At 35.3% G+C, this 70,624-nt stretch overlaps 6 protein-coding genes, 1 long non-coding RNA gene and 1 pseudogene across 8 annotated transcripts; 3 read left to right on the top strand and 5 right to left on the bottom strand.

Moving 5' to 3' along the window:
• Window positions 1–4,315: 4,315 nt before the first annotated feature.
• LOC142622211 (uncharacterized) lies at window positions 4,316–10,570 on the top strand. Of its 2 annotated transcripts, XM_075795654.1 has the most exons (5): window positions 4,316–4,698; window positions 4,909–5,049; window positions 8,346–8,465; window positions 9,848–9,943; window positions 10,055–10,570. In XM_075795654.1, exons 1-5 carry the CDS (start codon window positions 4,480–4,482, stop codon window positions 10,157–10,159), a joined length of 681 nt encoding a protein of 226 aa, XP_075651769.1. In that variant the 5' UTR covers window positions 4,316–4,479; the 3' UTR covers window positions 10,160–10,570. The 2 variants fall into 2 exon arrangements, with proteins under 2 accessions (XP_075651769.1, XP_075651770.1); XM_075795655.1 differs by lacking the exon at window positions 9,848–9,943 and having other exon boundaries at window positions 4,363–4,698; window positions 10,055–10,289.
• Window positions 10,571–14,479: 3,909 nt separating this feature from the next.
• Window positions 14,480–21,708, bottom strand: LOC142606746 (uncharacterized). The gene is made up of 3 exons (XM_075778115.1): window positions 21,300–21,708; window positions 19,601–19,776; window positions 14,480–14,635 (listed from the first exon to the last, which is right to left on the bottom strand). The coding sequence occupies exons 1-3, from the start codon at window positions 21,706–21,708 to the stop codon at window positions 14,480–14,482; spliced, it is 741 nt and encodes a 246-aa protein (XP_075634230.1).
• Window positions 21,709–27,769: 6,061 nt separating this feature from the next.
• On the top strand, window positions 27,770–30,521 carry LOC142621885 (uncharacterized). The gene is made up of 5 exons (XM_075795258.1): window positions 27,770–28,171; window positions 28,384–28,524; window positions 29,404–29,523; window positions 29,919–30,014; window positions 30,128–30,521. The coding sequence occupies exons 1-5, from the start codon at window positions 27,953–27,955 to the stop codon at window positions 30,278–30,280; spliced, it is 729 nt and encodes a 242-aa protein (XP_075651373.1). The 5' UTR covers window positions 27,770–27,952; the 3' UTR covers window positions 30,281–30,521.
• An 844-nt stretch (window positions 30,522–31,365) lies between these two features.
• Window positions 31,366–35,579, bottom strand: LOC142605894 (26S proteasome regulatory subunit S10B homolog B). The gene is made up of 10 exons (XM_075777321.1): window positions 35,359–35,579; window positions 34,730–34,849; window positions 33,974–34,110; window positions 33,646–33,807; window positions 33,401–33,487; window positions 33,211–33,297; window positions 32,977–33,114; window positions 32,210–32,401; window positions 32,028–32,126; window positions 31,366–31,797 (listed from the first exon to the last, which is right to left on the bottom strand). Exons 1-10 carry the CDS (start codon window positions 35,456–35,458, stop codon window positions 31,723–31,725), a joined length of 1,197 nt encoding a protein of 398 aa, XP_075633436.1. The 5' UTR covers window positions 35,459–35,579; the 3' UTR covers window positions 31,366–31,722.
• A 2,375-nt stretch (window positions 35,580–37,954) lies between these two features.
• LOC142622381 (uncharacterized) lies at window positions 37,955–45,394 on the bottom strand. The gene is made up of 7 exons (XM_075795833.1): window positions 44,816–45,394; window positions 44,583–44,725; window positions 43,161–43,432; window positions 42,134–42,288; window positions 40,736–40,998; window positions 39,629–39,691; window positions 37,955–38,607 (listed from the first exon to the last, which is right to left on the bottom strand). Exons 1-7 carry the CDS (start codon window positions 45,114–45,116, stop codon window positions 38,353–38,355), a joined length of 1,452 nt encoding a protein of 483 aa, XP_075651948.1. The 5' UTR covers window positions 45,117–45,394; the 3' UTR covers window positions 37,955–38,352.
• A 2,695-nt stretch (window positions 45,395–48,089) lies between these two features.
• LOC142606535 (peroxidase 9-like) lies at window positions 48,090–50,287 on the bottom strand. The gene is made up of 4 exons (XM_075777866.1): window positions 49,990–50,287; window positions 49,450–49,641; window positions 48,864–49,029; window positions 48,090–48,759 (listed from the first exon to the last, which is right to left on the bottom strand). Exons 1-4 carry the CDS (start codon window positions 50,254–50,256, stop codon window positions 48,347–48,349), a joined length of 1,038 nt encoding a protein of 345 aa, XP_075633981.1. The 5' UTR covers window positions 50,257–50,287; the 3' UTR covers window positions 48,090–48,346.
• A 10,954-nt stretch (window positions 50,288–61,241) lies between these two features.
• Window positions 61,242–61,802, bottom strand: LOC142610459 (pyridoxal 5'-phosphate synthase-like subunit PDX1.2; annotated as a pseudogene).
• A 1,967-nt stretch (window positions 61,803–63,769) lies between these two features.
• LOC142631026 (uncharacterized) lies at window positions 63,770–67,640 on the top strand. The gene is made up of 3 exons (XR_012843491.1): window positions 63,770–63,901; window positions 64,565–64,794; window positions 67,307–67,640. It is a non-coding gene; the product is annotated as an uncharacterized LOC142631026 (long non-coding RNA).
• The last annotated feature ends 2,984 nt before the right edge of the window (window positions 67,641–70,624 follow it).

Here is a 70,624-nt window from a genome sequence, read left to right on the forward strand (position 1 = left end):
TGCCGGTACTGACTGTCAGATCCTTTACCTCCCTAGGCACGAATAGGATCGATGATATCAATGTTCAATGTTCAATGTTCAACTAACCCTCTTTATTTATTTAAGTTATTGTACTGACCACAATAGCTCCCCGGTGTCCTCAGGTGCCCGCACTGAAAGGACCACTTACGACTACAAACAAAGAATTAAAGAACGATAGGAAAAAATATATATATATATTTTTCACTTTTTGAAATTTTCTAAAATGGATACCCATTATAAAATAGTTATTTATTTATTTATTTTATTTTAAATAAACAAACACAAGAGAGAGAAAGAGATTTTAATACAAATTTACAAAAGTCATATTATAAAATACATTAAAAAATCACGATAACTTCTAAGGGAAGGTAGAGTAAGTTATATTTATACTATACACAATACATTTTTTTTTACACTCTTTTAAACAATGTGGGACAACAGTTCAGCATAAATGTCATTAATCAGTTAAATTATTAACAAACACTAATCGGTTAGAGTATTAACAAAAACAATCAGGAGAATATAATTAAATATAAATGGCCAAAATAAGACTTTTGATATATAAATTCTATATGAAAACATCTAAACTTTTAGGCCAATATATTTTTTTTAATAATTCAATATTACAATAGAGAGGAATAATTTGAATCCTAAATATCTTTAAAAACTAAGAAATACTGACCAATTAAAACTTAAACTACAAGATTCTTAATAAAAATAAGGAAAAGTTAACTGATGATTTAAGAACACTTGTTTAAAAAATTTTATTAGAAACTTCTTTTGAGAAAAGAAAAAAGTAATTATTTTTTTTACGGCTTTTTATATTTTTTATAAAAGTGGTGTTAAGACTTTCTTAAAATAGTTGAAAAATGTTAGCGGACACTATAATGTGCTCGTTAAGAATGAGTTATTGAGGAGCCTGGTTAATTAAAAATTAATATTAATTGATGTGGGAACTTGAAATATTACTAAAGTGATAAGTAGAACTCAAAAAGTTAGTTCCTCAAGCTCCACGCACATCTATAAAGCTATTCAATAATTTTTTTTTTTTTTGATAGGAAGCTAGTAAAAAATTTGACACAAAACAATTTCTTAACGCGACTATAAATACAATCTAAAATAGTTTATTAACAATTACTTAAGCCCTCGTTTAGGAGGAGGGATTAGAATAGAAATGAATGAAAAGAATAATTTTAGGATATTCTTTCATTCTCTTATTTGAGAGTTTTAATGGAGAGAATGGAACAAGAAGGAATGAACACTCATTCCTCTCTATTCCCTTAAAATTTCAAATTTTCGTTCGCCTAAAATTGGGAGGAACGGGAGGGAAGGAAATTAGATTTAATGAATTTTTTACTAAAACTCCCAAAATACTCCTATATATTCAACCATTTATTTTAAAATAGAGGTTTAATAGTAATATTGTCATAAAATGATTTCATTCTATTCCCTTTAGCTCTATGGTACTTCCAAACAAGATTACCTACATTTCATTAATTTTCATTCATTTATTTTAAAACATATAATTAAGATTACTTAATTTCATTCTATTTTTTTTTCATTAAATTCCTCTTGCTTAAGGGTGTGTTTGTTTGAAGATGAAATAAGATGGATGGAAAACTTTGAAGAGGAATGAGAAGGAAAACTTTTTTAGAGTGTGTTGGTTGGATGGGGAGGAAGGAAAATAAATGGTGGGATCGGGTGTTTTCCCCCGGGCCCACCAAAAAAATTTCTCCCCATAATGTGGCGAAAACTAAAGAGAAAAAACGAGGTTGCTTAAAGAACAAAAATGTCCATGTGCACTTGCACATGAGCTACGTCCACATCAGTAGCCTTTAATTATTTTTTCTTCTTCTTCGTTTCATCTAGTTGCTCTGTTTACTTTTTTTTTTCTCCTTCTTTTTGTCTGGTTGCTCTATTTACTTTTTTCCCCCCTCATCCATTTGCACATACACAATTTGTTTGCTAAATAAATATGTTACTTTTTTTGTTTTTTAATGAGGACATAATTGAGTGATTGCTTCTTCTTTTTTTTGGGGTTGTTTGTCATTTTTTTGTTTTGTTTTAATTGAGCATCATTTTTTAGCAATGGTATATGAATAAATTTATGCAACTTACTTTTTCCATTCATTCACCTTTTCACTCCCAATCAAACAAAAAGGAGGGAAATTAAAATCTTTTATTTCCTTTCACTTTTCTATCACTCTACAATTTTCTATTCTCTTACTTTTCCACCCCTCCAATCAAACAAGCCCTAAATACATTTCATTCCATTTTCTTATAATTATTTTATTTTATTTCATTCCTTTATAAACTCTCAATCGAAGTCTAAGAGTATTTGCTAATAAGACTAATTAAAATATACATTTAGTTTATTTTCAAAAAATATATATTTTTACTAGTGTTTGTTGGGCAAAGATAATTTTTACCAACTTATTTTACTATTCAGCTTATTTTTAGTACTTTTTAACTTATTTTTTATACTATTTATAAATCTTACTACACTTTTTGATAACTATTTTAACTAAGTTTTACTTTTATTTATAGTATTTTTAGTTAAAAGTTTAGTTTTAGCAAAATAAATGAATTCCAAACGGATCCTTAATCAAACAAACAAATAATAAATAAACAAATAAACAAATAAATATAGAGCAAACTACCGTACTTTAATGGTCCATTTGGATTGAAGGGGAGGGAGAGAGTAGAGTAAAGTAGAGTAGATTTAGCACAAAATTAACTTATTTTTAGTCAATACTACTCTACTCTCCTCTACTTTCCATTCTTCCTCCCTACATCCAAACAAGCCATAAGAAATTGGTACGAACTAAATTACTTTACCCTGATCCCCCAAAAAGAAAATGCACGGCGTTATCATAAGTTTATTCTGCCAGAATATTTAGTTTATTACGTAAAAGTATAATTGTATTTTGAAAAATATCATACGAAAATAAATTCACCAAACAGATCTTGGAAACGTCGGGACTTTGAAAGGTCATTGTTTTTTTCTTTTTTTTGATGGGATTGAAAGGTCATTGTTGAGAGCTCAGATACTCTCCCACCTTGCTATATGGAAATAACGAAGACAAATGAAATGGAAAACTTTAATATTGTCTTCCCAATTGTCTTCTAAAAAAAAAACCTACTATGAGGTGCGGCTTCGTGGTAGAAGTCTTTAAGTTACTTCACTTGATGAGCTTGGTGCAAGTGACGGAACCACCCTTGGACTAGTGGGGACAATGGCCCTCATTTAAAAAAAAAAATATTATTATATATATGTGTATTAATTTTAGTCATTTTGTTCTATAAAATTACATTTTATTTCTCTTTAACAATATTATTGATTCTTTTAAGAGTAATGCTATACTCACAAACTTTTAGTAATATTTTTACAAACTGTTTTGGTAGCAAATTCTTATTGATTCGCATATGAGCACATCACTCACATTATTTTTTTACTTACTAATAACCACTTGTTACATCAGTAATTTAAAAAAAAAAAAAACTTGTTGCTTTAACAGTTTCATCATTTTAGTGACCATAAAAAATTTAATAGATCTAAAATTTAAAACAAAATATACAAGTCCCAAAAAAAATCTTAATAACAAAAATTATTTGTAAAACTAAAAACAAAATTGAGCTCAATGAACTAATTTTATCCAAAATAAATAACCCTGCCATTTAAAAAATTCAAACAAAAAAAATTTTGTTCTTACCCACAAAAAAAAAAAAAAAACTCAGCAGCTAAGTAGTAGAATCAGAAGTTGAAACTGCTGTACACAATGAATAGTAAAATCGCTCTCCTAACTCAAAGTTCAAGCTCCGTCTCTGCCTCAATGGTACATATGATATTACCCATTGCAGTCATGTGACGTTCAGTTCATACTATAAACCTAAACCCCCTTTTTTTTTTTCATTAGGGAAAAAAGGGAAAAAAAAAAAAAAGTCTTTCCAATAGCTTTAGGTTTTAAATTAGAAGTACATTTTTTGTCCAGAAGACCACTACTACATCATAAATTATACAACCAACCTAGTACAGCGTAAATCAAATTGCGAGGAATCATTAATGTTCAACGAGAAGTATTGTTATTTATTTTAAATTGAGAAATGTTAATCAATGCCCCATGAGTATTGGTTTATGAACTGTTTTTAGAAATATTTTATAAGAGAATGATAAAACAATAAATATTGTTGACAGTTTTTCATATTTTTCATGAAAGTGGTATTAAAACTTTCTTATTATGGTTTATTAACTATTGCTCTAAAGATATCCGTTACTATGAACGTTTTAAATTTTGTCCTTCACAATTTACAAACCCATTTATGTACTGGGCAAAAAAACCATACCCATTATATTTTATGCACTCACATTCGATTGAAACCAATTGACTTCTTTGTTTTTTCTGACATATTTTGAGGAAATCCTCATTTGAAGCCAAATTCTGTTAAGAGGAGTACAAAATGGAAGACAATATTATGAATTTAGTTGTGGTTGGAGTCATTTCATGGTCAACAATTTTTCTGTTGACAAGGAGGGTCTTCCCCAAGCTTTCATTTGATTTCTCCAACCGAGTTGTTTCAGCGATTCATGCAACTTTAGCTGTGATATTGGCCTCTCTCACTGTTCAAGATTGGAGGTGCCCAGTTTGTCCCTTGGCTTCAAAATCTTCCCCAAAGCAGGTACTTAATCTAACGTGTTTGTTATTCCATTGTTTATGGGGTTGTTTTCTTTGAAATCTTTTGGAACTTTTCACACTTTAGTGACTCTCTGTTTGAGGTCTTGAACAAATTCTAAAAAAGGGAATTCTGTTGGAGATCCTAGTTTAAATTTAGTGATTGTTGTGTTTTAGTAACTCTCATATTGATGGTGGGAACTTGATCTATGAGCAGATGCAAACTCTAGCAATGAGCCTTTCTTATATGATCTATGATATGGTATGTTGCCTCTTTGACAAGCAAGTCAAATTGGACAATTCGATCCATCATCTAGTTAGCATTGTTGGATTTGGAGCAGGCCTAGCCTATAAGAAGGTATTAATCTTTACATATACATATATATATATATATATATATATATATATATTTTTTTTTTTAATCTTGGGCCAACAATTGTCTTCCTATGGAGTCGACACTATATTAGCATATGTTTGAAACAAAGGAGATTAAAAAAAAAAAAAAAAAGTAAAGAAGGTGGTTTGGAATCAATATACTAGTAGAATTTTGTATATTCTAATATCTTTCACTTTTTCTTCTTCTTTCTTCTTTTCTCATCTTTCTTCATCCAAATATAGGGTTAAGGTTCACTCGGAAATTCTTTGTAGAGTTAGGAATCTAACTTGGTATAAAAGTTTTGATTCTCAAGATTATCAGCTAATTAAGCCAGATCTAAAGGCTCAATTCCTAATTTGATTTTTTTTTTTTAAGTTACTATTACAGCCTTCAATTATTGGATAAAGTTTAACATAGTTGATCACCTAATAAACTAAATTAATTGTGTTAATTTAAACCCTTAACTTTTAAAATCATGTCTGAGTCTCATTTCCATTTAAATTTCACACATAATCAATAGTTGAAATTAGTTTATTTTAAAATTTTACACTTTATATATATATAATTGAAACCTCTGAAACTTTCATAATTTTCCATGTCAGCACAATATAATTAAGACGAAAATACAGTTTTGGTTCCTACATTTTGGGTCAATTCCCATTTTGGTCCCAAAATTGATTTCGTTACTAATGTCATCCCTAAAAAAAGAAAATTGTTTCTAAAATGATCCTTACCGTCAGTCAACCAATGGAAAAATCCTACGTATCTAACGAAATGCATTGTTTGCTGACATGGCGCTGACGTGGCCATTAAAATATTATTAAAAAAAATTATTTGGCATTTTTTAAATGCCACGTCAGCATTTTAAGTTTTTTTAAAAGCCATGTCAGAAAATTTAAACAAAAATAAATTAAATTTAAAAAAAAGCCTTAAATCTAATTTAATTTAAGCCTTTAATTTTTTTTGGTAAGAACATAACAATTTGTTCTTCATGTTCTTTCCAAATTCCAGAAACAAACCCAGCAACTAAATCCAATCTCCAGCAACCAAATCCAATCTCCATCAATGCCAAAAAAACAAGAAATAAATCCAACAAACCAATCAATCTCCAACAAACCCATAAACTCATAAATTTCACATTCAAACACACAAGAACAACACAAGAACACCATCTGCTCCAAGATCCAAGATCCACATCATCGTCCAAGATCAACACAAGAGCACCGACTGTATCATCGTCCAAGATCCACAACCCAAATCACCCAAACAACCGCTATCAAAAGCTCCGCATCACTCGAAACCCACCATCTCCCTAGTCAACCCAATAATATGGGTTTGAGAGCCACTGCCTGGGGTTTTGGTCATGGCTAGGATCAGGCCTGAGAGAGGAAAAGAGAGGGTGAGGTAGAGAGAGGTTTCGCCGCCGGCCTCCTTCAATCGGGCCTGATCTGCTCCAGACCACCGCCGGCCTCCTTCGATCGAGCTTGATCTGCTTCAAACCACCGCATCTCATTATCTCCTCATCCCCCTCTCTCTCTCTCTCTAAACCCAAATCACGGGTTCTCTCTCTCTCTAAACCCAGATCACAGGTTCAAAATGGGCTAATGAAAAAAATGGTCTAATGAAAAGAAATCATTGAAATTAAAGAAATTAAAAAGAAATTGTGAGAGGCCGAGCTTCGGGTATTTTCAACTTAAATTAAAATTAAGAAATTAAAGGTTTATTTTTTAATTAGATTTAAGGATTTTTTTTTTAATTTAGTTTAAATTCTCTGATTTGGCTTTTTTTATTAATTAAATTGCTGACGTGGCATTTAAAAAATGCCAAATAGTCTTTTTTAATAATGTTTTAATGGCCACGTTAGCGCCATGTCAGCAAACAGTGCATTCCGTTAGACACGAAGGATTTTTCCGTTGGTTGACTGACGGCAAGGACCATTTTAGAAATGATTTCTTTTTTTAGGGATGACATTAGTAACGAAATCAATTTTGGGACCAAAATGGGAATTGACCCAAAATGTAGGGACCAAAAGTGTATTTTCACCTATAATTAAATAAAATTATCATTTTATATAAATAAAATTATTTTTGCTTAGTCCAAACTTAACAAGGAGTGAAACTCTATCTCTCTAACAAGTTCAACTTAAACTCAAACTCTTTTTATAATTTTTCTTTTCCTATAATTTCTAAGTTGATAAAAATCTTTTGGATAAATATCAAATTTTTGGATTAAAAAAAAAAAGCTAATAACAACATGATTTTTACGGTATAACAGGAAAAAAAATTGTAATTAACGTTAACAACTTGATTTCTATGGTATTTGATTTTAAATAAATTCCTTCTTTTTATGCTTATATCAACTTCATCACAACTTTCATTGGGAGGATATACGAGTTATTGATAATAAATTTATTATCTACTTTTTTTCAAATATTTTTTTAATTTAATTTTTTTAGATAAATATCAAATTTTTGGATAACAAAAAAAAGGGCTAACAACATTGATTAACAACATGAGAGAAGTCAATGGAGGGGAGGAGACTAGAGAGTTTTTGGACCTTTTTTTTTTGTGAGTATTTCATAATGTATTATTTTGGGTATTGGGTATTTTGTTATCCAAGTAGGAAATAGAAAGCCTAGGTATAAATAGTTGATTTGTTATTTGTTGTTTCATACTTCTAAAAGGAATTAGGGTTATTTGGAGTGTGGTTTTTGGTGGATAAGGCTAGAAAAATATATAAAGGTAAGGTTTAGAATATATTAGCAATTCTACAAGGAAATATATGAACTTAACTGAAATTTTACGTGATTAATAATGTTATTTTTTTATTTTTTATTTATGGATTGTGGCAACATGGTTGAGACTTCTATGCAAAATACAAATGGAGTAAATACAAAAAATACCTAGAGGTAATAGATGCTTGAAATTATTTAACATTTGTTAATTATCTTGTGCGTTGCACAAGTTAGCAACTAGTAACCTTTAAACTTGTGTTCCATTTGACATATTAACTAGTTTTGTTAAAATTTAAATGGAGAGGAGATTTAAAGATGAAATTGACCAACATTGGAAAAAGTTTCTTAGGGCACGTTTGGTATGTATGTTCAAACAATAGTTTTAAGTTTTTTTTTGGAAATACATGTGGATGAAAAAGTGTGTGAAAATACGTGTAATATTGTTTAAAAATTGAAAACATGTGTTTAAACACATGTACCAAACATGTGTTTGCAGACTTAACCAAATTTACCAAGTAATATCACACATTTCTTTTTTATGTAGTGTGGATCAGAGATGGTCGCTGCATTATGGATAACCGAAATTTCCAGCCCTTTCCTCCACCTAAGGGAGCTTCTCAAAGAGCTTGGTTACAAAGACACCGACCTTAGTTTGGTTGCTGATGTGAGTTTAAATTCTTGGGGATCTTACCAACTTTTTTATAGTTTGTGCTAAGGGTAGAACTTGGTTTTGCAATATTAGCATACATCTAGATTGTAGTTTGTGTTTACACATGAAAATATTCAATAGTAGTGAGTGATGATGATGTGGTTTTACCTTGGTAAGTGAGGTGGTTATCTTGGCATTTGCGTCAAGTACTATAAATAGGTTATTAAACACCAGAATTAAGAAAATTTAATTGGACATATGACGCATAATTAGATAGTAATGAAAAAATAATTTGGATTTAATTTGGATTCTTATTGTATTTCAACTTTAATATAATATGATATGATGTTCTTAAAGTTTCCTTTGAATATTACATACGACTTCCTAATTATGAGCAAAGTAAAATTTAACAATAGATAATTAGATACTATTGTTCAATATAAGTTGTAATGTATATTTTTCTCAAAACGAAAAATACAGTTAACTATTATATATTGATGTGCACTAACAAATTCATTACGGCTGCTTGTGTTTTTCTTTAATATATATGCCCTATTTGACTTTTTTTTTTTGTTGTTGAAAAATGTACAAATATTTCATTTAATAAAGTATTAAATAGACCTTAACTTGTGCCCGTAAGGCATTAATAACATTTGTTAATAAAAGTTTTAATGGAAACATAGGAAAATTCTTAGGTACTCTTAGAATACGGAGAAATTGTGTTCCCTCTCACATTTGTGGTAAACTCTACCATGAGTTTAATAAGTGGACTCCACTATGAATGCGAGAAGATGAAACATCATTCTTTGTGTTCCGAAAGTATCTAAGAATTACTCATTCACAAGGGTCTATCATTGACATTATTTTCATTACGTACCAATCACAACAAATCTGTTGATAATTGTGAAAAAATTATTAAAAAATTTTGTCACTAAATTTATTGAAGCTCCATCCACAAATACAACCAATACGATTTCACCAACATCCAAGTCCATGTAATATACAGTGGATTTTTATTGATAGACTTCAACAACCTAATAAAAAAACGTTCAAATTACTTTTTTTCTTTTATTATATATAATTGGTGCAATACATTAGGTTTTCCTATACATTCAAACACATTGTTACATTAAATTTAGTAATCCTTAGAAAAGTAACTTAGTTTGTGTTTTAATAGATTAATAGAACCGTGTTTGAATTTAATTAAAAAAGCTTAATATATGGCACCTAAATAACTTCATCTAAATTTTACCTTTTAAAATTTAAAATATCCCTATCATTCATGAATGCACCCCATCTAAATACACGAATCAAATGCTGTAATGCTGTCAAACATTCACTTTTTGAATGGACAATATAATAAATCAGGGTCATTACTAACTTTGGAATTTGCACAGATTTTGTTTGCAGTAATATTTACATTCGCTAGGATGGGGGGTGGGCCTTATCTCACTTATGTGACTTTGGTTGCTAACAATCCATTTCTCATAAAGGTAGGCTACTATGCTCTATATAGCAATGAATTTAAATTTAACTTGTCTGAGAACTTGTCTTGTTTGGTTGTATCTTCCTCTAATAATTCATGTGTTCATCGCATTATTTAGGCAATGGCTTTGGGTTTGCAACTGGTTAGTGCCTTCTGGTTTTACAAAATCGTCTTGATGGTGAGATACAAATTGACAAAGAGGACTAGTACGAAAGTTGCGTAAAACCTATTTGAACCCAGAAATTGAAATGGGCTATAACCTGATATTGTGATCATCAAGAATTCAAAGTCCTGCCTGTGGTCGAACTCGCCGGCAACCTTATTGCTCAAATCATTTATGTAGATCATTATTGTGATGTTCTAATTTGATTGTTTGTGTGTCTTGTGTAGCTATGTGATGAGTTTAATGTCAGGTGTTTAGTAGATAGATTTGGACTTTATTAATAATTACAAGGAGCCTCAATTGTGACTAGTCATTTTGAGGTACAACGCAGATATGACTAGGTTAGCGCTTTTCCTTGGATTGTGTATTTTATTGTATTCCTAGACTTTTTAAACTAGTGCTATTTTTCTTTAGACAAAAAATAATCTTATTGGCATTAATTTTTTTTTATGAGAAATGATATGTTCACAATATTTTCACAACATTTTTACAACAAATCCTAAGTAGTAGGTTGTTACTGGTTGTTATTGTTGGGGCGAAAAAGTAATCTTAGTATTAGGTTTAAATTTGAACTTATAACAACTAACCACCTATGATTTGTTGTAAAAATGTTATGGACGCAGTACCCCTCTTTTTTTATTATCTACTATTAACAATTTGTCACATAGATTTTATTGTGAAATTTTTATGAAAATGTTGTGCCCATAACTTGCATTAAGGGAAAAAATAATTTGAAAAGAGTCGTTAGACTTGTTACTATTAATAATTAATGAGTATAATAATTACAAAAAGAAAAAGATAAGTCTTAATAAAAATTTATTGCAAATATTTATAGTTGGAACTGCCGAGGGCTTGAGAATCAACGTGCAGTCGATGTCCTCTCTCACTTGGTGAGGGAAAAAGCTCCCAAAATTTTGTTTCTTATGGAAACAAAACATTCAGTTGATGAGATGCGTAGGATTCAAGTAGATCTACCATATCGGTGCATGTTAGTGGTGCCGAGTATCCGTAGAAGTGGCAGGCTAGCACTTTTGTGGATGGAGGAGGTGGACTTTCATGTCCAAACTTACACACGTAACCATATTGATCCTCTTATTTTTAATGGCTCTAACCCTACATGGAGTTTGACAGGTTTTTAAAGATGGCCGGAAGAACAAAGGAAGCACGAGTCATGGCAGCTACTCAAGCATCTTCACACTAGGATCTCAGCCCCTTGGATCTGTGTTGGAGATTATAATGAGATCTTGTCATCCAAAGAGAAGCAAGGTGGCGTACCAAAGCCATTGAACCACATGGAAGCTTTTCGGGCTACCCTTCTGCATTGTGGACTTGAGGACCTTGGTATTCAAGGAAACATTTTCACTTGGAACAATGGTAGACATGGGAATCCATTTGTACAGGAATGACTTGATAGAGCATGTGCAACGATGGAATGGAAGGAAATCTATCCGGAAACTCGGGTCTTTCATCTCCAAACCTCATACTTGGACCATATTCCGATAGTCATTGCCACACAAAACCCAATTCAGAGGACTAGAAGACGAAAAGTGCTACGAAGGTTTGAAGAAAAATGGGCTACCGACCCTCAATGTGAGGCCGTGATACAAGATGCATGGAGGGTAGATGTGAGACATGGCAGCCCTATGTCAAAGATATTTGAAAAAAATCAAAAGATGCAAATTTGCCTTGGTGGATTGGAGTCGTGCATCAGTTGCTAGTTCAAAAACAATACTCCAGGAGAAACAAACACAATTGGAAGACCTATGCTCTCTAAATAGTGTTGAACATCTAAATGCTATTAAAGGACTAAAGGTAGAGATCAACAATCTGTTACACTAGGAGGAATTGTTTTGGCGACAACGGTCTCGTTCCATTTGGCTACCGGCCGGTGACAAAAATACAAAGTTTTTTCATCAAAGGGCTAGCCAACGCTGACAGAAAAATCAAATCTTGGGCGTCTTTGATAGTGAAGGAAGGTGGGGCACATCAGAGGAAAGCATTGCCCACATTGCAGAACACTACTTTCAGCAACTATTCACCTCTTCCCACCTGACCACTATTGATGGAGTGCTCAACTCAGTGGACAGATTGGTCACTCTAGGTATGAATGCCACTCTCCTTCAACAATACACTTTGGAAGAAGTCAAGACAACCCCCTATTTCAAATGCACCCTTCCAAATCACCAGGTTCTGATGGTATGACTCCATTCTTTTTTCAGAAATTTTGGCAAATTGTCGGGCATGATGTTATAGTAGCAGTGTTATCTGTTTTAAACTCAGGGCATATGTTGAGAAAAATAGACCATACACATATTGTTTTAATCCCCAAGAAAAATGACCCAAAACACATGTTTGATTTTAGACCGATTAGTTTAGTCAATGTAGTTTCTCGTATTATATCAAAGGTTATTGCTAATCGCCTAAAGATCATCTTGCCTAATGTGACTTCTGATGCTTAGAGTGCCTTTGTCCCAAATCGATTAATCACTGACAATACTACTGTAGCATATGAGCTGCTCCACAGATTGTGAAACAGAAGGAAAGGAAGAAAGGGACATGCTGTAAAACTTGACATCAGCAAAGCCTATGACCGGGTTAAGTGGACATTCTTGCAAAGAATCATGGTGAAATTGGGATTTGATCCTAATTGGGTCCACTTGGCAATGGAGACAGTAACCACGGCATCTTACTCAGTTTTAATCAATGGTGAACCAAAGGGTTTTATCACTCCTACACGGGGAATAAGGCAAGGAGACCCCCTCTCTCCATACCTATTCATACTATGTGCGGAAGGGCTATCAGCGCTACTAAGGAAAGTAGGAGAGACAGGGGTGCTAAAAGGGATCAAATCAAGCCAACATGGAGTTTGGGTTTCTCACCTCCTTTTCGCCGACGACAGTCTCTTATTTTGTCAAGCAACTATGGAGGAAGGGCAAAGACTTCTACAATTGCTAGAGCAATACGAAGCTGCATCCGGCCAAGCCATTAACCGACAAAAGACCACCTTATTCTTTAGTAAGAACACAAAATAGGAGGTCAAGGAGTCGCTTAAACAACTTTTTGGAGCACGGGTAATGACAAAATGTGAAAGGTATCTTGGACTGCCAATGGTCACAAGAAAATCCAAGGTCAATACCTTCAAAGACCTTCAGGAAAAAATTACAAATAGGGTATTGGGGTGGAAGGAAAAATTTATTTCGAAGGCGGGGAGAGAGATATTGATTAAGACGGTGGCACAAGCGATACCGACATACTCTATGAGTATATTCAAGCTGCCAAACTCCATATGTGACAACATAAATTCTTTGCTTGCCAAATACTGGTGGGGATAAACGCAGGCAGAGAGGAAACTACCTGGGGTAAATTGGAGGAAATTGTGTATGGCAAAGAAGGAAGGAGGGATGGGGTTTCGTGACCTCCATGCTTTCAACCTAGCGATGTTGGCCAAGCAAGCCTGGAGGTTAATACATGAAAACTACTCTCTATTCTACCGAGTTTACAAAGCTCGTTATTTCCCAAATTGCTCCTTCATGTTTGCTAAGTTGGGGAATAATCCTTCATTTGTTTGGCGTAGTCTTCTAGCAGCAAGGGATCTCATCAGAGAGGGCTCACGATGGCAGGTGGGGGATGGCCACAATATTGGAGTGTTCACGCATCCTTGGTTGTCTCACACCCCTGTACCACTAAACGATGTACCATCAGATATGAACATGTGTAAGCTAATCAACCAAGACTCAAGACAATGAGACCAGGGAAAAATAGATGCCATTTTCAGCCCTCAAATGCGGAATGAGATCCTGTCACTGCCGTTAAAAAACCTTAACTCCCATGACTCTGTTTGCTGGATTGAAAACAGAGCACAAAAATTCTTTGTACGGTCAACTTATAAGGTAGCAGTTCGCTTGAAAAACCAGCCTAAGGCAGAACATTCAGCAGCTCGGCTTCATGCGTGGACATGGAAAGTGATTTGGTCCCTCAATGTGCCACCGAAGATACGAATGTTTATATGGCGAGCGTGCTCCAATTGCTTGCCTACCCGAGACAACCTACACCGTAGGCGGGTGCAAGTGGAACCGACTTGTAAGCTGTGCAAACAAGAACGCGAGACTACCACTCACATATTATGGACTTGCCCCTTTGCAAGAAATGTCTGGGCATTGATCCGGGGAAAAATCCAAAAATGCAGTAATGGAGACGGTGACTTTTTCCTTCTTTTCAAGCAAATGCAAACTAAACTGAGCAAACAAGAACTGGAGATATGGGCGGTCATAGCTTGGGCGATATGGAATGTAAGAAATAAAGTATACTTTGAACAGTTCCAACCTCAATCACAGATAATTTGGGAAGGAGCAAGGGGCATACTGGAGGAATACCAAAGTTTTATGGAAGCACAAAGAGTAGCGTAAATGCCCTGCTTTCTTTTCTTTTCTTTTTTTTTTCTTTTTTTTTTCTTCTTTCACATGGCTGTGTTAGTCTATTATTTTTAATGCTTCTTCTTTTGTTCTTGGGCCCAACGTTAATGTGTTGTTGGTGCCCCTCTTACCCGTGGTGTTATACATGGGGTTGTATACTCTTTATGAAATAATACAATTTCTATCGTCTTTACCTCAAAAAAAGAAACTATTAGGTTTTACTCATCAAAAAAAAAAAAAACTATTAGGTTTTAAGATAATGAGCGTGTATTCCATTCTAAGAAAAATTAAAAGAGTCTATAGAGAAGTCGATAATAATAATGATAATAATATATCTTGTTCTTTATGGTTATTTATACCTCAAACCACCAGTTTTATAAGTATTAGCCAAATACTCTTTTTAAATTTATATAATTTTTACTAAATAATCTTATTTTTTTTTAAAACCCCAATTTCATACTTCACTTTATAAAAAAAGCAAAGGTTAAAAAAGCTAACCAAACTAAACCATAGACGTAGTTCATTCAGTTTTAAGTCAAACGTAAACGCTTTTAACTACCCCTAACACTGTGTTTGGTACCTTTGAGAAGCATGGGCTAAGGTCACCTTGAATCTAGGTTGGCCCAATATCGGCCCATGGGTTGTATTAGTATTAGCCCAGCGTAATGGATTCCATTGTTCATTGTTCATACATTCGTTCAGCTCAGTCATCTGTTTGATTTTTCTTGGTTGGATGCTTTGGTTGAATAATATGATATATTGAAAATCCTAAGATCAGCAATAGAGGGCTGTAGATCACGTTGTCAACTAATCCCCTCCTCTATTTTTGAGGAGTATTCAATTATTCATTCAAAAAAAAAAATGTTAACAGAAATGGTCCACAAGATATCTTATCCCAAAACTATAATCTAAACTGTTTTTTTTTTAAAACATTTCAGTTTTATATATATATATATATAAACTGAGTATGTTCGAAAGGGTATTCTTTTGATTCATAGGGTTCTTCTCCTTTTATTTTCAATGCAAATTGTTGTTTTCATTCTTTGTTTAGTGATGAATAAGAAGGAATTGTTAGCATCATAATTAAATGACAAGTGACACCAAGGAGAATCAAGACGCCCTGTAAATATTAGACGATTACAACAGTAATAGTATAACATGCTCAACATGTGATGATGAGATGACAATTTCTCATTAAACCATAAGAGAAGTAAAGTGCACTAGTTATCAGGTTATCATACTTTAAAAAAAAGAAAAGAAAAAAGAAATCAACATGTGATAATTGAAGAGCATAAGGTAGCAGAGGATGAAGCTATTTTCGGTGATGAAAATGGAGAACCTTCAGAATCTTCAGATGCTCTCAGACTTGCAAAAGGCAAGATGACAATGGTGTCGTCATAAGAAGAAGTCATACGCACCGTATCACTAAAACTCAAAACACTGTCCTTTGGCTTTAGGTTGTTTATAACTCAATGTAAAACACAGCGTTTTATTAACTCATTTATTAAGGCCTAAGTGTAGTTGTGTTCACACGTGTTAATGGTGGTTAATCTGTTATAACTGCCTCCGTGATTTAAGCTCTCTCTCTCTCTCTTTGATTATATATAAAGGCTTAGCACAACTCAGTAATGTAGTGAGTTAGTTTTCATTTATAGAAATAATATAAAAGCTTCTTTCCCCTCAATCATTTTTCTCTATGTTTTCTTGTTTCTTTGTTTCTTTGTTCATGGTATTAGAGCTTTGCTTCCATGGCATCTGTAAACACAAATTCATCTTCAACCTCATCTTCTACTTCAACCACAGTACCTACAATGGTTAATCCCATCACTCACATCAATCCCTCACTATTACTACTGTCAAATATGTCATCCATGGTGACTGTTAAACTGGATTTCTCAAATTACATCGTTTGGAAGCATTAGATAAAGGTAGTTTTGGAGACTTACTCTATGATTGATGCTATTGATGAAACTACTGTAGCACCATATCAGTTATTGAAGGATTCCTCACGTAATTTTACTACAAATATCAATCCTGCCTTTCTCACTTGGAAGAATCGTGAACAAGCTTTGTTCACATTTCTTAACTCCACACTTTCTCCTTCTGTTCTTGCTATTACAGTAGGACAAAAATCTGGTAGAGGTGTTTGGAAAGTTCTAGAAAAACGATTTGCTTCAATTTCTAGGTCTAGTGTGATGAGCCTTAGAAACGAATTGAATGTAGTTAAGAAAGGATCGGACTCCATTGATGTGTATTTCCAAAAAATCAAGCAGCTTCGTGATAGACTTGCTGTTGTGTCAGTTGTTCTTGATGATGAAGAGTTGCTTCGTATTGCTCTTGATGGTCTGCCATCAGAGTATGATTCATTTAGTTCTGCTATAAGAACTCATAGTGATGTTATTTCCACTAAAGAACTGAATACTCTTCTTAATGCTGAGGAGAGGGTTATTAAGAAGAGGTCTAGTCTGATTGATACTGCATCCATGACAATGGCTGCAAATTATCAATCTCAAGGGTTTCATAGAGGTAGAGGTAGGCACGATAATCAAAGAGGCCGTGGAGGTGGAGGTAGAGGAAATTTCAGTGGTGGTTCCTCAAATGGTTCTTTCAATCCCACTCTTCCTCAGTTCAATCAATCTCAATCTAGTCAGGCTAGATCTCCAGTATTTCAGCAAGGTTTTCAGGGGTGGAATTAGAGACCACAGTGTCAAATCTATGTAAAGAATGGACATGGAGCTCTTGATTGTTATCACATGATGGATTTCTCTTTTCAAGGCAAGCATGCTCCCTTAAAGCTTGCTGCAATGGTGGCTAATTCTGCTTAGTTTCATGGAGCTAATGATTAGCTTACAGACACTGGTTGTTCTGATCATGTGAAACCTGATCTTGCTCATCTTTCCTTGCAACAACACCCTACTTTAGGTATTGAAACTGTGATTGTTTGAAATGACCAAGAGTTTCCTGTTACTCATATTGGCAATGGTGAGTTGTGTACTTCTTCTCATTCTTTTAAGCTTGATGGTATACTTAGGGTTCCTGACCTTTCTTCCGATCTTTTGTCTGTTCATAAGTTTTGTTTACAAAATAATGCTTTCTGTTATTTTGATGCTTATAGATTCTCTATTCAGGATTTAATTTCGGGGAAGATCCTTTATGAAGGATTGAGTAAAGATGGTGTTTACCCTATTCCTGCATCATCATCCCTGTCCTCAAATTCATCCACTTCCACTGCTTACACTACCTCTCAAGTTCATCCTACTTCATCTACTTTATCTTCAGCTACTTTTGCTCAAATTTCCATTTGGCACAAAAGGCTTGGACATCCTAGTGCAAAACTCCTCCATTCTGCTATCCAATCTGTAAATCTTGCTTTTACTTTCAATAAGGTTGATGAGTGTTGCTCTTCTTGTACTTCTTGTATTAGTGCTAAGATACACAGATTTCCTTTGAATAAACATGATATTCAATCCAATTCTATGTTTCAAATTGTGCACTCTGATGTATAGGGTCCTGCTCCCATTTGTTCTTTATTTTTTTTACTCATAATATGTGGTATTCATTGATGATTACACTAGATATACTTGGTTCTTCTTACTCAAACAAAAATCTGAGTTGTTTGCTGTGTTTAAGCATTTTAAAAATCTGGTTGAGACTCAATATTCTACTAAAATCAAAGTTCTTAGGTCTGATAATGGCAAGGAATATCTTAGTTCTCAATTTCAACAGTTTTGTTTTGATAATGGCATTGTTCACCAAACTTCTTGTCCTTATGTTCCTCAACAAAAAGGTGTCTCAGAAAGGAAACGCAGGCACATTGTGGAGACTAGTTTAGTTTTGTTATATCACCCCATGTCAATAATCACCCCATGGTCATAAAGTCAAAACTAGGTATCCACAAGCTTAAGGTTCTTAAGGTAAGTGCTGATTACATAACTCAAGAACCTCCATCCTTTGTTGTTACTGTCAAGCATCCTCAATGGAGGGCTGCTATGGATTCTGAGTTTAATTCTTTACTAAAGCAGCAGACTTGGTCTCTTGTTCCACCTCCTAAAAACAAGAATGTTGTCACTTTTTAGTGGGTTTATAAGGTTAAAAGACACAGTGATGATTCTATTGCCAAGTAAAAGGCTAGGCTTGTGGCTAGAGGGTACCTTCAGCAGTATGAGTTGGATTATGAGAAAATTTTTAGCCCTGTGGTTAAGTCTACCACTGTCAGATTGCTGCTTGCTCTTGCTATGAACTATGATTGGTCTCTAAGGCAATTGGATGTAAGCAATGCCTTCCTTCATGGCATTCTCAAGGAGGAAGTTTATATGGCTCAACCACAAGGCTATGAGGATAAGTTTTATCCTAATCATGTTTGCCTTCTACATAAAGCTTTGTATGGACTGAAACAGGCTCTAAGGGCCTAGTTTGAGAGATTTAGCTCTCAGTTGCTTCATCTTGGTTTTGTTGCTTCTGGTGCTAATGGAAATTTGTTCATATATAATCATGATTCTCATATAGTCTTTCTCTTGCTTTATGTCGATGATATCATAGTTACTGGTAATCATGCTGCCTTTATTACATCTCTTCTTGCTATTTTGGGTACTGATTTTGAACTTAAGGAATCAGGCAGATTGCATTATTTCTTGGGGCTTCAAATTGACTATACTCCTAGTGGTCTCTTTGTTCATCAGACTAACTATACCTTGGATTTGCTTCATAAGTTTTCCATGTCTGGCTGCAAACCTTGCAAGACTCCCTGCTCTCCTAATGCTCATCTTCTTGCCCATGATAGTTCTTTGCTGCAAGATCCTACACTTTATAGAAGCAGGGTCGGTGCTTTACAGTATCTGACTTTCACCAGGCCTAACATTGCTTTTGCAGTGCAAAAGGCTTGTCAATTCATGGGTAGTCCTGCTTCTAATCATCTTCAGGCAGCTAAGAGGATTTTAAGGTATTTACAAGGTTCTATTCATCAAGGTTTGGCCTTTACACCTGGTCCATTGACCCTTTCTGCCTATAGTGATGCAAACTGGGCAGGTAATCTTATGGATAGAAAGTCCATATCTGGTATTTTGGTGTTTCTTGGTTATTTTCCAATTACCTGGTCTGCCAAGAAGCAATCTACAGTCTCTCGTTCTTCCACTGAGGCAAAATATAGAGCTCTAGCTTCTTGTGCTGCTAAGCTTTGTTGGATTAGAATGCTTTTCAAGGATTTTGGTGTTTTTCTGTCTGATCCTCCTGTCTTGTGGTGTGATAATGTCTCAGCCCTTGCAATTGCTTCCAAACCAGTCTTTCATGCTTGTACCAAGCATATAGAAGTGGACTTCCATTTTGTTCGTGAGAGGGTTTTGAGGCATGATCTTTAGGTTCAGTTTGTTGCCTCTCAAGACCCATTGGCTGATATTCTGACTAAGGGATTGGCTTCTCCTTGTTTCCAATGGCTAGCTTCCAAACTCATGTGGCAATTCCCCATGATCTTGAGGGGGGATGAAGAGCATAAGGTAGCAGAGGATGAAGCTATTTCTGGTGATGAAGATGGAGAACCTTCAGAATCTTTAGATGCTCTCAGACTTGCAAAAGGCAAGATGAAAATGGTGTTGTCATAAGAAGAAGTCATACGCATCATATCACTAAAACTCAAAACACTGTCGTTTGGCTTTAGGTTGTTTATAACTCAATGTAAAAAGCAACGTTTTATTAACTCGGTTATTTAGGCCTAAGTGTAGTTGTGTTCACACGTGTTAATGGTGGTTAATCTGTTATAACTGCCTCCGTGATTTAAGCTCTCTCTCTCTCTCTGATTATGTATAAAGGCTTAGCACAGCTCAGTATTGTAGTGAGTTGGTTTTCATTTACAAAAATAATATAGAAGCTTCTTTTCCCTCAATCAATTTTCTCTCTATTTTCTTGTTTCTTTGTTCAATAATAACTCAACGTATAAGTGTCATAAAAGATTAAGGATAGAGTTTCATGTATTATAAATAATCATAAAAAATGTTCAAAATCTCAAAGTGTAAATAGAGGCTCATATCCCAAGCAAAGACATATCCCAAAATGTGTTTTGTTGTTGTTGTTGTTGTTGTTTCACTTGTATTTTGTTAGTTTAGCAATATGTGTAGTCTTGTTAAGGTGTCGATGCAAGTAATTAACTTTGTATCTTGTAGGTTATTCTTAATTAGATCTATTACTCCATGTTGTTGTAATTTCTACGTCCTATTTGGAAGTTAGTTTCGATAGATTAATTTCATTGTCTTGTAACGTATGTAGTTGTGTTTTACTTAACGTCATTGAGTAGTTATTTTCATTGATCTAATTATAGTCCTTTGCATTAAGGTAGAGTGGACCCGTAACCTATTTAGAATGAAGTCAAATTACAAAATTGTAGGTTTTTTATTTGAGAAAACATTGGGTCCGAAACTAGTGTAAAACCAGTGTTTTACGCAAGCCAATAGACTCCTGCCACGTGGACAGAATTGGAAATCCTCACTTAAACCCCTCTCCAAACATCAAGCCCATCCTCTTCCTCATCCTCATCATTATCATCATCCTCATCTCCCTATCCTCATCATCCCTATCCTCATCAAGCCCATCAAAACTAGACACTGCCGCAAACACATTCCCACCGCCACTTTTCGATGATGACTTCGGCTTCTTCTTCTTCTTCCCCATAAACACAATTACCTGCTCCTCCTCATCATCATCCTCCTCAACATAACCATCAACCACCTCACTTTCATTATCATCATCAATAGCATCAAACGCCGACGCACTAAACAAACTACCACCACTCTTCTATGAACCCTTCTTATTCTTATTCTTCCCTAAATCCTCTTCCTCATCCTCATCATTATCATCATCCTCATCTCCCAACAACCCAAAATAGGACATTCCAAACCTGCCCTTCTTCGGCTTCCCCGAAAAACCAGTCTCCACTAACTTATCCTCCTCCTTTTCAATCTTACTATCCTCCTCATCCTCATCCTCATCATGTTTCCATGCTTTTGCGCTTCCCTTCTTACCCTTCTTCTTTCCAATAATCACAACCTTCTCCTCCACAACTTGAGGCTCCTCGGAGAGCTCGATCCGTGTAGAATACTCATCATCGTCAATCATAACCGCCTTCTTCCTCGATTTCGACACCGCCACGGCGGCCGTAACAACAAGGATGCTATCGTCGTCCCTGCGCACTATAGGCTTCTTTCTACCCATCTTAAATTCAGATTCAACACTACTTTATTCACTTTCTTTCAACAAATTTATTGAAAAAAAAATAGAAATCAAACAAACTATCATCTCTTAAAACCCTAACCTAACAACCGCGAAGAAAAATCAACAATCAAAGATCAGAAACTTCAAGAATCGCCCAAATTTCAAAATTCGTTATTGTAAACTGCGAAATTCATCACTCTGATATAGAAAAATTTAATCAAATCAATATAAAAAATTGAGTTATTTAAAGAAAATCGCAGCACAAAGAGAGAGAGAGAGAGAGAGAGAGAGAGAGAGAGAGAAAGAGAGAGAGAGAGCGCTTACTTGTGAGGCAACGAGAAGAGAGAAAATCAAAGCGACGACGATTGTGTGAGAATTGAAGAGAGAGAGAGAGAGAGAAAGAGCTGAGAGTGAGAGAGATGGGAGTGCTAATGTGTTTGTGCTTGTGAGAAACACAACACTAAACAAATAGAAAAGAGAACGTAGAGGGAGGGATTTACCATTTATTCTTTCTTTGTTCTGTTTGGAGTCTGTTTGGAGAGAGGTTTAAGTGAGGAGTGCCAATTCTATCCACGTGGCAGGAGTCTACTGGCTGGCATAAAACATTGGTTTTAGGCCAGTTCTGGACCCAATGTTTTCTCTTTTTATTTATTTATTTATTTATTTATTTCTAAACAATCCTTGTGGTTTGTGACCAAATCAACCCATGAATAAAACCCAAGTTTAATTCTTCAATCCTCCATACAATTTTTTCTTGAAATACAGTTAGCAAAACATTTTATCTAATTACATTCTTATTTCTTAATAGCGTCAAATTTATTTGAATTGCTCCAAAAAATTCAATTAAGAAAGATAACTAAAATAATCCTGATGATGCGAAGAAAATTAGTAGGCTGGATGCTTCGGACTTGAAAGGACTACTGACTGTCTTGATGGCTTGAAAAATGAAGAAAAGCAATCAAAGGTGACCGGGGTCGCCAGCCAAGAACCCTCCGATGGCAAAGTTAGTTTTTCTCTCTCAAATTTAGGAGTTCCAACTTTTAAGGATGTGTAAAAACGTACCTTTGTTTTGTCTGAATAAGTATTTATATAGTGTCCTAAGAACAGTTATTAGACTTGTAACCTCCCCTGGATTTGAGGAGGTGTTAGGGTTCATGGATTACTTCCTCAACTGTTTAGGAGTTACATTTTTCTTGCATAACAGTCATTGGAAGTTATGCGCGTAATACGGAGTTTTTGTACGTACTCAGGAATTTTCCTAAGTATCAAGGGCTCGTCTAGAGGTCCTCGTCCGGAAGTCCTCTAGACGAGCACATCTTGCTTCTAAGGGAGGTCGTTTCTTTACGGACGACCTTCTCAGTGACGAGGTTTATGTTCCTTTGGACGGCACGATGTGGTTTTGTAAAACCTGACCACGCAAAGCTCGGACTTGAAAGGACTACTGACTGTCTTGATGGCTTGAAAAATGAAGAAAAGCAATCAAAGGTGACCGGGGTCGCCAGCCAAGAACCCTCCGATGGCAAAGTTAGTTTTTCTCTCTCAAATTTAGGAGTTCCAACTTTTAAGGATGTGTAAAAACGTACATTTGTTTTTTCTGAATAAACATTTATATAGTGTCCTAAGAACAGCTATTAGACTTGTAACCTCCCCTGGATTTGAGGAGGTGTTAGGGTTCAGGGATTACTTCCTCAACTGTTTGGGAGTTACATTTTTCTTGCATAACGGTCATTGGAAGTTATGCGCGTAATACGAAGTTGTTGTACGTACTCAGGAATTTTCCTAAGTATCAAGGGCTCGTCTAGAGGTCCTCGTCTGGAAGTCCTCTAGACGAGCACATCTTGCTTCTAAGGGAGGTCGTTTCTTTTCGGACGACCTTCTCATAGACGAGGTTTATGTTCCTTTGGACGGCACGATGTGGTTTTGTAAAACCTGACCACGCAAAGCTCGTCCAAGCACCTTCCAGCATGGACGAGCTTTTTATGGACGAGGTTCTTACAACCTTTGCTTTCTTGGTCTTGCCCTGGATGACCTCCATGGACTATATTGGAGTTAGTACCCCATTAAATCCTATCATTGTATGTCCACTAGATCATAAATCATATTTGTGCGTACCCAAAATATGGTTATTGGACTTGAACTCTATTTGGGCTCACAATTTATTTGCTTTATGGGCTTTTGGATTTCCTACAATGGATGGACTCATGTTCGGCAACACTAATAACCTTATCCCTTATGTTCTCAAAATACTATTCTTCCTATTTTCCCAGGATGATCACCCTCTTTCCTCAGTTCTTCCTCTCTAAACTTGCCAACCCTCATCTCCAATTCCCATCTCTTATTTATAGCCTCTGTTTAGTGGAAGCATTATGATTGTTTTTATGATGAGTGGGAGGAGTGGTCTAATACCATTACCCTTAAGTGGGTGTTTAGTTGGGAGTGGGAGGAGGTGAGAGTGGCATTGGAACTGGTTCCACCGCTGGATAGACTGCCCGGCAGCGATATTCCCTAAGCTTCACTGAGCTCACGGGGACCCGGCCTTTCGGGAATTTGCATTCCCAGAACAAGCAGGGTTTTACGTTCACAGTTTACATCACAACTGGCTTTATAGTGTTTTCCGAATTTGAGTCAGGTGCCGAGGACCATCCAGATAGTGTTCGTGGACCTGATATAGTATGTGATCTCGTACATGATATTTTTAGAACTAGAGGCCCAACGAGTCTTGGGCCTTGTATACGTGGCGTTGTTGTGGTGGGTTTTGTGAGTATTGGGCTTGTAAAAGAATAGCATCCCGTACAATATTCAGTTCTAGTTCAAAGGATAAGATTAAGGACAAAACTAATTCCTTGTATCCTGTTTGCAGAGAATACGATGCACATGTGCATAAAAACAAAGTTGCACCACCAAGCCTAAACCATCAAAATTAGTCTTAATAAATGGACAACAACCTTTGAGATTCATAGGCTAGTATTGCTATTGAACTTCTTATCATCTGCATTGGTTATACTTTTTTTTTTTCTTTGAAGAGGAATCAAATCCCCAACAAGGCAAAGAGTCATGTGACTCAATTGGTCATTTTTGGTATTTCTAACGAACACATTTAGGATTCAAACTGCCAACTTTATGGTCACTATCATATTGTTACACATGCACACACATATATCATAAAAAGTAAAGGAAATTAAACCTTGGGATCGCACTTGTTGATGAGAGTAACACCGAGGCACCACTTGAGCCATAGGTTCGGTGGTGATAACATTTTTTTTGAACAAAAAAATGTTAATCATTTAATTCAATTTCAAAATTTAATTACATTTTCATGTTTAAGTCCAAATAGAAATTTGAGAATTTTGCGAACTAAAATAATATATTTTTGGGGGAAGGGTATCTTTTTTAAATCCTCTAATTTTCTCTAATTTTAACTTAGATATAAGACACATGACATTTTAGAAATTTAATGGTCTTAAAAAAACATATTTGATTCTAAAAAAAAAACACATATCCCACATTGACTAAAGATAAAAGAGATTAAGTGATTTAAAGTCACCTCCTTTGTGTTGTTCCTTATTTTCTTTCCTTTTTTTTTTCAATAAATTATTTTAAGAGATATAATAGAATTTCAACCTAGAACATATGCTCAATAAATGATTACTTTTTATTATCAGGTTAAAACAACAATTTACTTTTGGTACATGAAAAGTGAAAACTTTATTAATATTTTTTTTAGTAGAAAAAATTTTACTAATTAAGCTAACTACTATAATCACATTATGCTTTTTTAGTTAGACATTAAAACTATTCAGGCACACCTCAAACTCATGTCTAATTTCACAACATGTTTGTGTTAATTTGTAATTAGATTATAACACTTGCACATGAGACCATTACAAATACTTAAAAAACAAAAGGAATTAAGATGCTCCAATCACAAAATAACACCAAAGCATTTTGTGAATTTGGATATGTGTTTGGGTGTATTTTTAGAATTTTTTACAACATTTACTCGCACACAAACAAAATTCCTTTGAGAAACTTGAATTTTATCCTTTTTTTTTTTTGGTAAACCCGAATTTTGTCCTTGCATCCTCGATGACTTGGCCAATGCTTGAACTTTACATTGAGGTGTACTGTAGTGTATAAATCTGAAAATGTTTTCTAAATGAGTACCTCTAGAACATCCGAGCATCATCTAAGATTCCTTATTGGATGATGAGTTTCTAACTTGTTTTCCCCGATGAGCGAGAGAGTACGAATAATAGCCATAGCTTTTTGTTCGCCCAACGCTCTTAACATAAATGTACTGATATTAATTACTAGTGTCCCTCAATTATTGGCCGGCATTCTTATTGACCGTCGATTCCTCCAACTCCTTTACCTACCACCACAAATAAAAAAATAAAAAAATCGATAATATTAATGTACCCGATTGTTGGTCTGTTCATGGGCTAGTCTTTTTTTTTTGCTGAAGTTCATGAGCTAGTCTTGTCTTGTCTTTTTTTTTTTTTTTTTTGAAGGCCTAATTATTGTACTAACTGATAAAAATAATAGTTTTTCTAAAAAATAATAATAATAATAATAATAACAGCTCTCTCCACTCTCCAGTGCCCCCTAGGACCTGCACTGAAAGGACCTTAAGATCTGTGAATGTTTTCTTTTTGATCTCTTACCTTTTAAAATCTTCAACATTAATTCTATTTTTATATTAGCTCTGCTATTTATTTTAGTCTGTAATGTATGTATTGTTATATGCCGCTCAAGTTACATGATGTGTTTTTAAACAATATTACATTATCTTTATTTATACTTTATGCTTACAAAATTTTAAGACGTTGAAAAATTAATAACTATTGCATCAATTAAATATTTAAAGTTCAAGTTTTTGTAATTTAAAATGATGCATTAAAGAGATTTATGGATCAAATAGTAAATAAAATTCGATTGACATAAAATTTGGCATACATATTAAGAATAGATAGAACATATAATTCAACAGTGAGATTTTCAAATTATTATTCCAATATAAAGTTATAAAATGTTGTAACATTCTTTAAAGCTACACCATGTGTAACTTGAACTTATTCCATTTTTTCAAACTAAAACAATAAAATTCATGCATTTCTTGACATTTTAAAGTGAGAATTTTATGAAATAGTTCAATATGAAGAGCATTTATCCGTCAGATTACTAACAAAAACAAATGATAGAATTAATATAAAAATTAATTTAAACATAAATTACCATTTTTTTTTGGGAGAATGCTAAAATAAAAATTTTGAGACATAAAGAGTTAAAATGAAATGATCCCAAAGACTTTTAGGGCCAAAAATAAACCACAATAACTTTTTTTTTTAATAATTCTTTTTTATACGAGAAATACCATAGAACTGCCATCACAAATATAGAGCAATAAAAATCCTTGAAAAAGACTCCACAAGTCCCACAAACTACCGTACCTTAACCCTATCCCTCAAAAAGAAAAGGTGTGCATTACGATAAGTTTATTTTAATTATCAGTGTATTTAGTTTATTATGTGAAAGTATAAAAATGTTATCTGAAATAATTTCAACCAAGCAAGTTTTAGACATGTCTGGACTCTCGGGAGCTCATTGTTGAGATTTGAGAGATCGGATCCTCTCCCAGCTTAGCTGGAAATGATTCACCTGCACATGAAATGGAAAATATTAATAAGGTCGATGTCTTCCCAATTAATAGTACTCACCAAAAACAAAAAACAAAAATGTCATCTATGACTATGACTTTATAACCCTATAATAAATTTCCTTTTTTTGATAGTAGCATGTGGCTAGGCGGCTATGCAACGCAACAATCTATATATTTCACAAGTTTATCGTCAGAAATTATTAGAAGCATATTTTTGGTCTAGACTACTGATAGTACCATACAACTAACCTACTATAGCTAGCTACTACCTAATTCTAATTCTGATTGCGACGAACCATTAAAGTTCTAACTAGAAATTATTGCTATCTATTTTAAATTTGCATTTTACAAGTTACAACGAGTAAACCCTATATATACTTGGCAAAAAAACAAACGAAACCCATTATATTTTATATAGAATCTCTTATTGAGAAACACTAATAATGCATTAGAGAAAAAGAGAAACACCAGTAATGCATGCACGTGCATTTGATTGAAACCAATTGACTTCTTTCTTTTGTTTCTGAAATATTTTTAGTTGGGAACCTTTGTTTCAAGCCAAATTCTGCTAAGAAAAGTACAAACATGGAAGACAATATTATGAATTTAGTTGTGTTTGGAGTCATTTCATGGTCAACAATATTTCTGTTGACAAGGAGGGTCTTCCCTAAGCTTTCATTTGATTTCTGCAACCGAGTTGTTTCAACGATTCATGCAGTTTTAGCTGTAATATTAGCCTCTCTCACTGTTCAAGATTGGAGGTGCCCAGTTTGTCCCTTGGCTTCAAAATCTTCTCCAAAGCAGGTAATCTAATACTTTAGTTATTTCATTCTTCCATTGTTATGAGGTTGTTTTCTTTAAAATCTTTTAGAATTTTGCACTCTTTAGCCACTCTCTTTTTGAGAACTTGAACAAATTATAATGAGGGAATTGCCTTGGAGAGCCTAGTGTAAATTTAGTGATTGTTGTGTTTTAGTAACTCTCATTTTGATGATGGGAACTTGATTGCTGAGCAGATGCAAACTCTAGCAGTAACCCTTTCTTATATGATCTATGATCTGTTATGTTGCCTCTTGGACAAGCGAGTCAAATTGGACAATTCGATCCATCATCTAGTCAGCATTGTTGGAATTGGAGCAGGCCTAATCTATAAGAAGGTATTAATCTTTACAATTTTTTTTTGGTTATTTTGGGCCAATTATAATGTCTTCCTATGGGGTTTTGACACCATATTAGCATATGTTTGAAACAAAGGAGAAAGAAAAGAGAACAAAAAAGGTGGTAGGAATTAATATAATAAAAATTACTAAGAGTTTTACAACTCAACTAGTTGGCACATTCTGATAACTTAAGTATAAAAGTTTTGATTATCAAGATTCTCATCTAAGCATTATCAAAGTATTGATCTAAAAAAATTATATAATCTAGGTTAAATAACTAATTTGGTCTTTTTATATAAGTTACTATTTTGATATTCAATTATTGGTTAAAGTTTAATATGATCAATCAACTAATTGATTGTTTTAATTTAATTCCTCAACTTTTAAAATCATGTCAATTTTCCCTTCGAGTCTCATGTCCATTTAAATTTCAACGAAATCAATTATTGAAATTGATTTATTAAATTTTTTTACACTTTTTATAATAATCTTTTAACTTGTGTCCCATTTTACTTATTATCTAATTTCATTTAAATTTAAATGGAGAGGAGATTTAAAGATGAAATTTACTTGGTTTTGAAAGTTTGGGGACTAAATTAAATGACACAATAAATAGTTTAAGGAACCAAATTGAACTTTATCCTATATATTTGAAGAAAAAAATTAGTAATTTAGATTAAATTTTATACCTGTAAAATTGTAAAAGCTTTCCTCTTATAGGTCAGTTCCTTAAATTACGATTTAAATGTTGTTAATTTTCTTAGAAGAAAGACAATGGCTTTATCATTTCTACCAATTCACTGCAAAAAGTTTCTTGGGCTTTTGCATGCTTAACCAACTTTACCAAGTAATATCACACATTTCTTTTTTATGTAGTGTGGATCAGAGATGGTCGTGGCATTATGGATAACCGAAATCTCCAGCCCTTTCCTCCACCTGAGGGAGCTTCTAAAAGAGCTTGGTTACAAAGATACTGACCTTAATTTTGCTGCTGATGTGAGTTCAAATTCTTGGGGGCTCTTACCATGTTTTATATAGTTTGTACTAAGGGTAGTACTTGGTTTTGCATTATTAGTATTTGTAACATGTGTTTACACATGAAAATATTCAACAGTAGTGAAAATGATGTTGTCTTACCTAGGTGGGTGAGCTAGTATTTCACGTTGAGTATTATAAATAGTTCATAAATAGTTCACCTGACATTAAAATAAAGAAAATTTATAGTAACTGTATCTAAGTTTTACTTTAAAATTTATAGTATTTTTAGCATCATTTATATCTGAATGCAACCCATCTAAATACACTAATCAAATGCTGCCAAACATCACTTTTTGAATGGACCATAAAATTCATGGCCATTAGACTCATTACTAAGTTTGGAATTTGCACAGATTTTGTTTGCAGTGATATTTACATTCGCCAGGATGGGGTGTGGGCCTTATCTCATGTACGTGACTTTGGCTGCTAACAATCCATTTCTCATAAAGGTATGCTACTATGCTCTATGTAACGATGAATATAAATATAACTTGTATGTAAACTTGTTTTGTTTGGTTGTAATTTCCTCAAATAATTCATGTGTGTTCATCATGTTGTTTAGGCAATGGCATTGGGCTTGCAACTGGTTAGTGCCTTCTGGTTTTACAAGATCGCAGCGATGGTGAAATACAAATTGACAAAGAGGACTAGTAAAAAAGTCGCGCAAACCTGTTTGGACCCAAAAACTGAAATGGGCTATGGCAGAATATTGTGATCATCAAGAAGTCAAAGTTCCTGCCAATGGTCGAACTCGTCAACCAACTATATTGCACAAATCAATTATGTAGATAATCAACAACTAAGAATTCATTTATCACACAAAGAAATAAGGATAAAATCTTGAAATCCAATTTATGCCTCTTAAGTTTGAGTTAATATTTGTCTTTTTTGTCTGTAACTTTAACTTTTGGTAATTTCATCAAAAAGTTTACATCATTGTTAACGTCCTCTTTTCATATTTTGTGTCAACTGCCCTTTAGATGATGTAGTTTTGTTTTTGTTTTTCTAATTTTAAAATCTCTCTCTCTCTCTCTCCCTCCCTTGTTGTGGACATCTGTTTTCCTTCATCACCTTTTTGTTCTCTTTTCCCCTTTTTTAGCCATTATGATTTCCTTCATCCTTGAGCGCCACCATGTAGTTCACAACAAAATCCCAATCCCAATCTTGATTTACAGGTGCTCGAGAGTAGGAGTAGGGTTAGGATTATAAAGGTTGTGATTGCTCGTGGACAAAGTAATGGTGTATAAAATTAATTCAATGAACATTAGGGCATTGAGTAATAGGGATTTAATGGATTTGGGATTGTATATATTAGTGGAATTAGGTATCTCATGAAACCATTCTATGTGAAATGCACATATGCGTGGGTGCGGGTCTTATATGCTTTGAGAGGGAGGTCTCATAAATGTATTTTTCTAAGTTTTAATACTATTTTTGTTAAATGCAAAATACATTAATATATTCTACTACATCAAACTTAAAAAAAAAAAAAAAGGAAAATACTTTTAAATAACATATGCAATATTTAACCTTCAAATTTTACTTTATATTATTATAAAATAATTATATTATATTTTCCGACGCATCTTTGTGACTATATTTTCCCACGCAAATAATTATATTACATTTTGCGTGAATTTGCAACTAGTATAATGTAAATGTTTCTAGTATAATGTAAACGTTTATGTAGACAATAACAATCATGGCAGGATCAACTATTTAAATATTAGTTCAACCAAATTCAGATGCTATCTAATTTTCAGTGGCCTAAATAATCCAATCTCCACATTACATCCTAAGTGAAATAAAGCCATTATGAATAATCCATTTTCACTGCATAGTTGTAGCTGATATTCTGCACAACAATTGGTTGGAGATTCAAGAACATGACTAGGAAAATAAAGCACAGTGTTCTTTCTTTCAAGCCCAAAATTAATAGTAAAATAAATAAAGAAAACACTGTCATGAAAATCCTCATTTTGAGTAGGTTGATCGTTTCCTTGTTTAGATGGATACAAGCTAAATCCCATATACCAGACTGGTAAAGGCACAAATGTCTGGAATGTCCAATTATGCAGTAGGTAGCACATTTCCAGACAGATGGAACAAGATGCACTGCCCAAACATCCATGGCTCTGAAAGTGAAATGACAGAATGCTAGTCTTTTCCAAAATCAGCACTGTAGTGGGCACTAGATTCAAGCTTCTTTGCCTCATTCAGCTTCCGCACAGCCTGGGACAATATACACAGATGAGACAGAGGATATATCAACGCTTTTAAATTTCCTAAACTACATGAGCCACAATTACAATAGAATTAGCATCATAGCAGAAAATGATAGAAATCCCAATGGGAATAAGTGGACAGAGTGAAGAGGCTGCGGCCTCATCCAGGACAGAAGACATCACAATGAGTTGCTTTACAGAATTAGAATAAAGTTTTGAACAAAATTAAAGGCTTACTTTCATGAAATCTTCATGGATGACATAATCCCGTTCAGCACGGATTGCTGACATTCCAGCCTCAGTGCAAACATTTCGAAGATCAGCCCCATTAAAGCCCTAAGACAAATAACTGGATTAGGAAGCCGCAATAATTAAATGAAAAAAAAAAAAAAAAAAAAGCAACAGCCAAAATCACTCACCTCTGCAAGCTTTACAACAGCTTCATAGTCAATTTCACCGTGTTTGGCAATTCCAGCAGCATGAATCTTGAGGATTTCCATCCTTGATTGCTCATTTGGCAATGGGATCTCAATTTTCCTGTCCAGCCGCCCCGGGCGAAGAAGTGCAGGATCAAGAACATCAGGACGGTTTGTTGCCATTATCATTTTGACCTATAATGTAAAATAATTAAATATTATTTCAGCATAGCAAAAGAAAATGCTTGAAGGCTTGAAGAATCAGTTAAAAAGATGTGCCATCAACACATGGAGATTTACACTTACCAAACACATGTTATATGCAATATCAAGGTCTGCAAATTCTACACTACCCCTCAACATATAATGTGCAATGCATACATACATACATACATTGATAGAAAAACCAATGTACAAGGCCAAAGCACACAGGATGTGTACTAAGGTAAGTATGAGAACAAGCATATAACATGCAATATCATGGATATGTGATACCTTGCTCAACATATCAAGTGAATCAATGCTACTTAATTCCCTGCAATCTCCAAACCTTTAACAACAAATTATATGCGAAATCTATCTTTTTCTATAAAAATCAGCTATGGAGAAAAATTTTTAGGCCCAAAAGGCTGCCATGCAATGGCGTGATTTCATAAGAGCTCCCCTCCCCCACCTCAGTTTAACTTCCCCAACCCCCAACCAAAATATGGCATGAAGTTTATGTGAGCACGTTTACTCCTCTCCAAAACTGGGTTATAACCACAGCATACCTTTCCAAGCTGATCAAATCCATCAAGCTGATTAAGTAACTCCATCAGCGTTCTTTGAATTTCACGGTCAGCACTTGTCCCCTCACTGAAACGGCGCCCACCAATGGCATCGATCTCATCCATAAAAATGATGCAGGGCTTCACAAACCCAAAAACAAGGCAAAAGAGAAAATTATTCACTCATGAAGATTAAGTATATAGGAAGAAAAATTTTCACAATACAAAGGATCTTACCTGGTGATCGCGTGCATATCCAAACATTTCTCGTATCAACCGTGCACTTTCCCCAATGTATTTATCAATTATGGCACTTGAAACAACCTATATCCACATGAAAAGTGAATACAAAAATTATAATATATCATTAGCAAAAATCACAAAATAAAAACAGACTCAAAAGTGTTGGTACATAACAAAAACACACCTTTAAGAAGTTTGCATCTATGTTACTTGCAATAGCTCTAGCTAACAAAGTCTTGCCAGTACCAGGAGGTCCATAAAGAAGAACACCCTGAAAAAGAAAAAAAAGGAACACAATTCATTCATCTAGGCCTCGTAATGAACATTATTCTGCACCAATGTCAGATGAACATACTGCCCATGAATATAGAAAAGGGTTTTTTTTGTGGGGGGGGTGGGGGGGGGAGAAAAAAGAGAAAATTTAGCAACCTTAGGAGGTTTGATTCCAACTCTAATGAAGAGCTCAGGATTCATGAGAGGTAGCTCAATAGATTCTCTCAATTCTCTGATCTGATCAGATAAACCACCTACGGCAGAGTAGCTAACATTACCAGGATCTTCATGCAGCATGTTATAAACAACTGGATCAACCTGTCAACTCAAACAAACAGCTATGAACAAAGAATCTTACAAGACCACTGTTATTTTCATAACCATGATATTAGATAGTTGAACTGCGGAAACATCAGTGCCATCAACTACTAATATTTTTAGTTAGCATTGCAATCCAATGATTAAACTTGCCATGATAACTTACTTCACGAGGAAGAGCCCGCATGATGGTGAGTGTCGTCATATCAAGAACCACTCTTGTTCCAGCAGTAAGTTTTTCCTTGTCCACTTTACTACGGCAGCCAACAACATACCTGGGCCCGCTGCTTGCTTTAACAATCACTGAAACCACAAGCAATCACGTTCTACCATTATTAAACAACTCTAAAGAACATATCAACCCAAAAAGTAATGTAATAAGAAAGATGAGGGAGGAAAAAAAAAAACTCCCAGACAAACAATTTATGCATTCTATTTTTTTTTATAATATTTTATTGGAAAAAAAAAAAAAACCCACTTCATGTACATAATAATGAACGCAATGAAGTCTAAAGAATTACAAAGAAGGGGTATTATGTACATAAGTGTAGCGACCCTATAAATTCAGGGATGGAATTACGATTGGTAAAGCAAAAATCTAATAAACAATGTTAACAATTGAATCCCTGAAACAAATTATGCATACTATACATCAAATAACTCATGTTTTCGTATGTGAAAACTATCTTATAATGCAAACACACAAGCCAAGAAAAATTATTTTATGTTCAAAACATATGTGAGGAAATTCTAATAGGTGCTCACCGGTGCAGTAGCTTATTCAAACTCATCACAAACAATCTCATAGCACAGCTTAAACTCAGCAAATCATAATACACAATGCTGCTACACATGTCAAATCTTAATGCTGCTAAAATAAGGACCTAAACGGGAGTGAGGCAGAGGACAAAGGAGAACTTACAGCGTTCATTGTCGAGGGGCCTGAGAACTTCTCCAATGATCTGCCCAACACTTTGAAGTGACTTCAAGTCATCTTCTGTTTTATTGAACTCCTTCTTCGAAGCTCGCAAATTCTCCCTCACTGCAAATTCATTCATTATTCCACCTCAACGTTAAGACAAGCTTTAAAAAAAAAAGTGCATAATGGTTTACAAAACAAAAAACTTCAAAAACACAAACGAAAATACAAAAAAAGTTCAAATTTGTTCAGCTACATATGCAAAATAAGTAAAATTTTCCATCTTGCGAACTATATCTGCACTCAATTGCTTGAAACCATAGATCCTTGAAGTCTAACATATTATAAACCGTGAAATCACACAAGAAGCATATCAAAAGCACAAATGTAATTCCAAAACCCCTAGGTTTTATAGTGAAAATCACAAAATTGAATCAGATTCAAAGATAATCGATGATGAATAACGATGAATAGCTGAAACCCCTAAGAATAAAGAACTTTCCCAGATCATTCGAAGCTAATAGAAAACTGAAACCCTAGCAATAATCCGAACTAGAAAAACAAAGCTTTTTAAGATTGAAGGGATAAAAGGAAAGGAATTAGGGTTTGGAGAGGGGGAGAGAGAGACGGACCAGATCGGACTCGGGATTCGAGTTCCTTGTGCTGGAGGAGTTTCTTGCGGTAGTCGGCCACCGCAGTACGGCGTCGTGCTGTCTCTTCCGCTTCGCTCATCTTCGCACTTTTGAAAATAGAGAATGCCCAACTCTGAAGAAATCGAACCAAGGTGGTTTTTAACTTGAGAAAGAAGTAGCCTCTCCACTCTTTGTGCTTCTCTAATTCTTATGGTATAGCCAAGCTGTATGTATCAATGTATGTATTATATTTGTAGGAGTGGAGAGCACTCCAAAAAATAAAGGAAAATTACGGTGTTAATTTTACTGATAAGTTAAATAGAAATACAAAGCACATTACTAGCACATGCTTTGTTTAAGTGGCACAAAATTAAAAGACCAAACCCCTCCTCTTTCCAATCAATTAAAAATATTTATTTTTTTTATGCAAGATAGAAATTTTACTCTAACTTAATCTAAGTTTATATGTATGTAAAACTCTCTTGGAGGAGAAATTATACCATTCTCACGGTGGACCATGTCACTTATCCACCATTCTACTAAAACATTCACATTTGTTTAAAATTACTGAGTCAGTAATTAATTTCTGTTTTAAAAAATTTGTTAACTTAGCAATTTTAAACAAGTGGAAATCTTTTAATAGAATGGTGGATTACGTCATTTGTCCACCATGAGTACCTTATAATTTCTCCTCTTGAAGACTTAAACCTCAACCCTTACTCCCCACACCCCACAAACACTTATACTTGTGAAATGACTATCGCACCAAAAGTGTACAGTGGTATTTCTCTTGTGCGCACCAGTGTCAGTCCCTCTCTCCCAAATCAAAATCCCAGCAACCCAAATTCCCAAAATCAAAATCATCTCTGCCACTGCTCCACCACTTGTACTTAATACTCTTAAACAAAAGAAGAGATCTAAGGATGGATCACTTGAGTGATATTACAGGATTTTTTATTTATTTATTATGGTTTTTGGGTTATAAGAGTTAAGGTGTTAGATCGTTACAAGGTTTATCAAGGCACCAGAAACTTAAGGGAAAGGTTTGAGAAATTTACTCATCAGATGAAAGATGGTTGGGGTTTGGCAACTGATGAAAATGCCTTGTTTGGAAGTGATAGGACTTCAACATTGTATCTGATTAACCGTCAAAATTTCAAAGTCATGGGAAAACATATTGTCACATATAATGGTTATGAAGTACACAACCTTAATGAATTGGAGTATATAAATGGAGAAGTTTGGGCAAATGTTTGGCAGACTGACTGCATTGCTAGAATCTCACCTAAGGATGGTACTTTGCTTGGATGGATTCTTCTTCAATATTCAAGGGAAAATTTGGTACGAGCTGGGAATAATGGTATTGATGTTTTAAATGGCATAGCCTGGGACAGTGGTAAAAAGCGCATCTTAGTGACGGGAAAACATTGGCCAAAGCTTTATGAGATCAAGCTGCATCAAGTAAAGGAAAAAAAAGGGAATAGAAAAAGACTCAAAGTGGGACATAAATCAAAGTGTAATATAAAACATAGTTTAGGATGTTAAAGTGTAATTTTCACAAAAATAAAAGTATAGCAGATACAACTTCAATTTTGTGTGGTCACTAATTTACCCTGCGGTATTACAAAAAAATCAACCAACACGTCGTCGTATCATATGGGGTATAAATAATAATTGTATAAAGAAAATTTTCAATTGACAATTTAATTAAACTCACCTTATTTTATTTTACCAAAATAAATTAGACTTAATTTCTAACCTTTTATTTAAAAAAAAAAACTAAATAAAGACTTAAAACTAACTTCTTCATCTTTTTATGTATTTTTTATTTATTTTTTTATATAAATAAATAGCAAGAGAATTTGAACCACAAATATGAGATACTACCAATGATGCCATAATCATTGGACTATCACTTAAATCAAACTTGATCAACCAATCAGATTGGAATGTAGGGCTAGACCTTCTCATTTTAAGATTTAACTAGAGTATGTACTTTTTAAAGAGTTTTATAACTTAACTAACATTTTTTAGAGTTTTTAATTGAAACATTCTCGGTTCAAATATCTCTCGGGGAAAAAAAAAATACTAGGTCTTGCTGAACCTGACCCAAAATGCCAAATCGAGCCAAACCAAGTCGGCCCTTCCGTGTAACGTTGTGTTGGGCCCAAGCCTGGCTTCAGAAGGACCATAGACTAATGAGCTAGGCCCAGTCAACACAAAGCACTTTGATTCTTGTGATTTGTGATAATAAAGTGTCCGTTTGTTTTGTGCGTCTGGCATGCGCATTTTGGGCTTTAGGTTTTTTTTTTTTTTTTTTTTAAACCAACGCCTATTACACTGTTCATGAGATGCAATTAGGCATGTGTACAGCATTTTCCTTGTGAACAGTAATCTGAAAAAAAAAAAATTATTGTTTTCAGCAAAATAAGCAGTATCAAAACGCACACTAAATCTCATAATACTGGACAGTTTGGACGAGTAATGAGTAATGACGGCAGAAAAGAAGGGAACTCACATATAGCAGTCATAACAGCAGGAACTAGGAAAGCAAAGCAAGCATGTTGATACTGTCATCCACAACAAATGTTAATAAGGAAAGGAATAACCCAGCAATGCATTAATATGGCAAAAATTTTTTTTTTCCTACTTTCAAGTCAAACATATGTCCATTGTGGGAAGATCTAAAATTCATGGACTGCAAACTTTAGTGCACTGATGCTCACGAGAACATAAATTTCCAGTCAGAACGGTTTTAACAAGCAAAATTTTCAACAAGAAACTGCCATAAGTTTTTCCAGTATCCAGATATACTTCAATGATCCTATAAACAATCGAGGAAACCAACTATTATATCACAACTCACTTTGACTTATCTATGGAACTTCCTACATAAAATACAATGAACTTTCATGTGTATGAGATTTGTCATTACATAAGGATTACATCCCAGCTCCTCTGAACTGAAGTGGAGAAGAAATTTCTCATTTGATTTTAAGTGGCATGGCTCTTTGCCTTCTGAAGAACATCCTTCAATACCAGAGCAATTCTATGTGACATGTGGGATTCCAGAAACCTCTCCTTCACCCTCTCATATCCTTTCTTTCCCATTGTTAGCCTCCTTTCTACATGTGTGGCCAATTTGACAATGTTATTTGCAAGAGGTGTCACACCTTCCTTTGCAGCAGGATGCAACAAACCTGTTGTCCCATTCACCACTATTTCCATGGTGCCCCCAGCTGCTGTGCCCTGATAATATTGTCAGTGACAAAACAATGATGTCAATAGAATTATGAGAAGTATAAATCAAAACACACATATGGGCATGCACACGTGTGGAGAAGATGATTTAACCTAAAACAAGAACACAAAACTATCTGTTCTTTTTTCTTCCCTTTTTTTTGCTTGGTAAGTTACACACTCCTAAGGAGTTTTAAACCATGCCTCACCCTCCCCCTATAACTTAAAACAAGAGGAGGTGCCAGTTGAGCTAGAGCTCATTCGCAATCTATCCATTCTATCATATGAGAATAATTTTCTAGAAAGAGGCAATTATCAGCAAAATTATATGAAAATAAAGCCATCATACTGTACAAGTGCAGTTACAAGGATCTATGCAATTAATAGTTTTTTAAAAATGCATACTGTTTCCAAAATAAATTCCTAAAACAGGGCAAGAAGAATGATATGACTATAATATAACAAGAGAGGGGTAGAAGATGAAAAGATATGAATAACTTAAATAAAACAAACCAAAACAGATTCAATCCATAATTGATGATATATTTATTGCAAGCAAATGCAAAGCAGCTGATGAGAAAAACAGTCAAAATAATTGATGATTGACAAACACAGCATGAAAATAAACAAAAATGAAACTAAAACTTCGAGGAAAATGGAAGTTTCCACTCCAACTGAACTAGTTAACCATATAACATTATATTCCTTTTTGGTGAGTTACACACACACCTAATGAGTTCTGAACCCACAACCTTACCCTCCATTTTTTCCCTTATTGGTAATTACATATTTACCAAGTGTGTTTTGAACAATAACCTCACCTTTCACCTTGCTCTTACATTGGGAGGAGGTGCCATTTGAGCTAGAACTTATTGGCCAACCTCACCCTCCATGTTGCTCTTGCAAGGGAGGATGTGTCATTTGAGTTAGAACTCATTGGCCTAAGAAGATAGTATTTAATTTACAACATAGTCTAATTAAAATGCAGAAATGGTTGGAAACGAAGTCATATCACGTGGTGAAGACTTACCAACACAGGCAGCTGAAAGGCCATTGCTTCAATGGTTATCCTCCCAAAGCACTCTCCTCGGGCCTACACAACAATTAGTTTAAACACTTGGAGTGGAGCACAAAACAAATAGAGTCCATGAAATGAAAATAAAACCAAAAGAACACTAAATATGGAAAAAAAAAAAAAAAAAAAAGGGAACCTAAAAAGTGGTGATATTCAAAATGCAGCTTAATTAATATGACACAGGGCAACCAAGGTTTCTAATTCTTTTTTGTTAAAAAAAAATGGGGGTAGAAACATGCCAAATAAGATAACAAAGACATCAAAATAGATAGAACAGCCAGATTCTCACATATTCACTGTCATTAGCATTTATTTATTTATTTTTTTATTATTATCATATTGTCATGTTTCAGATGAACAATAATTTTACACCACATATAGATTTGATTAAATGCAAACAATCAGTTAGTAGAGATTTGGTCCCCTTTTTTTGTTTTTTTCCTTTTTTCTATTGCAAGGTTTGAGTAGACAAGAGATCCTAGTTATATAAACCCTCCATAGAACACATTTCTGCAAAAAGAGCATAGCAATGACAAGAGGACTATGCACAATCTAATGAAAGACATCACCAAACAACCCTCCCCGCCCCCCAAGCAGGCCCAAAGAGAAAAAAAGAAAAGAAAAAGGGAGATGATGTGCAACACTTCATATGCCGAGCACACAACTGGTAATGCAAGATATTTGAAGGAAAACATTTTAACTTGCTGCCTTAGTCTAAATTTTACCATAGCAAATTCTCCTGTTATCTCCTTTTCATTTTTTACACAACAAACTAACCTGCCTAAGATTGAATTGAACCAAAGACTTTACTTATGGGAGATGGTATGGCAGTTAGTTCAAGGGCCATTGGCACTTTAGCAAATAGTCCTTGGTGGAAGAGTGGGATGAGGACCAATGAGAAAGCAGTTACAATGATTAAGTACTTACAACAATCAAGTATTGAAGCAAGAGTCTGGGTTTCAATATCCGTAATAAAGGTGATCAGCAGAAAGAGGAAATAATAAAATAGAACATAAGAACTGTCTCCTACATAAATTAACATGACATATTTGCAGAAAGTACCTGGGAGTTCTGAACAAGAACATCAATGGAAGCCAAATAAGGAGCCACTGTCAGGGTTTTGTTGACAAAGTGAACACGGTCCTGAATTTTTTTCTCTATTACAAAGTTCCGCAGTTCTGTCTCAAACTTTGTTTGAGCATTCATGTCACTTCCCACTATTACGGCATGAATTGGTGGCACCTGCAGTTTCTTCTCTTTAATAAGTTGCAGACTTTCATGAAAGGAACGAAGAAATAGATCCTGACCTTTCCCACGTGAAACACCTGTTAAATCATGCATGTTGCTCAGAAAATATAAAATTTGAATAGTACAGTCACAAATGGATCTAACCTAGGGTAGCAAATTGAAACAAAGAACCAATTTGGCAACATAATGCAAAAAGGTTAATTTAATATCCAAGAAGACAATACCAAGTAAACAAAAGATGCCATCCTGACATAGGAAGATGGGGAAATATGATTGCAATTTGGAAAGTGGGTTTGACTTCTTTGCAAAAGCAGAATGTTCAACAAATGAGGAAGAGATCACAAATTACCACTTTTAACTCCAAACTGAAAAACCATGCACAATAAGGTTCATGTTCTGCTATTAAGAATCAAGCACGTCCTTAAAGAAATATCTTTTTTTGATAAGTAAAGGAAATTTTATTCAAAGACATAATATACAGGAAGTATACAGCAGGGGACCAAAATAATCAAATACATAAATTACAAGCTCCCATCAAATCATAGACCGAAAAAATAGAATGACTTCTTATGATAGACATCCAATCCGATAGAGTTTTAAAGAAGAAAAGTTTTAAATCAGCTATAGTCCTTTCAAAATCTTCAAAACACCAGTTGTTTCTCTCCTGCCAAATGCACCACATTAAACAATGAGGAACATGACCTTAAAGAAATCTTAGCACTCTTGGAAGAGACATCATTAATCAGAGCTGCATTTATTTGTCTCGCCACAACACCCCCCCTCCTACCCCCCACCCCCACAAAAAAGAAAAGGAAATATAGGTGCATCTTAAAGCAATGATGTGAAAGTAGTGACAGATCTTAAGATCAAAGCATGCATGCAACAGTAAATTTATGAGGATATGCAAAAGTAAGGGTCATAAAGAATACAGCTAAATATGCATTAAATATAAAAATTCAAAAAACTATCCAAAAACAGTGCTCCAGTTAGTTGGCTTCACAATCACAGTTGCAATGCAAAATGTCAACTTAGTAAGAGATGGACTCAAATCCTACTTAATTACCAAGAAATCATCTATATAGTAAGATTTCTCCAAAGAAAAATTGTGGAATATTTTGCAATCAAGTGACTTAGTATACTACTATAGTCTACTTTTCACCAATCATACTAATGAAGGAAAACATATTTATCTCATCGACAAGGAGAGCATACTGTTTACGATGGCAAAGATTAGATCTTCATTCCGCACTCCAAGAGACTCTCGAACATGCTCACGAAGAATTCTCTTGGCTATACTATTTTCAGCAACCTCCATTAGTTCCTTGCTATTTCCAAGGTGCACAACATAAGTTTCAGGCATTTTAATCCTGTAAAGCATTGGCAGAGACATTTATAAGAAAAGCTCACTTGCAGCAAGCATATGAAAGTGTATTCTATCTATGGAGTCAAAATTACATAGAATAGGTAGCAAAAAGAGTTTACCAATTCTACAGGATTACATAGATATTGGGTTCTCTGACTACCAACTATATGCAGGATTATGGTATAAGTAAAGTGTTCAGTTCTATCTACTATGTCATTCTCTCTAAAAACCTGATTAATGGCAATGGTTAGTGAAGATTGACCTGAAGATGCTCTCCACTCAAAGTAGCATGCTGATGTACAGCAATTAGATGAAGTCTTACTAGTGTTTATCCACTGGTTATTATGTTTTCATCAAATTCATTTGCTTGGTTTTATTTCCAATCAATTCTGCTATGAAATTATTTGATCAGAAGAAGATTAAGTATGTCTTACACCTGAATTGATGTACAACTTTTATTCTGATACTTAAGTTATTAGACATTAAGTGCCAACATTTAAGAAAATCGGTACAGGATATAGCACTCTGTAGTGCATTTAAGACATTTCAGAGAGCAAGAGTCCTGGATTCCCTTTCATATGGCCTTTCTAAAGGTAAAGGGCGCATTTTTGATGAAGCCAAATTATATCCGGTTAGCTTTGTGATCTATTACTCTTCCTTGCTAGATAATCTCATCCCTTGCAAGAAGTTAAGAGAAAATGGGACCTAAAACAATGCAATGAGGTGTGGAAGAGGAAATATGGCCTAATTGTTGGGATTGCACAAAAACATCTTAATGAGACAAGTTGAGTGAAATAAGCATCAAAGAACTTGAGGATTGATTGGATAGATAAACATGAAACACATAGTATATACTAATTGATTTTAGTAACATACCCTAAACGCTCTCGGGTTCTGTTCTTCCAGTATTCTGCAGTTGTATGTGAATCAATCATGGCACCTGCAACAAAAGGGAGGTGCTTAACATACTCCACTTTGAAATAATGCCCTCTCATTTCATGAATCCACCACAAAACCTTTGGAAGCACATGAGGAACTTTTTCCTTGAGAACAGCATCCAGCCATTTCCCAGCAACAGCAGTATTTAAAATAACCAAATCAGCTTCAAGAGCTGTATCTATAGCTTTTTGACCCTTCGCAGATAAGACCTAACAGTATTGGAGAATTCACAATTAGATGGCTGATATTTTAGTGGCACAACAGAATGCCAGTTTCTTGGTCACAAATTAGAAGAGATGAAGCAAGGCAACAGATATGAAAGCCATTAAGAATAAAAAAGTAAGAGTAAAGTACAGAATATGAGTAGTGCTTTCTCTTGAAAGCCACCTAAAAGCTGAATACTGAAGTATGTAAAAATATAATTCCTTCTGCAAGAGAAAAAAGAATGGGACCCAACAAAGGCCTGACTATTCTTCATTTCTGTCTAGCTCGAGGTATCTATTTACTGGCAGAAGCATCATTTAGGAGCTACTTTACAGCCAAGACACAAAATCTATTATACACATGTTTACACTTATGGCACGATGTACTGAAAGACTCTGAGAACTGTGACTCCACTAACTAATTCAGTTCATAATTCATAGTGAGATTAAAAAAAATAGATATCACGAGAAAGGAACCATGAATCTTGCCATAGATAGCAGTCCATTGTAAAACCAGGGATAACCCACTAAGCAAAATTCTTCCACAACAACAGTAGGCATCAGAATATAAACTTTTCTTGTGTAATAAAATTCTATAAAACATTTTATAGATAAACCTGCTCCACTATTACAAAGGGTTCATACTTCATAGGAAAATTATGTCAAAGCTATGACTAACTAACAAAAGCTTTACAAGTATCCAGATGGAACAAAGCAAAACCCTTAACGCTATATATATAGCACATAATTCTGTACAACCCTTAAAGCTATATAGTACATAATTCTGTACAAAACCACCTAAATTTCCATGCATATTAGCTTCTCCAAACTTAAATCTGATATTTGGATAAAGCTCTAACTCTCAATGTCATGACCGGAGACCTGAGAAAGTGCTAGACGCATTTGTGCTATACCCCGAATGGACTAATTCAAGTTACAATTAGAGTTCCTCATAATCGCTTCCATAGCCCAAACCCACATAACACAAACACAATTCAATATTCAAACACAAACACACACTTGTGCACCAAACCAAACAAAAGCCCCCTCTTCTATGATAATTGATAAACAAATCAATTTTGAATTTTTCTTCTCAAAATGAAAGAGCAAAGCTAATGCTAGAAAATACAGCAGAGTATGAATTTGAAAATGTTACCTTCACCCCTCTGTCCAACATTTTATGCTCCAAACTGTAAACGACGTCGTCTAGCTCCACCGGTTTCTGGTTAGTTATCCACACAACCTCCGCACCCACACCTCTCAGCAAAAACGCTAACTCCATTAACAACAACGGCCCACCTGTTTCTCACAAGAAATTCAAAATTAAATTTTTTTTTTTTAATAATAATTTTATTTTCCGAAGAACCAAACGGAAAATAACAATGTTACCAGAAAGAGAGAGCTCGTGGGAAACCAAGAGCACGAGCTTCGATTTCATGAAATCTAGCGGATTCGGTGCGGCTTTTGATTGAATCTGAGCGTTTGTAAATTTGTCTTTCTCTTCTTCTCCAAAATGATTGTTGTTGATAACGATGCTATTACTTGCAGTGGAGCTGGTACTGTTGGTGGCGCAGGAATCGAAGGAGGTTCTGGTGAAGAAAAGCATTGCGGTGAAAAGCGAAAGCAGAGCGAGAATCAGCAGCGGCCACCGCTTCTTCTGAATCGCCACCCACGCGCTCTGCTTCCCCATCTCTGACTCTGACTCCGATTCTGATTGATTTCGCTACAAAATACAATCTCGTCGCATTCTAGAAGTCTCGGTTCCGATCTGTTATCTTGAGAGAGTGCGTGATGGTATAAGAAGAAAATGTAGCATGATCAGTGGGCAGTAGGGACTAGGTAGCGTGAGTTCAGAGGAGAGGAAGATTAATTTAATGCTTCGGCATTTGAAAGAAAAGACGAGCGATGAGTTTCTTTTCCACATCTATCTTGGACCGGCCTACCCAATTTTTTCACAACTTTTTCTCTACAAGGCTTGGTATTGGGGGATATTTGCAGCTTAGTACAGTAAGAGGAAACGATATAATTAGTTGACAAACGTTTGAAACAATTATGTAAACTAGCAACTCGATACATAGAAACTCGATTTGAATCTCGAGTTTTAGAAACTCGATTTAAATCTCAAGTTTTGTAAACTCGATTTATGCTGGTACTGACAAACAAATCTAAAAGCACATCAGAGGCAAGAAGAATCTGAAAACAGATGAAGAATCTGGTTTGAGATCCACTGAAGAACATCAGGAGCAAAACAGAGGAATATTAGATGGTTTGAGATCCATTGAAAGAACAAGGGAAGAAGAAGAAATCCACCGACGAACATCAGATGGTTTGAGATCCACTGAAAGAACAGGAGAAGAAGAAGACAACAAGGAAGACGAAGAGTTGATCTGAAAAGAAAATGGTGAAACTCGAGTTTCTAGGACTCGAGTTCTCCGTGTAGTGAATTAGATGTTGTATCTCGAGTTTCAAAAACTCGATTTCTAACATGGATCTCGAGTTTTTAAAACTCGAGATGCTAGTTTTCCAGTTTGTTTTCAAACCTGGCAACTAACGATATCTTTAGAAACTGAACATTAAATGGAAAGGAAGTTCCTTGGTATTGATTGTTTTGAGTAGGGGTGTGCAAAAAACTGGTAAACCCAAAAAACTGGCTGAAATTGGCTAAACCGAGTCCAATTTTTCGGTTTAGTTTTGGTATGGTTTGGTTTCAATTTGAATTTCTTGAAACCGAAATATTTCGATTTCGGTTTCAGGATTTTTTCACCCCGAACTGACCGATATATAGATATTTATGTAAATTTAAAACATGATAGAGTGAGTAGCTTAGTGAAATGATGCGCGTGTTTTGGCTACTTGTTCACAAGTTCCAAGTTCGAGCCTTCGCCTATCCAATGCTTGTATTAGGATTCCATGGGTTTTGTGTCATCCCATGTTGGTCTTGCTTTTCTTGTTAGTTGTTGTTCTGCTTTTGTCTTTCAATAATCTCCGTTTGATGCACACAAAAAAAAAAAACTTTCTTTTTTTGGTTTTGTTTCTCACATCCCAAACACTGAAACTCGACTAAATGAAATCGAAACCGAATGTAATCAGTCGGTTCAGCGTCCCTTCCTTACAAGTCAATTTCGGTGCTCAATATGTTAAAATCGAAATTTTAGGTTTGGTGCAAAAATTGCTTTCAAAATGGACCGACCCGAATCAATTACACCCCTAGTTTTGAGTATTCATTTTTAAAATAAGAAACTAATTTTTCTATTTTAAATGTTCATTTTTTTAAACAATATACATTAGATTATCTATTTTATACTGCATTTTATTAAAATATAAATTTTTCTTGAATTTTTTTTATTGTTTATCTTTTTTCACATACAAGTACAACAACCACCATCTTTTCTCTTTCTTCATCCTTTTGATACGTAAAAAACTAATAAAAGACTAAATGCAAAATGAATAGTGTCATTATAAATTTACATAATTACTGTAACAAACTTATAAATTTACACAATTATACATTCACTTATGTGGGTCATTTTTAAAGAAAAATGTATAAATTTTACATATTCTTCTTTCATACACTCAATAATATGAGTGCCCTAATTTTTCTTTTTTACATTGATTCTATCAAAATTGTGGTACCAGAAGGTTTCACATTAATTTTTATGATTTTCGTTTAAAAGACTTCTCACTCTTTTCTATATTGATACTATCAAAATTGTGGTACTAGAAGGTTTCACATTAATTTTCATGATTTTCATTTAAAAAACTCCCCACAGTGCCATATTGGGTTCTCTGACTACCAACTATATGCAGGATTATGGTTTTTTTTTGGAAACATTTTGGCAATTTCATGTTTTGGTTGATTGGAACTTAACTCATTTTGATGTAGTCATAAGGGATTCAAAATGGGTGCCTACAATGGTCTTTGATGTGAAGTATTCTTTTAGCGAGTAACAATACTCTTTTAGGGAGAAACTAATACCGTAAAAAACTGATATAAAAAAAAATATCTTAAAAATCCAATTCTTGTATTGATTTTTATGTGAGTTGTTATTGTTAGGCTAAATTACAAATTGCACTCTTTATTATTTTGTAAAATTTAATTTAGTCCACTAATTTTAATTTCTTTCAATTCAATCTTCTAACTTTCAACTTTCAACTTTGTTCAATTCAGTATCAATATTCCCATTAGGCTCCATAAGGATTTGGTCATTAAAGACCCTCAAAACGACATAGTATTGAACAAAGTTGAAAATTAACTGCATGAGAGGTGTATTAATCTTATGGGGAGTGTTAGTTGCTAAGATAAGAACACTAACTCTATTAGGAAAATTAGTTCTATATTGAGATAAGAACACTAACTCTATTAGGAAAATTAGTTCTATATTGAAAAGAAAAGAAGCAGGCAAGTGTTAATTCCTATAAATAGGATGGTGGTGTAGCTTTGTTTAATATGTGAGAGCTCGAAGACCTTTGTCTAGTGAGAGAAATAAAGACTGCAGTTTTCTCTAGCGTGTTAGTGTGTGGAAATTTCTAGGTGTATTTGTGAGTATAATTGTAGACGGTAGATTTTGTTTAGCGTTGGTTGTCATAGAATTTGTCAAACCAGGTTAACTTTTATACGTTCTTCTGCTTGTCATTTTATGTTTGGCAGTTTGGCTCATTTTGATAAGTGCAAACTTTTTAAAATGTCATTTTTTATTTCCTAGCATAGTTGCATGTTTGCCCAATATATTTTTTAAACACTAGTTTAAAAAAAACAAGCTGACTCGAGAATTACAAAAACATTGACCAGAATAGTAGCCAGCTTGGTGCTACTAAAAAGCTCTCACTTGCATTACAAGTATCACATAGCTTCATGCTTTAACAGAATTAGATGACAATCAACACAGCATAAAGCATTATAAATCGTAGATAATTAGTTGCTCAATTAATTCGGCGACAGTTCTTCCTAACTTCACCATTAAAACCAGTGAGAGGGCTTATGTTGCCCATCTTAACCATAGATTTAGCAAACTGGATGAAGAATGGGCCCTCATCCTCAGCATAAATCTTAACCAATTGCATAGTAGTCCCAGCACTTCCTGTGAAAAGCACTTCATCTGAATTGAGGAGCCCTTTTCCCCTCAGGATGTGCTTGAAATACGCGTTGTCGAATTTTGCAGGGGAGGCAAAGTCCAAGGGAGAGGTGTTATTGTCACCACCTGATCTAGGACAAACTGATTTCAAATTATAGTAGTAGCCCTTGTCAAGAGTCTGGTCAGGTTGGTTGTTTCCATTTTGGTTGTACAGTCTTTGCTTGAATGACACACACCTTGCCAAACCAATTGTATGGCCCCCTGCAATGTGATAATGAGTAATCATTAAATGATTTAAGTTTCAAGACAATTGATAATTTGTCATGGTCAACGCTAGTGTGTTACATCTAAAAAGCCAAATTTACCTGAGAGTGCAACGAGATCAACTTCATCGAGTCCTTGACGGATAAACGATATTACAAGGTTTTGGAGAGTAGAGTTTGGTGGGGGAATATTACTGTTTGAGGCATTTAAGCTTGCTGTCTTTGAGTCCCTTCTTCCCAATGGGACCTCCCAATACGGTCCACCACTCTGTTTTAACACACCCAACAAACTTAGCAAACTGGTTGGTAAGAAATCCTTACAGGGTACCAATTCAGAAGGCCATTAGAAATTCTTCTAGTCAAGATAAACCTTTGTTTCCTATCAAGGTCCTTCTAAGGACATATTTAAACAATTATGCAATGTCACTATCATTTTCCATGAACTGCTAGTTTCCACTTTCAAGGAACTTATGTCATAAAGTACAGTTGTAACCCAAAAAAAAAAGACTTTGAAAAGGTGTACATAAATAAGTTAAATAAACTAGAAAAAAAATGTGGAAATACTATAGTTTTTCTATAAAGCTTTATAAATTGATGAGTCAATGAATATGACTAGTGTCACGTTAACAAAATTAATAAAAAAATAAAACAAAAATGCAAACAAAGTAAGGACAAGGCTTTGGCTTACTAATACAATGGAGTCACGAGCAACAAGGGCAAGAATGTCTGCACAAGAGACTGTTTGAGGACATGTTTCTTCCAACTTGGCCTTGATCTCATCAATCACTTCAAAACCTCTAAGAGAATTTTTGTTTGGCCCAGAATTCTTTTCACTGACTATTGTGGCACTATCATCCAGTAATACTGAGGCGTCGCAACCCTATAACATTGGAAAGTGGAACCATTTTATGAAAGTGACAAGAAGAAGCACAAAGGATTCTAACTTTTAAATGATTTGTTATACTTTTAACAAAAAAGGGAAAAAAAGTGAGAAACTTTTATTCTTCTATATTTTATTAATAACTCTAATTACAAAAAAATTATTCTTTTTTTTCCTTCATATATTTTCATTGCACACAATAAAATGATGTGGGTAGTATGACAATACTAAAACAATGTTGCACTAGTTACAATTTGACACCTCAAAAAAAAAATGTAAAATAAATTGTGAAAATGTTTCATATTTATATGTTTGTGCTTTTGGAGCCAATGGAGTAAATTCTAAAACCTGGACAAAGCAGTCATGAAAGTGGACCCTAAGCAAAGAGGCAGCTATCCTTGGCTCATTGGCAATGGCTCTCTCCAACACAGACATGACAATGTCATTGGCTTGGGGACAAGAGAACTGATAAAATTCAGGGAAAAGGCTAAAAGACCACCCACCACTTCCACCATGACCACCCCAGCCAAAATTGAAGCCAGGGTTAGCTGAGGAGAGTGTGGCCGAGAGGGAAGCTATTACTATAAGACCAAGAGTAACTTTGAAGAGCTCCATTGATGATTCAAATTATTGCTGCACATTTTACAAATTGCCTAGCCTTTGCTTGCATATATATAGAGCTCAAGACAATCAAATCAACCACTTTCCCTGCCAAAATACTCTCACCTAATATGGATGCCGAGGGATTACTAGGTCTAGTTGTAAACCTGTTTTTGGGGCACAAGAGTTATGTCACTCGTGTGCGTCTGTGAGAGAGGACGGATTTGGTTTTGACTCTGGTATTAGCTGCTCACAAGGACAAATTTGGATGGATCTGACTTCTACATTATTGCTCCCCTCGTGGAAACTTTCATCAACCTTTTCTAGCTAGCTTTAAATGGTTATTAAACACCATATTTAAGTTTTTTACTTGAACTGATATTCCTCTCTTTTTTGGGATTACCGAACGAGTACTAGTTGACAAAAGAAGTAAATAATTAGACAGCTGAACAAATGAACTTAACACATTTAAACTCAGAATAATTCAAGACAATACTTAGCTCTAATTGGAATTCTTCCAATCAAGAGACAAGAATGGTTTAACCTTTTGTTTGGTTACCTGTATCTTGCCAACGCGGATTTTTTGGAGAGAAAAATAATTCAAAAATATGCTACATTAATTTCACAACCATTTTCCAAATGAACTCCATTAACAGGAAAAACTGGAACTATGCTAGTTTTGTTTCTTACATTTCCAAAAGAAAACAAAAGCTGGCTACTCTACATACAGATCTTTTTTCTTAATATTCAATAGCCCTTCATTCAATTCAGCTTTAGTAAAAATGGAAAAGAAAAAAGAAGCATAAAAAATGAACATAGTGACGTGGCTTGTTAAGACTTCAAAGGGGTGTCAATGTTCGACCGAACCCGAGAACACGACACGAACTGGGTTTTAATTTTCGGGTTAGGGTTGGACCTTAATGAGTTTGGGTCATAAATAGGTCGACCCGAAAGCGACACGATAAAAAATGTGTCATAAGCGGGTCAACCCGCGTAACCCGCAATTTATTTGTGTCAACCCGAAATGACTCATTTAACACAACCCGTTTAACTCGTATAACAAATAAATATTTATCTTATTTTAGATTTATCAAATACCTTTTATATCCAACATATATTTTAAATTTAAAAAGAAAAGTGAGTAATTACAAAAATTTACAAGGGATATAATTGGAAATTGAAACTTTACAAACCTTAAATCTTTAAACCCTACAAACCCTAAATCTCTAAATTTTCTTATAAATATCTTCTTCTTTTTTTTTAATTTTAGCCGTACTACTCTTCTGATGCCCAATTCTCAAACTCAAAGTGTCAACTCTCAAACCGGTTATCTCTCTCTCTCTCTCTCTCTCTCTCTCATGTGTTTATTTTTTTTGCATAATGCTTTTGTTCAATAAACTTTGAACCCATGTGCCTTGTGTTTTTCTTGATTGCATGATATGGCCCACTTGTTTTTGTTGAACTATGTTATTTTATTTTTGTTAAACTTTTTGAATTTGGGTTTAAGTGTATTCACTTCTTTTGGAGTGTAAAGAACTTATTTCTAAATGAATGTTATATTTTTGTTGAATTATATTATTTTGAATGTGGGTTAAAGACTTGAAGTGTATGCACTCCTTTTGGGATGTAAAAAAAATTATTTCTAGACGGATATTATATTTAATATTATGCAGGTTGAAATGGGTTTTGTTATATTCGTGTCAACCTAACACGACTCGTTTATTAAGCGTGTAAAATGGGTTGGGTCAGGTCAACCCGCCTTATTAACAGGTCGGGTTAGGATTGAAGAATCATGACACGATTATTAAATGGGTCGGGTTAGGGTTGAGCCGTTTAGTCGAATATCCCTACCTCAACATAACACGAACCCGACACGCTAACCCGAATTGACACTCCTACTTCAAATTGTTTTGTTTTACATATGCAATATCAATGCAAATTGTGAATTCTCTTAATTAATGATTAGCATGTTTGTTTTGTTTCCTATATTACCTCAGTGCTCTCTCTCTCTCTCTCTCTCTCTCTCTCTCTCTCTCTCTCTCTCTCTCTCTCTCTCTCTCTCTCTCTCTCTCTCTCTCTCTGTGATGAGGAGCCTTAGCCTTAGCCTTAGCCTTATCTATATCATATATTATATATATAATAATAATAAAAGTTGGGCTTAAAAGCAGTAATTGCGCCAAGTGGCTTCATCAAATTGTAGATTTTTTTTAGATTTTTAGATTTTAAAAATATATAATTTTTATTTTCCTATAATTTCTAAGTTGATAAAAATCATAATTTGACTATAATCCAAATTCTTCATTTAATCCACCTAATCCTTATTTTTTTAGTGTAGTGTATTATAATTCAAATTCTTCATCTAATTCATTTAATCCTTATTTTTACGTGTAGTGTATTATAAAAAATAAAAAAATTTTGACAAAACATGCAACTTACATTCAAAAATAAGTGTTTTAACAAAACATGCAACCTACATTCAACAGAACGTAAAATTTTTAAATATTAAAATCCAAAGCATAAAATATTAAAATGTGTAGTTGTGTACATAGAAGTATTGCTAATCCCATGAATTTTTTTTATATATATATAAAAAAAACCACTTTCATAAATATATTTTATCTTTTTTTTTAATAATAATTTTTTATTTTTTTTCAAATATATTTTGTTTTAATTTATTTATTTTTTGGATTACCAAAAAAAAAAAACCTAATATGATATTTATCGTATATTAGGAAAAAATTTGTAATTAACGTTAACAACTTGATTTTTATGGTATTTGATTTTAAATAAATTTATTCTTCTTCTTTTTTGCTTATAACAACTTATTCACAACTTAAAATTATTGTTATTATAAGTGCACAATTGCACCTGGACCCAAAAACACACGTGGGCTCAGGCCCAATGAGCCTTAAACAATTAAATTTTGTAGAGTGTGGGTTCAAGTTCTAGTTTAGTGATATTCGAAGCTTGACGAACAGACTGGAATGTTACAGTATTTACAAACAAGGGACAAATAAGGCAAAATGAACCTCCTCGAACGTAAGCCGAGGACTATTTATATATTATTTCTTTTTCTTTTCTTTTTCTTTCAAAAGTTACCGTCCTTTGTATTTGTCTAGCCCTCCCCCTTTTATACTTCTTCTTCTTCCCTCTTTATCCACGTGTAACGCAAATTACCCTATTAGACACCTGTCCCATCCATCACCCTCTGGAAGTCTTCAAATGATAGCAAGAAGGCTGACTTTTACTATTCAGGGGTCATTTCCCCATTAATGCGGCTAGGAAGGTAGGTGCATGGTCTTTAATGTGGAGGTAGCAGCCTCTTTCTAAGATATTTCTTTCACCCCGTGGTGTCTAGAGGGTATTTAGATCCCCCTTTTAACCAACAGTTCGTCCAGAACACTGCCTTGATCTTTTTGGCGAATCCCAGGGTCATCGCGGGTCTGTCGGAGAAGAGATTTGTCCTCCGACGAATCCTCGGACTCCCGACTCATGGGCCGACTTACCAAGTATGTGGTTCGAGGACCATGCATTACCAAGTTTCTGTTTGATATTTTAGAACTTATCAATTTCCACAAGGTGTGTGGTCCGAGGACCATGCATTACCAAGTTTCTGTTTGATATTTTAGAACCTATCAATTTCCACAAGGTATGTGGTCTGAGGACCATGCATTACCAAGTTTTTGTTTGATATTTTAGAACATATCAATTTCCACAAGGTGTGTGGTTTGAGGACCATGCATTACCAAGTTTCTGTTTGATATTTTAAAACCTATCAATTTCCACAAGGTATGTGGTCCGAGGAGCATGCATTACCAAGTTTCTGTTTGATATTTTAGAACATATCAATTTCCACAAGGTGTGTGATCCGAGGACTATGCATTACCAAGTTTCTGTTTGATATTTTAGAACCTATCAATTTCCACAAGAAATGTGGTCCGAGGACCATGCATTACCAAGTTTTTGTTTGATATTTTAGAACATATCAATTTTTACAAGGTACGTGGTCCGAATACCATGCATCACTAAGTTTCTGTTTGATATTTTAGAAAATATCAATTTCCACAAGGTATGTGGTCCGAGGACCATGCATTACCAAGTTTCTGTTTGATATTTTAGAACCTATCAATTTCCACAAGGTATGTGGTCCAAGGACCATGCATTACCAAGTTTCTGTTTGATATTTTAGAACCTATCAATTTCCACAAGGTATGTGGTCTGAGGACCATGCATTACCAAGTTTCTGTTTGATATTTTAGAACCTATCAATTTTCACAAGGTGTGTGGTCCGAGGACCATGCATTACCAAGTTTCTGTTTAATATTTTGAGAGTTGTAATTGATAAGCCCATATACATTTATAATTTAAACCACAAACGACAAAAGTGCCTTTTATTAATAATAATACCTTCGAAGGTTGTTTACATTCCACGGGCGTTGTACAACTTTTTCATCTAGATCAGCTAGTCGATATGACCCTATGCCTGCTACAGAAATAATCCGATATGGTCCTTCCCAGTTCGCTCCTAGTTTACCCCAAGCGGGGTTTCTAGTAGTACCTACAACTTTTCTCAGAACCAGATCCCCAGGCGCAAGTGGCTTGAGCTTCATATGGGCATCATACCCTCGTTTAAGCTTCTGCTGATAATAAGCATTTTGGACCATAGCTGTCTCTTGCCGTTCCTCAACTAGATCTAGGCTCTTCTCCAGAAGGCCGTTGTTGTTTTCTGGGCTAAAAGTACTCGTCCTTAGTGTGGGGAAACTCTAAAGGTATCACTGCCTCAGCCCCATAAGTCATAGAGAATGACGTTTCTCCTATGGATCTACGCGGCGTAGTTCGATACGTCCATAGAACGTGTGGTAGTTCTTCTACCCATCTGCCCTTTGCATCATCCAGCCTTTTCTTGAGTCCACTAGCTATAACCTTGTTAACGGCCTCGGCTTGCCCGTTTCCCTGAGGATAAGCTGGAGTGGAGTATCTATTTATGATGCCCATGTCACCACAATATTTCCTAAAAGCTCTACTATCAAATTGAACTCCATTGTCCGAAATGAGTGTATGCGATACCCTAAATCTAGTGATGATGTTTTTCCAGATGAACTTCTTGGAATCGATGTCCCTAATATTTGCCAAGGGCTCAGCCTCTACCCATTTGGTGAAGTAATCGGTCCCCACAAGCAGCCACCTTTTGTTTCCTACAGCCCTCGAAAATGGTCCAACTATGTCCAATCCCCATTGAGCAAAAGGCCAAGGACTGGAGAGAGGGTTAAGGACTCCTTCGGACTGATGGATGTTGGGAGCGAACCTCTGGCATTGGTCACACTTTCTTGCATAGTCCTGAGCTTCCCTCTGCATATTGGGCCACCAATATCCTTGAGTCAGGGCCCTATGAGCTAGGGATCTTCCCCCAGTATGGCTCCCACAAATTCCTTCATGCAGTTCTTCCAAAAGCGCCTCCGTTAATTCGGGGTGCACGCATAACAAATATGGTCCGGAGAAGGACCGTTTATACAATTTTTGATCCTTGGACAACCAGAAACGCAGTGCCTTTCAACGAATCTTGTCTGCTTCAGACTTGTCGTTGGGAAGAATGTCGTTTTTCAGAGAAGATATCATAGGATCGATCCAACTAGGTCCAGGCTTTATCAAATGGATCCGGGTTGCACCAACAGTGGTAAAAGCTGGCGCTAGCAAATCTTTGACAAGGATAATCCTAGGAAAACCCTAAGCCGAGGACGTCGCTAAGGTAGCCAAAAAGTCTGCATGTGTATTTCCACTTTTGGAAACATGAGACAAGATAAAGGAATCGAATTTAGATTGTAAACATTTGACCTGAGTCAAGTATTCTTGCATTCTTGGGTCCCTAGCCTCCATGGTCCCCGTCACCTGGCCGACCACTAACTGAGAATCTAAGAGCATGTGAACTTCCTTTCCGCCCATCCTATGTACCATATTCATGCCGACCAAGATTGCTTCGTACTCGGCCTCATTATTAGTAGCCGAGAACGCCAACCTTAGGGATTTTTCGAAGACAATCCCTTCGGGGGATACCAGGACGAGTCCGATGCCAGACCCTCTCTAGTTAGCTGCCCCATCAACGGATACGTTCCAAGTCAAAGGCCTTTTGTTCATAATCACGCCAACTGATTTCTCATCCATGTGTGATTCCTTCAAAGTTTCTTCCAACAATGGTTCAGCAAACTCTGCCACCAAATCTACAAGAACCTGGCCTTTCACCGAGGTACGTGGCATGTATTTGATGTCAAAGGCTCCCAAAATAGTTTCCCATTTAGCTACCCTTCCAGAGTAGTCGACACTACGCAACACTGACTTGAGAGGCAGTTGGGTCAAAATTACAACGATGTGGGACTGGAAATAATGAAGAAGCCTTTGCGTGGCATGAACTACTGCTAGAAGCGCTTTCTCCAAAAGTAGGTAACGCACCTCGGCGTCATTTAGCATTTTGTTGACGTAGTAGACCGGTCTTTGCACCCCACCGTCGTCCCTTATGAGGACCAGGCTGACCGCATGGACGGCCACTGCCAGATACGCAAATAGGACCTCATCTACTTTAGGCCGAGACATAATGGGTGGCCGGGAAAGATATTCCTTAAGTTGTTGGAAGGCTACAATGCACTCCTCGAACCATTAAAACCCCCTCCACTTATTCAACAGTTGGAAGAAAGGCCTGCATCGGTCAGCCGACCGCGAGATGAACCTGTTGAGAGCAGTGATCATTCCGGTTAATTTCTGAACTTCCTTTGGATTCTGAGGTGGCTGTAAGGTTTGAATAGCTCTGACCTGTGCCGGATTCACCTCTATCCCTCTATGAGTAACCATATAACCCAAGAACTTTTCAGAACCCATACCAAAAGAACACTTCGAGGCATTAAGACGCAACTTGTACTTTCTAAGTACCTGAAAAGTGTCGTCCAAATCTTTCACGTGGGCAGATATCGTCTTACTCTTCACTACCATGTCATCCACGTATATCTCAATGGTCTTTCCAAGCTGCAATTCAAACATTCTGGTCATCATCCTTTGGTAAGTAGCCCCAGCATTCTTCAATCCGAATGGCATCACTTTATAGTGATAATTCCCTGTTGGAGTAATAAAGGCAGTTTTCTCCTGATCTTCCGCCGCTAATGGAATTTGGTGATACCCCTGGAAGGCATCCAAAAAACTCATCCGAGGATGTCCAACGGTGGCGTCCACTAGCTGGTCGATGCGTGGCATTGAGAACGAGTCCTTTGGGCAGGCTTTGTTTAAATCTGTGAAGTCTACACATACTCGCCATTTTTCATTTTTCTTTTTGACTACAACCGTGTGCGCCAACCACTCCGGGTAGAAAACTTCCTTAATAGCCCCAGCCTTCTTGAGCTTGAGCACCTCCTCTTTAACGGCTTCAGAATGCTCCTTGGAGGAACGCCGAGGGGGCTGCCTTCTTGGAGGAATGCCAAGGGGGCTGCCTTCTTGGAGGAATAGCAGGATTGACATTCAAATGGTGACAAATGAAGCTTGGGTCAACCCCCGGAGCCTCGTAGGGGTCCCAGGCAAAAACATTGGTGTTATTCTTTAGGAACTCCACCAATTCCATCTTCTCTTGGTGTGGTAAACATACCCCGACCTGGAAGAACCTTTCAGGATCATCCAATATCTGAAACTTCTCCAGGTCTTCGCATATGGCCTCCTCTGCTGTCACCACGTCGGGCGCATCCGGAGTCGTTAATTGCTATAAGTCTTTCACAGCCGAGGTCGAGGACTGTGCCTCGGTCTGATACAGCGATGCGGCCGATATGCATTGCCTAGCTACCAATTGGCTGCCGAGAATCTCTTCAACGCACTCCCCCGAAGGGAACTTAACCTTAACATGCAAGGTGGAGGAAACAGCCCCCAGAGCGTGCAGCTAGGGCTGGGCAAGGATGGCTGTGTATGGGGAATATGCATCGACCACAATAAAATCCACCTCAACCGTTTCCGAGCCAGATTGCACAGGCAACCGAATCTGTCCCTTTGGTATAACGGTCTTCCCTTCAAAACTTATTAACGGTGAGTCGTAAGGGGCGAGGTCCTCCAATTTCAACTTCAGCCCCTTAAACAAGTCAGGATACATGATATCCGTGCCGCTGCCTTGATCAACCATCACCCTTTTTACATCATAATTCCCTATCCTCAGAGTGACCACTAGGGCGTCGTCATGGGGTTGGATGGTCCCAGCCTTATCTTCCTCTGAAAACCCCAAGACGGGAACATTCAACTTCAATCTCTTCGGCCTGGAGCCCCCCTCCTCGACTTGGGAGTGCGAAACTGCCATCACCCTGGTGGGACATGAGCCAGTCCTGCCAAGGGCAGCTAAGATAACGTTGATCGTTCCTAAAGGAGGCCGAGATGAATTATTCCTCTGATTATTCAAGCCAGACTGACTACCCTATCCGCTAGGTTGGTACAGGTGCTACTTTAATTTTCCTTCGCTGACGAGCTGCTCCAAGTGGTTCCAGAGGGTCCGACAGTTTTCGGTAGTATGACCCACGTCTTGATGGTACTGACAAAAGAGATTTTGATTCCTCCAGGCAGGATCCCCCGCCATCTTACTGGGCCATCTGAAGTAGGGTTCCTTACGGACCTTCTCCAGTAGCTAGTGCACCGGTTCTCAAAATACAGTATTAACGGTCTGAGGTGCCGCCGAGCTAGACTGTTCGGAGTAATCTCTTCTCGGCTTGTTTTTGTGATATTTGTCTGACTTGAAATCCCTTCTCTCTTGCGGGATAACCTTCGCCTTACCCTTCCTCTGCTGTTGGTCTTCCTCGACCCTTTTGTATTCGTCAATACGGTCCATGAGGCGGCGTACACTCCGTACGGGTTTCTTGGTCAAGGACTTCCTTAAGTCATGATCGGTTGGAAGACCTACTTTAAAAGTATTGATCGCCACCTCGTCAAAATCACCGTCTATCTCGTTAAACATCTCCCAATACCTGTCGGAGTATGCTTTCAATGTCTCACCCTCCTTCATAGCCATAGACAGCAGCGAGTCTAACAGTCGAGGAACTCTGCTGCATGTAATAAACCATGACGCGAATGCTCTAGTCAGTTCCCCGAACGAACCTACAGACCCAGATTTAAGACCGTTGAACCACCTCATAGCAACAGGTCCCAAGCTAGAAGGGAAGACTTTGCACATCAGGGTCTCATTGTGAGAATACACTGCCATTCTCTGATTAAAGTGGCTCACATGTTCCATTGCGTTAGTCCGGCCGTTATAAATGGTAAAGGTGGGCTGGGTGAACCTTCTGGGGAGTCTTCCATTCTCAATCCTTCGTGAGAATGGTGATTTGGAGAGTTGGCGCAACGCCCGGCTTATAGCATCGTTCCCCAAGCCCCTAGAGGGGAGCTTCCTGTGCCTATGACCTGGTGGGCCATTCTCTTCACAAGAGGATGTTTTGCTGGGGGGTGACCATGACCTTGAACTGTAACTACTTCCCCGGGATCTCCCTGAAGAAGGACTAGATGAGGATGGCGAATGCCTTCGTCTGACGCGGCGTAGCTTCCTCTTAAGATGATTAATCTCCTTCTGCATGGTGTTAGCATCATCTTCGTGGGTGGCCCTGCCTCCACCGTGAGTGTAACTTGCTCTAGGATGCTCGGTGTGAACGCTACCCTCTCGATCCTCCCGGCGTTCAAGACGTTCGAAAGGATCCTCAGGCTGCGACCCTTGAGATTCTGCATGGTACGAGCTTAAGCCTGCCATGGTGTTCAAGCTCTCTTTCACCCTAGATTCCCACAGACGGCGCCAATTGTAAGTGCACAATTGCACCTGGACCCAAAAACACACGTGGGCTCAGGCCCAATGAGCCTTAAACAATTAAATTTTGTAGAGTGTGGGTTCAAGTTCTAGTTTAGTGATGTTCGAAACTTGATGAACATGCTGGAATGTTACAGTATTTACAAATAGGGGACAAATAAGGCAAAATGAACCTCCTCAGACGTAAGCCGAGGACTATTTATATATTTTTTTTCTTTTCTTTTTCTTTCAAAAGTTACCATCCTCTGTATTTGTCTAGCCCTCCCCCTTTTATACTTCTTCTTCTTCCCTCTTTATCCACGTGTAACGTAAATTACCCTATTAGACACCTGTCCCATCCACCACCCTCTGGAAGTCTTCAAATGATAGCAAGAACGCTGACTTTTACTATTCAGGGGTCATTTTTCCATTAATGCGGCTAGGGAGGTAGGTGCAGAGTCTTTAATGTGGAGGTAGCAGCCTTTTTCTAAGATATTTCTTTCACCCCGTGGTGTCTAGAGGGTATTTAGATCCCCCTTTTAACCAACAGTTCATCCAGAACACTGCCTTGATCTTTTTGGCGAATCCCAGGGTCATCGCGGGTCTGTCCGAGGAGAGATTCGTCCTCCGACGAATCCTCGGACTCTCGACTCATGGGCTGACTTAGGTCCTTTTAGTCCCCACAGTTATAAATAGAAATAACTTCTTAACCCTTTTTTTTGTTGAAGTTTACCATGGTTGAAATTTTGTTTGTTGGATATATATATAGGAATGATAATGGATAATAGTTTTTTTATATCATAACTCTCATCTTTAGATTTTCAGGTCACTATAAATAATAAGGCCAGATTCATTATTTATTTCATTAATATTTTGAACATCCAAGTATCTATCATTTTTTAGGGTTATTTGTTATTTGTTTTTCTCTCAAATTCAGTCCCTCTTCACTTCAAAAAATAACTTCCCAATTTTGTTTTACTATAATTCATGTTGTTTTTTATTTATTTTTTCTGTGAATTTTATTATTATTCATTTTATTTTTTAGGCTAAAATGCAAAACTCGTCCTTTAAGTTTCACAATTTTTCATTTTAGTCCTATAAATTTAAGTTTTTTTCATTTTAGTCCTTTAAGTTTCATTCATTTCTAATTAAGTCTTCCGTCAATTTTCTGTTAATTTTTGCCATTAACTTACCATGTTATTCAAGATCCGACCCAATTAAGTCATTCGTCTTCATCTAAGTTATTCAAGATTCTTATCTGACCCATTATAGTCCTCATATTCTTGATGGTTTTTGCTACATTTCCAAGCCCAGATAAATCCCCTTGAATCCTTATCAAAGCCGCACCTTCTCTTACTCTGCTCAATGGTTCTCCATGGTTTTCACACCCATAAACAAATGGGCAACTAAAGTTGTGCTTGTTAATGAAATTATCCTCATCTGCAAGAGCAATAGCTTTGCTCTCGTCGATGTAATCGACCCTAATGGCTTCAAGAATCTGGGCCTTTATGAAATGGCCAACACAGGCGCTGACCATTATGGGGATCAAAACGATGCGCTTCATTTCCTTGATGAGAGATGGGTCTGGCATGCGAGAAATGCCTCGTTGAGATGGGCCCGACACAATGAGACAACATGCACTAGCTTGTTCGGCGTTTGTGACTTTGACAATGGCTTCGCCGCGTAGCATTTAGGTTAGCCCAGCCTTGAGGGAAAATGGATTTGTCTTGGCGTTTGTGATGGTGATGCTATTGAAGACCGTGATAGCACTGTCTTCAACCATCACACCAAGTGTTTGTGAAATTGCCTGAACAAAAAAATGATTAGAAAAGAAAAGGAAATGAGAAACAAGGAATGGTTGGCTTTTGGTAACAGAAAAAAATAAAAATAAAAAATAACTAAGGTCTAAAATGACGCCATTTTGGTAAGTTAATGGTAGAAATTAACAGCAAGTTAACAGAGGATTTAATTGGGAAAGAATGAAACTTAAAGGACTGAAATGACAAAATCCAAACTTATAGGATTGAAATGAAAAATGGTGAAACTTAGAGGGTTAGTTTTACATTTTGGCCTATTTTTTTATTATTTTTTTAGGGAGTTTCATTGAGGTTCCGAAGCACTCGATCAAAAGTTTTTCTCAAAAAAATTTCTTGAAGTTTACATTTACATATTTTGTTTTGATAGGGTGAAATTTAGTGCCTACCCCCTCACTTTCAAAGATAAAAAATCAATTCTTACGTAAGTTTATCTACTTTTATTTTTTAATGTTTAGTGATTTGAGTTGTTCATAATACTTAACTATTACATTGAGGTTACCGCTTAAATATGCTTTCAATTATTATTTTTTAATTATTGAATTCAAGGTTTTTCATTTAAATGTGCACTTGAGTTTTAATTATGCAGACTTCCTTTATATTTTTAAGGCATCTCCTTTTATATTAGTTGCATAATTATCTACCATATTCCATTCAATCAATTTTGGACTTATATATGATTTTTTATTATAAAAACTTAATCTTACACAATATGTATTCATTATATAACTTAAAGTTACTTCGTTTTAAAAAAATAGAGTAAAAGATTACTTTAATTTTAATTAATGTAATTTTTTTTCATTAATTTACATATGATTCTTGATTAAACCGTGCATCGCACGAGCATAATACTAATATATATATAAAACCGAAGCCCTGCTTGCTCCATAATATTAAAAAAAAATAACTTTTTTAAAACCCAAAAAAATACTTAAATGCAAAATCAGAGAAGCCCTAAACCCCTAACACGCTCTACCTTCTCCTTCTCCAAAATGCAGACCACACTCTGCCGTTCCCCCACACGCAAATTGTAGCTCAACGGCTCCACCTTCTCCGGCACCACCCTTCTCCAGTTCTATATTTGTCGGCCACCCATAAACATTCTAGGCCAAAATGGGCAATTAGCCATAATTGCTCAAGAATATAGTTAGTAGGTACTGTTTCGAAAGTAAATATAATACTAACATCTCGACTCAGAGAGAGTCGATTTTGGAGGCCAAAATCGAGTCTCAAAGACTCGATTTCCCTGGTCTATCACGTCTGATGTGACATTCTATCCACGTAGTGTCCACCTGAAAATCGAGTCTTAGAGACTCGATTTACAAACCAAAAAAATTTCAAGTCTCTCCCAAAAAAAAAAAGAAATCCCAGAAATCGTAACCTGGTCGCACCGCCTGGGTCGCGACCTAGGTCGTGCGCCTGGGTCGCACCGCTGGGTCGCGCGGCCTGGGTTGCGAGCCTGGGTCGCGCGGCCTGGGTCTCGCGGCCTGGGGTTGTGCCGCCTGAGTCGGCGGCGATGGGCCTGTGGTGGCTGACCTTGTGCAGGAAGAAGATGAACAACAAATAGAGGAAATGATACTCAGACAAAAGAATGTGAAGGAAAATAAGAAAAAACAAAGTGAAAGTTATAAATCGAGTGTCAGATACTCGATTTCTAGGCGGAGTCCACGTGGAAAAAATGTCACATCAGAGATGATAGACCATGGAAATCAAGTCTTTAAGACTCGATTTTGGCCTCCAAAATCAAATTTCTTAAACTCGAGATGTTAGAATTATATTTACTTTTAAACCAATGCCTACTAACTATATTCTTCAGCATCTATGGCTAATTGCTCATTTTGGCCAACATTCTGTTTCTAAACATTCTTTTTTTGAAGCCCACCATTTGATTACCTCTTCAGCCCTCAAGTATACTCATCCAAAACCTTCTTCTCTCTAACCACTTCACCCCTTCCTAACGCAGACCTCTGGGTTTCATCCCCAATAAAAGTAAAACACTCCCTCTTTCAAAATCTGGGTTTAATCCTCTCTAAGGTATTAGCCCAAACTGCCGGCTCTTCCAAAGAAGGTAACTCTTTTCTCTCTTTACGATTAAATCCATTAGTACGAATCGCATCAGATATCTGTGAAACGTTTTAACTTTTATTTAGTTTTACTAATTCGTTAATGTTTGAATTGCTTTCAGTTTGATTATTGTTGATTTCATTTAGTAAACCTAAGAATTTGTTAAATTAATTAATTTTTTAATTTGATTTCTTTCTCCGATTTCATAGTTAATAAATCATGTTCTTCTTCTTCATCTTTCTCCTCCAACCCAGGTTAGTTAACTTTCCTAGAATCAAAATAGTTTCACTTTTCATAGTCGCACACCATCTGCTTGATATTAAGGTTCCAAAGTATTTTCACGATTAGACAAACTTAACCAAATTGAGCATCTGTTTGGGTGTTGAGAAAAAAACAATAGTGAAGCAAAAGTAAATGGAAGCACAATCAATTGTGAAGGTTCCTTTTAGATACCTTTGTGAATTGTGAATTTTGCTTTGTTAATTTGCCAATTGTGAATTACTTTATGTTATTTCTACTAAGATTTTCTATGGTATTCTATTTTATTTCACTTTTGTTGCAGGTGCTTGCATTTTTCTTTTTTCTTTTTTCTTTTTTTTCATCTTTGTAGCTGAACATGACCCCTTCACCTTCCTCCACCGTTCCCCTAACCATGATGTTTCCATAGGTATAGTGTTATTAGCAAAATGGGCATGTCAAGGAGGTGGAGTTCATGCTGAATATAGCCTGGCTGTTATGGTACAATCGGAACCAAAGGTGGGTGAGTGAAGCTAGACAGCAATGAATTTGGTGCAGACAGCTTCTAATCTTGACATGGAAATTTATGGAAGCTTCGAAAACTAATCAGACAAGAGTGGTTGTTGAAGAGTGTAGATAGAGACCTCCCGTAGGTATCAGGTATGTATTACAAGCTAATCAAGATCTAACATTTTAGATGGTTTTTTAGGACCATCAAGACCTATTATTGCTTAAATTTTATAAATTTTTCCTGCTATTAGATAATGCAATGGATCTGAATGATTGATAGGATGCTTTTAAACCCATATATAATGGCTGCATGATAATGATTTTTAGTTATTAGAGTTCTGAAATTACTAGAAGTTAATTTGTAATATCGACATGTTTAATGTTGGCGATGCTCTTTTATTTGTCAGAATTGAATTGATATTACTATTTCATGAATAATACTATAGTCTTACATGAAAGCATCTATTAGTGGAGAAGGTTTTGAATTGACTACTTAATTCAACTGAATGTGCATTGTATATTATGTTTGATAACATTCGTCAGGAAAATATGAGGATTATCTGTTATTCATCCTCTTAATAAATATGTAATCCTTAAAAATAAGTGATTTTTGTTATGATAAGTAGAAAAGCTGGAAGCACTACTCTGATTTGGATACATTGTCATTGGCCTCGATTTTTTATTTTGTTGTTGGAAATGAATTTCTTATAAGTAGACATGCATATATTTACTTACTAATTTGATTGTGTTTCAGTATTAATCTCAGAGGGGTTTATGCACTTATGCCCACCGTGTAAGGTTAAATCTATAGTACCTGAACATGTTTCACAAGGATGCAAAATTATTGACATTACATATGATTTACAATTGATCTCTACTATAATGACTTAAAAATAACTGGGGACAGTTTTATAATCTTTAATAAGAAAGTCAAAAACCTTAGCCTCTGTCATAGCATGAGCAAACCTACCTTTCAGATTGGTGAAGGAACATTAGACACACACCTTTCAGTTGCTCGCACATTCCAGAATTCCATATCCTAAAGGAGCCAATTCTTCAGATTTCATATTCAAATTTCACGTGATTGTGAAAGAAGCATCTTTAGAGGGACTTCATGACTACTCTATACTTGCTTTAAACCAATGTAATATTTTTTACCTTTTCTTTCAATCTGTGGTTTTTTTTCTTTATTTTAAATACCACTTAGTATTTGCAAAGTCTCAATTATTAATTTATTATTTACGAGTTTGCTATGAGAAGGTTTTGGTGTTCTATTTTGGGGACTCGGCATTAATAGTATTGTGGTAGTCATACACTCTTCAGTGTTTGTTATTTTTAGTTATTGTTCATACCATGTGTTTAGTGAAATTTCTTTTAGAAACATTTAGGAATTTAGCATGCTGTTGTGACTATTGGCTACTAGAAATTTTTGATAAAATCATGTTTCTATGCACCAATTTCTTTTGGCTTTCTTCATTGATAAAGTGGGCTACATCTTCCATTACATCTACGTCTTGCTATTTTCCCAGGAACATATATTTGCTAAATGAGCTTCTATTTGTTTCAAAGGAAAATTATTTATTTTCAACAAAAACAATTGTTTAACAGCTTGCTCTATTGGGTTAAATTGTTCTAATTGGCTGCATATACTTTCATTCATAAGAGATGCTTAATTCAAGGGCTTTTCACCCCTGAGGGGCTAAGCAGTTTACTTAGCACCCTGTTACTATGATTGATAAAAGAACCATAGTGACTAACCATCTTTAATCTTGCTGTCTGCAGCATCACAAATTCACAATGTTAATATTTCATGAAGGTCATTAAAATGGATATTAGCTGGTGTCATCTCATCATATACATATAATATATGCAAAAAAGCTGCATTTGTTGAGTTTTCTTTGGTTTTCAATGCAACTGAGCAATTGTAGTAGGTAGTTATGGATAAAGAGGTTGAACATGACCTAGGTGCTCTAGGAGGGTGCCTATTTTTTTTCTTTCTGTATTTCTAAGAGGATTTAAATTCTAGACATCTAAAGTTTTTGATGGCATGATTTGTTTCCAATCTAAATTCCAGACCAAAAGGATTCTAATTTTGTTGGCAAAGTTCTGCCTCCTTTGCCTTCCTTTTCGCAAAAAAATTTTGTTGAGAACAATATACTCCTATGAAGCTGAAGCTCCAGTTGTTTCCAATTGATGATGGTACTCACAAAATGGTGAGAGATTAAAAGAAAAAACTTCTACCTTTTGATAAGCGAGTAGCATAATCCTCACATGAGGCTTTTTTGTGTGTGTATATTGTTACTTTTTAATTGATTTGGTTCTTTGTAGTTCTTTTGGGCACTTTTATATATATATTACTGTGAATGATGCTTTGATGAACATTTTCTTTCATTCTTTTTATTTTCTTTTAGGTTTGGGAAGCGATGTAGACTTTGCATTTTCTTTTTCTTCTTCTTCTTTTTTTTTTTTTTTTTTTTTTTTTTGTGTGTGTGTGTGGCTAAATTGAAGTAATTGCTTATTTGTAGTCAGAAATTTTTTTACTGAGGTGTTGGTCTTTCTTTCCTCAAGCAAATGAGTTAGGTTGCTTATGTTTTGTACAAATGTATCTTTTGCTTGAAACCACCGATTGACAATTTTCATTCTTAAAAATTTTAACTTGCAGGGGATGGGATATAGAAGGAGGATGCTTGCGCCAAGACCATCAGGTGGAATACTCTCATGGAATTGAGCAATCTTGATAACTCTTGCAGCTACTATTGGCTTGCAAGAAGGAATGGGAGGACCTGCATTTTTTTTTTATAGCAATGGTTTATCCTAATAGTTTAGTTTGATTTGCATTTTGCTTGCACAATTGCACCCCATTAAGTTGAAATGTTCCCTCAAACATCACTATCTTAGCTTTAAGATAAAGAGACCTAGCATTATTAGTTACTATTACTATATAATTTGTTTTCAACGACCTGTTGTAGTAATTGTGGAAATTGTTAACAGATGAATAAAAGCATTTAGAGTGTGCAACAATTTTATATACAAAATCTGATGTTTAGTAAGCATTTGGTTCCAAGAACACTAAAGCCAAGAGTGTGAAGTAGTTGCATGTTTTTGGGGCTGTTTGATTTTCTGGCTTAATGTCAGTTGGGCAAGAGGTTTTTATGGGATGCTACGCTAAGTATGTATCTAAACAGGTGTTTGGTATAGTAGCAATATGAAGTTGAGACAATTAATAATGAAATTGAAAATTGGGAAATGGTTTGTTGCGCGATTTAAGTGCAAGTTGAATCTAAATTGGCTCTTCAATGAAAAGTTCATATAGAATAATTGTTTAAATTATTCTTTATTATTATTATTATTATTTTGTTGAAAAATTTGATGCAAACTTTGACCAGAGTAAAATGTCATCTTGGTCAATTTTTGTAAAAAGTTAATTGGCCATTGAAACAAAAGTGTGTAAATATTAACTGTAAACACATCCAATTAAGTAAAACTCCAATCCTCTAATACAGCCTTAACTAAAAGATAAATGTTATAAATTTGTAAAGTTATTATAAAATGTGGTAAAAGTTATGGTTTTATTTAACAAAATTAATGCATTTCTGACCCTTCAAGAACAACTTTTCACAATTAGATTTTACACAAACTCTTTTGCGATCTTAACACATTATGCTATTAAGAAAAAAAAAAGAGTTTAAGATGTTATAAAACTACAGATTTACTATTCAAAATGATGTTATACCCTATTTTTTGTAGTTTCAATAAAATGTTAATCTATTTCGTCCGTTATACGATGATTGCTTTTTATCATTAGACCTAAACTTTTATTTTAAAAGAATAAAAGAAAGATTAAATCTAATAAAACAAAAGGACGGATCAAATTTATTTTCTAATAATTTTCCCGTGCATCGCACGGGTTAGCGACTAATACATATATAAATCAAAACTTCTGAAACTCCCACAATTTTTCACCTTAGTATTTTTTATTTATAACTTTCAAACATGATTTATTTCTATCCATAAATATATACAAGACTCCTTTTACAATCACTCCTCTCATAAGTTAGTAATCCATTCAAAAACAAACACTATAGAAATTTAAAAATATATACACCATCACAAAAAACCAATATTGGTGTTAGTTACACCCGTACTCTACACATCTATATAAATGTCAATGTCACGTCAACTTCCATCTTCATTAGTTATTTGTTGATGACTTTGTGGGGTCATGGATTTTGGGATTTGGCCGAGAGCATGTGGTTTTGGCCGAGAAGCATGGGTGGTCCGAGTCCGAGGAGTACTATCTCCTCGGATAAAGCCAAACGCAAATCTAGTATAAATCCTAATGATCAAGGATGACCTTCCAAGAAGTTCTAATGATAGCAACGAGTATTATGAACGTACAAGAGGGATAAGGGCTCAAAAATATCTAAGGGGAAGCTGCTACCACCGCATTAATGAGGAAGTGACCTCTGAACAGTATTATGGCAGCCTTACAGCCACCCCAGAAGACTTTTAGAGGGGGCTGATGGGACAACTATCAACTGTCCACATGCAGTCCACGTGTAGGGTAAGGATGAAGGGAGAGAGGTAATATAAATAAGAGTAGAGATCCCAGAGAAGGGGGGACGAAAAAAGGAGAGGAGAAAGCACTGTAGCAACCTCAACAACTCCTGTAACCATGGTCATCCAATATATGCTAGAACAGAGCTCCTCGGATTGTGCCGAGGACAAACTTTCTTGCACAAACCGGGTACAATTCATGTTGGCTCATCATCCAAAATCATACTAATTGTTATCCACACACTAAAGCCTAGCTCTTTGACCCACTCTCTACAAATTTATTGTACTGGGTTCACTGGGCCAAGATCCCTTACATTTTAGGCTTGGTTTGAAAATCGTGTCCCTACAGACTTAATATTAAACAATATAATAAAATTTTTCTTCAAAATTTTACCCCGGTTAGAATTCAAAATTTTAGGTGTTTGGGGGCTGACTTTCATTAATTGACCTCTCCAGAGCTTGCCACATCATTAATATTTTTTTAAAACAAAATTATTTAATTTTTTTTAATTAATAATATCAAGTTAATGAGTAAAACTCTATGTCTTTAAGAAATCCAACTTAAACTCAAACTCGAACGTTGATAATTTATCTCTAAATTTGTGAAATTAATCATAAACACTTTAAAGACAGTGCAAACCCTTTTTTTTTTTTTTTTACAACCACTCGAGGTATGAACTCTTCTTCTGTTATTTTCTTCTCTTCTACTTTATTAAAAAAAAAAATATATATATATATATATATATATATATTATGATTTTTCATATATCTTTTAAAAAGTGATTTTCGTACATGAACATTGAACCACTAAACCCTATGCCTATGACTATATATGATTTTTTTTTCATCGTTTAAAGTTTCCCGTTAAAATTTAAAACTTATTACTTTATGGGTTCATGTACTTTTTATTTTTTCTTATATTTCTCTTTTGAATAATCATATTTTTTGAATTGTTTCAATAACTTATTCTTTAATTATATATATATATATATATATATATATATATATATATTTGGCATTTTGGAAGTTTTAACATCTGAATTTGTGTTAGTTTTTGCAATATTTAAACATGTTTAGCAAATTCCAATGACTATACTATGTATTATTCTTTTGAAGGTAATCAATTTTCTTTTATATTTCTCTATTGTGTAATAATATACATTTTTTTTTTGTTTCAAAAATTTATAGAAAGTAAATCTTATAATTCTTTAATATTTTTTGCTCTTTTAAAAGTTTTAACATTTGAATGATTCTTTTGATGGTAACACATCTTTCTCTTATATTTCTTTATTGTGTAGTCACACACACACACACACACACACACATTTGTTTCAATAATTTCTAAGTAGTGAATCATCTTATATATTTTTTGGTCTTTCAAATGTTTTAATATCTGAATTTGAGTTATTTTTTTGCAATATCT

The sequence above is a fragment of the Castanea sativa genome, chromosome 1, assembly GCF_040712315.1.
Source record: "Castanea sativa cultivar Marrone di Chiusa Pesio chromosome 1, ASM4071231v1".
In the NCBI taxonomy this organism is placed as follows: Eukaryota; Viridiplantae; Streptophyta; class Magnoliopsida; order Fagales; family Fagaceae; genus Castanea; species Castanea sativa.

What these genes read in the sequence shown, in the direction of transcription:
- LOC142622211 (XM_075795654.1), top strand. Translation starts at nt 4,480, where the DNA reads ATGGAAGACAATATTATGAATTTAGTTGTGGTTGGAGTCATTTCATGG. An exon ending in CAAAATCTTCCCCAAAGCAG is followed by an intron (nt 4,699 to 4,908) that starts GTACTTAATCTA and finishes ATCTATGAGCAG; the next exon opens with ATGCAAACTCTAGCAATGAG. An exon ending in ACAATCCATTTCTCATAAAG is followed by an intron (nt 9,944 to 10,054) that starts GTAGGCTACTAT and finishes CGCATTATTTAG; the next exon opens with GCAATGGCTTTGGGTTTGCA.
- LOC142606746 (XM_075778115.1), bottom strand. Translation starts at nt 21,708, where the DNA reads ATGGGTAGAAAGAAGCCTATAGTGCGCAGGGACGACGATAGCATCCTT. An exon ending in GAAGAATAAGAATAAGAAGG is followed by an intron (nt 19,777 to 21,299) that starts GTTCATAGAAGA and finishes CTGGTTTGGAAG; the next exon opens with CAATTGCAAGGGCTGAGACA. An exon ending in ATTGCTTCTTGGCAGACCAG is followed by an intron (nt 14,636 to 19,600) that starts GTAATTGGAAAA and finishes CACGGGTAAGAG; the next exon opens with GGGCACCAACAACACATTAA.
- LOC142621885 (XM_075795258.1), top strand. Translation starts at nt 27,953, where the DNA reads ATGGAAGACAATATTATGAATTTAGTTGTGTTTGGAGTCATTTCATGG. An exon ending in CAGGCCTAATCTATAAGAAG is followed by an intron (nt 28,525 to 29,403) that starts GTATTAATCTTT and finishes TTTTTTATGTAG; the next exon opens with TGTGGATCAGAGATGGTCGT. An exon ending in ACAATCCATTTCTCATAAAG is followed by an intron (nt 30,015 to 30,127) that starts GTATGCTACTAT and finishes CATGTTGTTTAG; the next exon opens with GCAATGGCATTGGGCTTGCA.
- LOC142605894 (XM_075777321.1), bottom strand. Translation starts at nt 35,458, where the DNA reads ATGAGCGAAGCGGAAGAGACAGCACGACGCCGTACTGCGGTGGCCGAC. An exon ending in GATATGCACGCGATCACCAG is followed by an intron (nt 33,115 to 33,210) that starts GTAAGATCCTTT and finishes GGGTTTGTGAAG; the next exon opens with CCCTGCATCATTTTTATGGA. An exon ending in TCCATGAAGATTTCATGAAA is followed by an intron (nt 31,798 to 32,027) that starts GTAAGCCTTTAA and finishes ATATTGTCCCAG; the next exon opens with GCTGTGCGGAAGCTGAATGA.
- LOC142622381 (XM_075795833.1), bottom strand. Translation starts at nt 45,116, where the DNA reads ATGGGGAAGCAGAGCGCGTGGGTGGCGATTCAGAAGAAGCGGTGGCCG. An exon ending in CCACGAGCTCTCTCTTTCTG is followed by an intron (nt 44,726 to 44,815) that starts GTAACATTGTTA and finishes TGTGAGAAACAG; the next exon opens with GTGGGCCGTTGTTGTTAATG. An exon ending in TGTTGGACAGAGGGGTGAAG is followed by an intron (nt 43,433 to 44,582) that starts GTAACATTTTCA and finishes CAATACTGTTAG; the next exon opens with GTCTTATCTGCGAAGGGTCA.
- LOC142606535 (XM_075777866.1), bottom strand. Translation starts at nt 50,256, where the DNA reads ATGGAGCTCTTCAAAGTTACTCTTGGTCTTATAGTAATAGCTTCCCTC. An exon ending in CTCGTGACTCCATTGTATTA is followed by an intron (nt 49,030 to 49,449) that starts GTAAGCCAAAGC and finishes GTGTTAAAACAG; the next exon opens with AGTGGTGGACCGTATTGGGA. An exon ending in TGATCTCGTTGCACTCTCAG is followed by an intron (nt 48,760 to 48,863) that starts GTAAATTTGGCT and finishes ATCACATTGCAG; the next exon opens with GGGGCCATACAATTGGTTTG.